General features: G+C 33.7%; 3 protein-coding genes and 1 non-coding gene across 4 annotated transcripts; all 4 read left to right on the forward strand.

Annotated features, from left to right (window-relative positions):
* Positions 1 to 9,379: 9,379 nt before the first annotated feature.
* Positions 9,380 to 23,670, forward strand: LOC101255745 (ethanolamine-phosphate cytidylyltransferase). The gene is made up of 10 exons (XM_004248966.5): positions 9,380 to 10,437; positions 11,184 to 11,419; positions 11,689 to 11,870; positions 14,386 to 14,457; positions 15,230 to 15,297; positions 17,264 to 17,384; positions 20,561 to 20,626; positions 20,716 to 20,838; positions 22,901 to 22,991; positions 23,318 to 23,670. The coding sequence occupies exons 1-9, from the start codon at positions 10,136 to 10,138 to the stop codon at positions 22,970 to 22,972; spliced, it is 1,242 nt and encodes a 413-aa protein (XP_004249014.1). The 5' UTR covers positions 9,380 to 10,135; the 3' UTR covers positions 22,973 to 22,991; positions 23,318 to 23,670.
* Positions 23,671 to 29,752: 6,082 nt separating this feature from the next.
* Positions 29,753 to 33,290, forward strand: LOC101256046 (probable serine/threonine-protein kinase PBL8). The gene is made up of 5 exons (XM_004248967.5): positions 29,753 to 30,082; positions 30,383 to 30,862; positions 31,913 to 32,049; positions 32,165 to 32,288; positions 32,557 to 33,290. The coding sequence occupies exons 1-5, from the start codon at positions 30,025 to 30,027 to the stop codon at positions 33,036 to 33,038; spliced, it is 1,281 nt and encodes a 426-aa protein (XP_004249015.1). The 5' UTR covers positions 29,753 to 30,024; the 3' UTR covers positions 33,039 to 33,290.
* Positions 33,291 to 57,846: 24,556 nt separating this feature from the next.
* Positions 57,847 to 61,378, forward strand: CDKB1 (B1-type cyclin dependent kinase). Its single transcript, NM_001246970.2, has 7 exons — positions 57,847 to 58,269; positions 58,351 to 58,412; positions 58,496 to 58,607; positions 58,717 to 58,810; positions 60,161 to 60,230; positions 60,822 to 60,960; positions 61,068 to 61,378. The coding sequence occupies exons 1-7, from the start codon at positions 57,928 to 57,930 to the stop codon at positions 61,158 to 61,160; spliced, it is 912 nt and encodes a 303-aa protein (NP_001233899.1). The 5' UTR covers positions 57,847 to 57,927; the 3' UTR covers positions 61,161 to 61,378.
* Positions 61,379 to 64,067: 2,689 nt separating this feature from the next.
* On the forward strand, positions 64,068 to 66,099 carry LOC101256532 (uncharacterized). The gene is made up of 2 exons (XR_011211839.1): positions 64,068 to 64,572; positions 65,646 to 66,099. It is a non-coding gene; the product is annotated as an uncharacterized protein (transcript).
* The last annotated feature ends 5,990 nt before the right edge of the window (positions 66,100 to 72,089 follow it).

Below are 72,089 nucleotides of genomic sequence, written 5' to 3' on the forward strand. Positions count from 1 at the left end.
AAAACAAATTATGAAATAATATAATGAAGTTGTTTACTGAAAACAAAAAATAACTTAAAGCTATGCAAAATTAATAACTTATTTACATGATATAATCTTTTAACAACATTGAACTCCCTGACATCATTGTCTTTTGTCTGACTTTTACTATTTTATGAAATAAATTATCAAATATTTATTATTTTATTTAAGAAAAATTATTTAAGGCTCTTGCTGAAAACGTCGTCATTAAATATTAAGGAACCTATTAGACCAAGTGCTTTGACATTTTTATCATCAATGAACTCATTTACTATTTACAAGAAAAAATATTATTTGTATCTCTTGATTTTGAAAATTCAAGCTAGTATATATGCTTCTTCTTTTTCATTTAATACCAATAAAGATTGTGGTGCAATAATTAAAGTAATTAATAGTCTAACCATTACATTTAAAATTAAATTACATTGCTCTGCATTTCGAAAAATGCACTCCTCATGTAATGATGTTAATAATAACAACAATAATTAACCTACAAAAATGTGATAACCCACCACATCTCACGCCACATTGGAGTCATGTGGCATAAAGTTGCCTATCTCGATGCTTACATAGGAAATAAGATTATACTTAATAGAATATTCTAGAGAAATGTGAAATTTTCCTTGTTAATTCCTAGAATATCATAAATTTACATAGAAAGTACTTGGAATATTTTGGTGTTGTAGAGTTTTCTAGAGAAGAGACGTATTTGTAAATATGTAGGAATTTTTTTAATAATTATTAGTTACATATCAACTCCTAGTAAATAGTATAAATAGAGGGATATTCATTTGTAAAAATTGTCACGCCTCGAGCCTATACCCTGTGTGTGGTCAGCATCCGAAGACTATTGTTGGCCTCAGGCAGACCCTTGATCTGGCTTACTTTCTTAGAGGAAGACTTAAATACAAGAGAATATAACTCAAGGAATAACTAAAATAAAATTATTTAGTCAAAATGACAACTCAAAGTCTTAATCGTTTACAAGTGAAATGAAAAGACTAAAGAACTACTACTATCTGTCTATGAAGCCTCTAAATAAATAGGAATGTTGGGACAGGACACCCAATCATCCTAACAACTGAAAACTAAAAACAATAAATGAACGATAAATATGTCCTCCGAAATGAAGGGAGGCTCACCAACTGACTCTGAGTTGCTCACTGGATTAACGGTACGCCGTATGTTGATCCCAGTTACTTGAGTCTGCATCATGATACAATGCAGACCAACTTGCATCAGTACATTGAATGTACGAGTATGCGAGTTGGAATGCTAAAACAACAACTTAAGCTTGAAAAGAGTAAGAAAGAACAATTACACAATTACCTTGGCTTTGCTCAACTCATGAATACTCAACTCAATATATAAAACACATGCGATATATATATAAATATATATAAAGCTTAAAAAGCAATTGAAAACAATCTTAGTTCATTAAATATAAAGCAATAACAAACTTAAATTTACTCATTTAAAGTAATATAGCTTCTGAGATAGATTCTCTAACCGACAACCATCACTATGAACCTAAGTGATAGTACAACGTTTTACCTCACTATGTCGAGGACCATCCTATGCCTTTCCATCAATATAAGACCTTACTTAACTTAGTGGATCCACTAGCTTAACTTAAGTGATCATCTAAAAAGTATAATCCTTTAATTTCCATGATGACTACATGATTTATAGTGACTTGAGTTATTATGAACTCATATCCTCATATCGATGCTCAATACTACTTCCAAAAATATACTTAGCTCATGTGTTTTTAAAATAACTTCTTTCTCTGGGTTGAGATAATTGTTCATCACTTGGCTTTAAAAGCTCTTTGGTATCAATATTCCCTTGTCTTGCTCAAAACCTTTTTGGGAAATCTTAGTTTCCTCTTATCTTAAATGTAAAAATATTTATAAACTCTTAGGAAATACTTAGTTCCCTTATAACTTTTTTAGAATGAACTCAACATCTTTGCTCTTTACTTAGCCTGAAACTTGAGTCTTAAAACAACTCTTAGGGAATACTTTGTTCCCTTATAACTTTTGAGAAATGAACTTGAATCTTTATTCTTTACTTAACTTGAAACTTGAGTCTTAAAAACAAAGTTAAAATGTTGCTAAAGACTCTTGAAAACCTTTAAGGAATTTCCTTTGACTTGCTTCTTAACTTCTAGACTTGACTCTTAACTTCTTTGACTTTGATTTTAACTTTCCTTGAATTGGATTATGAATTCAAGGTTCATGATCGCATGTTTATGGATGATTTTATGATGTTTAGATGTACTTTAGAGTATTAGAATCAACTAAGAAACATAGGTACATTGCTTAGGAACTAGTACGAAAAGATGGGGGCACCAACCCTCATCACACAGAGAGAAGGCTGGGGCGTTCTGGATGGCGCGACCCTCAGGCCCCTAGGCACAGAGGTTGTTCTTTGGGACTGAAAGGCACGACGCCCAACCCTATCCCTAGGTGTTCTTGACTTTTCTCCTTCTTTTTTCATCTCTAAACCCACTAAACTTCCATGGTTATTTTCCCAAACACTTAGGATCATTAGTATCCTCAATACCCAATAGATTTAACCCAAAATCATACCCAGAAACATGAATCAAAACCTCAACAATACAACTATCAAGAATTCAATGAAAACTTCAACAATGTTCTTCAAAAACTAAATTTCTTAACATTCAAATAGCTTAGATTCGTTAAATTTAAACAAGATTGACGTGTGGGTGAACTAACCCAACACTATGTGATCTCACATATCTTGATAGAGATCACCCCAACGAATTCCATGCGCAAAGTTTGAGCATTCTTGCCGATTCTTGATTTTTCTTCTTTTCTCTCTTCTCCAAGCCCTAGTTATGTGAATTCCAAATCTTTCTAAACTGAATGAAGTCTCATTTTACCGCAATTAATCCCTAAAAATGAATTAATAATATTAGGTAAGAAAAAGACAATTTTGTCCTTCCTAAATCCGAATTGGACTTTCCTTAAACCAATAACTCAACATTTGAAAGGCACAAATCACTCATACGATATCGAAATCGCGCAAACTCAGCGCCTTTGGAAAGATTATTCTAAGAAATTTCCAACCATATCTGGAACTACTTTTAACTTATCCTGAGCTAGGAGTTATGGTCGTTTGAAGTTGACCAAAAACTCACTTTTTAACTTAAACTTTTTAGATTTTTCTATTCTTTCCAAAAATAAGTATTTTCAGATGTTAAACTATTTTCTAGTTATTTATAGTTGAGAGATGTTACAAAAATCATCAAGAAAATATCAATACAAATATTTATAAAAATCCTCTTATGCTCTTTGTTCCATTCTCTTAGCGGTTCTTAGAGTTTTAAGGTGACTTGACATAGCAAAATTGTGAGCAAGTGGTTTAAAATCGTGAACAAATTGTCAAGTGTCACACGTGCACTTAGTAAAAGACTAAGAACGACCCAAATGTCTCACAAATGGAGTTTGTAGAGAGTAAAAGGTACACATACCTTGTCGTTACCTCACGAAGATAGAAAAATTATTTTTGAATATTTGAATTTGAGTGTGTTGTAGAGAATAAGTGACTCTTCTTCATATTAATTGCTTGGATGCTCAAAATACATATACTCATATTGTTTTTGTATGGTTGATAGATATAAATTTGTGTTGAATTAATCACATTTATTTATCACATGAATAATTATGTTCTAATAAAAGACACAAAGCTTGTATTTATTAGTGGTGACAAAATATTATCAAAGACATCATTACGAATTTGAAGGAATAATTGTTTCGTACGTTTTTCTCTATTGAATAAGAATTTATAGGTTAAATTTAGAATTAAATTTAGCGGAAAATTTGAAACTTTTGATTCTTTAAACATACTTGCTAAACATTCTTAACATTTCATAATCGTTCATCATCAACCATCTAACATTAAAGAGATAAGCAACTGAAAGAAATAGTTCATTAAGTCTTAATTGTATAATTGCCAAAATGGAACCAATACAAAGTCTGAATCAAAATAGGAAAGAAACGCTAGTGGAACATGCTCCACTAGCTCAACTCTAAAACTACGCTAGAATGTAAAACAGTAGCATCCCCGAAAGCATGAGGACCTACCAAACTCCGGATGAATGCTGACATCTGAATAGCTGCAATAATGATCCTGTAGCTCTATCGCCCACCTGTGCCTGCACCTAAAATAGTATAGATGTATAGGGTTAGTATACACTTGTACTAAGTATGGGTATATGCAAACACACACCAAGGACATGCATGAGAAAGAATATCTCTTTCCTAAAGACATGATTTTTGAAAGTCAAGTCAGTAGACTTGCCAAATTGAGATTAGGAAATTTAGTGAACTTTCCAATTGAGTTAGGAAGGTCATGCCATGAGAGTAACATGCATCATTATAAATATCGTATTGCATACAATATGTAACATCTTCATATAGCATATATCATAACAAATTCATATCATTCATTCATATGCCATGAGACCTTGGAATCATGGACTTGACATTAAGACTTTCCAAAATGAGGGCTCAACATATGGGACCTCAACTAGGGAGTCTTCATTAGCAAACACAGAGTCTGTTTTATCCATTCATACGTGCTTTATTTCATTTCATTCATAGGCCAGTAGGAACACCAGTTATACTTAGGATGTAGTTTAAGACTTTCATCAGGTTTGCTGTGCAATGATCAGGAATAACCTAATGTCATTACCTGAGTCTAGCTCACCTCTTGATTATCCTATCCTAACACCTTCGGTATCATTCATTTCTTTATATGCTTCATTTGAGGCTGACCTCATTCATTCATTGGAAACTTTAACTTTAACCGACATAGATCATGTGAGCATCATGAAATCCAGTGTCTCCCCCACACCGAAAAGAGGTGGAATCTTCGGTCAAAGTGACCCAATAACATGCTAGCATACATGGGAATTGAACCCCGCCAGATTCCTATATTGGCAGTATAAGTGCGAAGACTAGGAGATATAAGGAGACCCATACCCGGCAAGCCGGACAGTCTCATCTCATGAGAGTTACGTGAACCTCCGCCTTTCCCGAAAGAAGGCATCACCACTCATAACTAGCCTATCGGTGCTCAGTATAAAGTTTCATTACATTCAACTCATACGTCATAAAAGCTGGTTTTTTGAATGAGGACATCATAACTCCTTAGATGATTTCTCATCTCATCATTAGTATTAAGTGTTTTAAACTCAATACTTTCATTAGAGTGTTCATAGAGACTGATCTCTTCATTATCTTACACTTTATTCATTGATAAGTACGTATTGGTAACATTTACTTAGGTTCATTTAAGATTGCTCTCATTATATACATTAGCCTCATATCATGTTGTCACCACATTCTTCATTATTAGCACCTTTGCTTTTCATAGTTACTCACCTCTTATTACGTGAATGTTCATTTCATCATTTCATAGTTCATCTCATCATATGCCAGTGCACTTGGCCATTTAGTGTATCTTACGCTCATACTTAACACTCCTAGGGTTCATCATTTCATTACGTACATCTTAGGTTCACTTACTTTTGAACGTATGTTAGATTATATGTCTATACATACAAGCCATGGGGCTTCATTCATAGTTCGTTAAGTGATTCTTACTTTCCTAAGATTATGTAGCACAAGACTTATGTATTTTTTATATATGCCAAGATCTTGATTTTTGATCTAAGTAGATGGCATTACTCTTGGATATTTTACTCACGTATGACTTATGCATCAATACAGAAGTTTGGGCAAGAGAACCCAAATCTTGAATCACTTGGATATCATTTATATTTTTCATTGATTTTATTTCTGATATTCATAACATTAGAACTCTAAATTAAATCTCAACATTAACATTGAAGGATAGATTTTCTATTTAATATCACTCTTAATTTAGCCGAAGGTTGTGGGTTCGAACCCCCACAACCTCATTTTATTTTTCATTAAGAATACATTGCTCATTTTCACTCAAACCAAGATGTTGTGGGTTCAAACCCCCACAGCCTCTTTGATTTTTCTTTTAATTTCATTGTGGAGGTTGTGAGGTGGTGGGTTCGAACCCCCACAGCCTCTCTATCTTTATTTTATTTAAATGGGCAAGTGGCAGTGAGGTTGTGGGATCGAACTCCCACAGCCTCACTTCATTTCCTAATTAATTTCGCTTCTTCCTTTAGCCTTAAGGTCTTGAGTTCGATTCCCATGCCTCGTGTTTTCTTTTTTCTTATTTTCTTTTCTTTCGCGCGTACCTGGAAGTCGTGGGTTCGAATCCCACGCCTCCCATTTATTTGTTTAATTAATTTTCTCCTCCTTCTCCCCACAGATCGCGAGTTCGATTCCCCCAGTCCCATTTTTTACCTTCGAGGCAAAATCAGTAGCTAGGATCGAATCACCCAGCCCCCATTTTCTTTTTTCTTTGCCTCGCGAAACCAGTAGCTAAGGGGTTCGATTCCCCTTAGCTCTTTCACGTTTTTCTTTCTTTTTCAGCCATCTCAATATGTGAGGTCTTGGGTTTAATTCCCATTGACCTCACTTGTTTAATTTTCCCTTTTAAAACCCAGATTTCAACCTTATATTAGAGTACCCAAATCTGAAAAATTCTTGTCATTATTCAACTCATTTTTAGTCACATTGTCAAGTTTAGTTGCCTAAAGGATGGTTATTTCAATCTACTATATATCATGATAATGAACATCACATTGTACACACATTGCACACATAAAATACACAAGAAATACATGATTTATACAACCCCAAAACAGTGGTCAAAGCCACTGCCCACGTGCACACACACACACACCAACTTTTGGATCACACTTTGAATATTATTTTCGTAATTTCCCTCACATAAACATGTTCACATTTAATATAAATACATCATTCATGCCTAAATCTAGCAGCACAACATACCCATCTAACGAAGTCGTTTGGGAGCTAAGGACAAGGACATACAAAGGGGAACAACCTTAGGTTTCAAGACCTTGAGAATCGTTCGAAGGAAAATACTCTTGGAGAAATAATTCCAGGAGAGAAACTCATACCTTTTTATGTTGTTCAAGTGTTAAGCTGTTGCGCATAAACTTTTCCAAACCACGCCCAATTCTCCTCAACGTACACACCACTCGACGAACAACCTCCCTTTGCCTTGACGTTTTTGATTACCTTGCTTTTCTTAAATTTTTTGTGTGTTTTTCAAGTGTGAAGAACAATTGTTACTAAATTGTTCTTGAGCTTTCTTGTTAGTCAGAGCGTGAGAGGAGAGTTGAGAGACGTGAAAGAGAGTTGAGAAACGTGAGGGAGAGAGTTATTAGGATTAGGAGACTAAATTCGAGACTTAGTCAAAATAGGATTTAATTAAATTAATACCAAAATCTGATTTATTTTAATTAATACGTGAAAGGACCATTTTACCCTTAATAATGAATAGATTTTAATTGATGATTAAATCATCAATTCCTTGCTCCTAGTGGGGCTCGAACCCGAGTGGCACCTTATTTGCGAAATGGGTCACTCCGGGCGCGCCATTCCGAATTGCTCTTTTAATTAAATTAATTAATTAACTTATAAATTCCTCAGGGTAATTACAATATTAACCTTGGCCTGAAAAAATCATTTTATCCCTGGACCCTCAAAACGTAAAATTTCCTCTTTTAAGTTCAGTAAAGACTCCTTCGATTAAATGTTCGTTTTCGCGAGCCTTACTTGGTTGGTTCCAACCTTTCCAAGCACAACTAACTCCCCAAGTTAGTTGACTTGGTCGTAGTTAGGGTTGTTACATGAAGCATATCACTTACACCTAACAAATATAAATAAGTAATTATCGACTTACCAAAAGCCTTAGAAGACAAGATCACAAACAGAGAATCCTACAATAACAATTATTTATCTAACCCACGAGTTCAGAATAAATATATAATAACCGCATGCAGATCGTCGAGACAATCATGATACAAAAAAGATATGCAGATCATCGAGGCAATTACACACACACACACACACACACACACACGCACGCACTCACACACTCTTGCACGTACGCGCGCACGCGCGCACACACACACAAGTTTCACAAAATGCATGTTGCATGTGTATATCAATTTTTGTGATACATCTAAGATTAATCAACAATCGCGTCAATATGTTTATTCACATTAAAAAGAATACTTGAAAAATAATTTGTAAAAATCTCTCACAAAGATCTTCTAAAAAAATTTAATGCACAATCAAATTTAATCATGAACAAAATAAGGGTACCTCAAATTTTGTTGAACTTTGAACCACTTACCGATTTCAAACCGCACTTTTTTTTAAAAAAAAAAAGAATAGTAGAAAACTTAGAATAATCATAGTTTACGATTTACAAAAAATTCTATTTATAGATAACAAAGGGTAGTATGAACACATGATTATTATGTCTCATTCGAAAAGTCACAAACTCTTAGAAAAGTAACGACTCATTGAAAACGTCACGACTCATTAAAAATGTCACGACTAATTGAAAAAGTCACAACTCCTTCAAAAAGTCACTACTCATTGAGAAAGTCACTAGCCTCTGAAAAAGATACAACCGTTCATTATGAAAAAATGCCTACTTTAATATAATATTAATAATAATAAATAAATAAATATAAATATAAAATATAAAAGTATATTGAAATGATGATTTAGTTAGACATGTTATATTAATTTAACATTCAAATTAGAAAGTTTATGCTTTAAGATAGTATAAATAAACAAAAGTCAACAAGGTTGTCATGCTAATAACACAAAAATAATAAGACCACACCATTGACAAAGGAGGTTTGCCTATTTATCTATCAAAGCATGCAAGCATGAGTGCAACACTTTCAGACTCGGAGTGTTAATACAAAATATTGGATAAGGTGAATTATAAGTCATCAAGTATCATAAGTTACTGAATGACATAAATTTGTAGATTTATTTTCATGTCTTGTTTTAAAATGATATTTCGTTGTATGACATAATTTGTGGATTGAGTCTAATATGACGAACACTCATGGTGATGAATCATGCTGAAACATTAGAAACATGTGCCTAAATTTAACCAATTACAGAAATGTTTAAATGTGAAATTATGTAACTAGAGCCGTCAAAATGGACTTAGCCTATGGGGCTAGCCCAACCCTACCTGTTATTGGGATAAAGTTGTGGTGAGACTTTTCAAATCAACTTATAAACTTGATCCATATAAGTCCTTAGCCCTTGAGGCTTGATTGGTCCAGACCGCAGTAGCTCATGAACTAGAACTATTTATTTAAGGGTAATTTACGATAATCTCACTAGTATATGATTTAATTACTTAAATGGTGTATTTTGGATTTTGAAATGTTCATATGCATGTATTTCAGAATACATGGAGTTAAAATAAAGTGAATTTGTTTTAGATACACTCTATCTATGCGGATTCACATGTGTTTAGGATACTTTGACAAATCTCGAATCGCTCGCCTCCCTCCCATCTTGTTCTTTATTCTCATATCTCACTCGCATATCTAAATTGCATCACACTAGTATTTTTGCTAGTGTTATTGAAATAACACTATTATTTGTCATATTTAATTTGAAAATCTTTTCATTTTTCTTTATAATTATAAAATTTTAAATTTGAAAAACAGAAGAAGAGATGGCCTGTTTGAACCCTCAACTCTGACCATTTTCAGGCTCGTTGAAATGAAAGACCGACCCGCTCTAGCCATCAAATTCCTTGGCCTGCAAAGCTTCGTGTGCAAGTAAAGATATCAATATATGCATTAAGCTGAAGTTGATGTACCTCTTCTTAATTTCAGTGACTCGTAAGGTTGGCCTTGCAATAACAAATGATTGATACTGTACCTGTTACGCTACGTTTGTGTCACTGTTGTACAAGTGTTCGGTCAAGTCTCGTAAACCATTAGAAAGGAGATGAAAACGGCGTTATATATGAAAAAAGTGAGGAAGTTTTGAGCTTTTGCGCTTTCGTCTAGAATGGAACTCATAGATTCTGGAGAAAACTGTCTGATTCATTAGCGTTATTAGAGGATGTTGGCAGGCTTCTTGTTAGGTTAGGGACTAATAATTTAGGAATTTTTGGAATAATGGGTTCAGAGGGAGGAGGACGACCGGAGAATGTGCAACAGAGTTCGCGGTTCGTTGCGACATGGATTGTTGGAGGAGCGGTGTTAGGGTTATCTGTGCTTGGGTTGAGACTTGTTTTGCCGAAGAAGAAGAAGAGACCTATAAGGGTGTATATGGATGGTTGTTTTGATATGATGCATTATGGTCATTGTAATGCTCTTCGACAAGCTAGGGCTCTTGGTGACCAATTGGTTGTTGGAGTTGTAAGCGATGCGGAAATTATAGCGAATAAAGGCCCTCCTGTCACTCCTCTTCATGAGAGGTTTTTTGCGCTCTCTTTGTTCTGACATTTCCGATTTGTACTTTTTTTAAAAAAATCAAATCGGTTTGGCTTTGTATCCACTTGAAAGATCTAATCTTTATGTGAAACTCAGTAGTGTGCTTTAGTTTTGTTGCTTCGGTTAAGTGTTACTCTCTGTTTTATCTTGTTTGATGGATTTGTTCTAGTAGGGGAGGAATATTTCTTCCAAAACCTTGCATATACTTTTCCTGGGAAATTTCTCTGTATCTGCTCACTGTATAGACACTGTCCTACAGTTGGGAACTGGCGAAGATTGTTCTTTTTTTGGTTACAGAAACAAGGGTCTATAGAGTGTAATTTGGGCGAGGATGGTTATTTTGGGGTTATTGAAAGAAGGTTTTATGGAGTATTTAATTACATAAAGAGGAAACCTCAGATCAGGGTGAAGTTTGGCTTGTAACTTATCACGATTTGATTATCATGGCTAGGCTTTGGTTAAGAGAACGGAATTCCTCGGCTCAGAACACCACCATTTCCACCCGAACTTTCCTAATCAACTGATGGCTTCATTCCATCGTTTTGCTTGTTGTCTGATACCATTGCCCTTGAAAGAATCAACGGAATTTAGCAAATAAAATCATGGCAACTACCATTAGAGCTCTTTTGCTGTACTTGACTGTGATGATTATTATTGTTTTGTCTGTTGCTTGGGATATATTTCCGATCAAAAGAATTGACTCAGTATCTTGCTTGTTGATTTGTCCTAGGATGATTATGGTTGGTGCTGTGAAGTGGGTGGATGAAGTCATCTCCGATGCCCCCTATGCCATTACTGAAGAATTTATGAGGAAACTATTTGATGAGTATAACATAGACTATATTATTCATGGGGATGACCCTTGTCTTCTTCCTGATGGAACTGATGCTTATGCCCTTGCTAAGAAGGTTGGTCGCTATAAGCAGATCAAGCGCACAGAAGGAGTTTCAAGCACTGATATTGTTGGTATGTATTATTCTCTTGATTCTTTGGCAATGTAAACCTCCTGTTTCAAAACGAAGTTGGGCATTGGTATGTGTTGGAATGGGTAGTTCTTTCTTTTCTTGGAGCTGCTGGCCAGCATCTTATCAGTGCCTTGCCTTGCTATTTAGTGAAGATGTTTTGGCATTTGTTAATATTTAAAAGCTAAAATTTTCAATAATTAAATTGCTAGAGCTTATAGGTGCTAATATTGTTTGTGTAAATAGTATTTGTTTTATAAATTTGCCATGTAGGTCGAATGCTTCTTTGTGTGAGAGAGAGGACCACTGTTGACTCCCCCAGTCATGCCTCCTTGCAGAGACAATTTAGCCATGGTCACAGCCAAAAATCTGACGACGGTGGTGCTGGGAGCGATACACGCGTATCTCATTTTCTTCCTACGTCTCGTAGAATTGTACAATTTTCAAATTCGAAGGTCAGCCTCTTTCATATAATCTTACACTGTGGTAAATTCATTCCTCACAAAGCATGAAGCTAAACTTTTAAGGTTTTCTTGTTGCCTGATAAATTCGTCATAAAGTGATTGTTTCATTAGTGTGTCACCTCTTTTGAGTTTCCTTACAAAAAAGAAAAGAAAAGACAAGGAGTTTTGAGTTAATAACTATTTAGGAAAAGCAGGAGATCCTCAGATTCTGAACTCTAAACTGGCCCAAAATTTTGAACTCATCTTGCCTCGTGGTGATTTGGGACAGGGAGCAGATCACTAGAAAATTAAGCAGTGAGAGAATAATCATATTTTCTGATTTCTTATGTTAAATTTCTAAAAGACGTGCAAAACTGGGGGGCTTTGAAGTATTTTACATGTGGCTGCTGAATAGGTTAAGGGAAGAAAAACAGAAGGGAGAATTCATGGGGTTCTGACGTGATAAGCATCTGAGAGCAGTAAAACTTAGGGTTTTCGTGCACCCCCCCCCCCCCCCCCCCAAAAAAAAAAAAAGGAAGAAAAAGAATCAAGAAAACTGGATAATAAAGTTGGAATTGATCTCTGGGAAATCAGGGTTCAATTTTTCCAGAGATATAGGATCCTTGCGAGGAGACTGAATCACTAGTTGATGTCATAAGATTCTCATGAAGCAGTAGCATAAGCTTGGTTGGGTTTTTGATAGTCCCTTTGCTGTTATGGTGCAACTTTAATATTCGTTACCAGGTTCAGAAAAAACCTCCTCAGAGACAAAAAAGGAATGGAAGGTGACTGGATAATAAAGTTGGAATTGATCTCTGGGAAATCAGGGTTCAATTTTTCCAGAGATATAGGATCCTTGCGAGGAGACTGAATCACTAGTTGATGTCATAAGATTCTCATGAAGCAGTAGCATAAGCTTGGTTGGGTTTTTGATAGTCCCTTTGCTGTTATGGTGCAACTTTAATATTCGTTACCAGGTTCAGAAAAAACCTCCTCAGAGACGAAAAAGGAATGGAAGGTGATCTCTTTACATCTGTCTAGATATTGGTAGTGGGAGAAACTTAAGTGTAGTTCTCAGAGAATGAAAATCCGTATAGTAGGTACCTAACACCGAAAGAAAAACACTAGATAAAAAAACAGTAAATAATTAAGTTAAAGATATACTGATTCATTGAGTTTAAATACGGGATGCTAAGCTTCAAATATCGTGGATTTTTTTCTTTTGATTTGTTATATGTAGTTTTTATATGAAAACTATCAAATGGGAAATGATGGCAATCTGTTTAAACCGAAATGTGGTAACATTACAAGTTCTGTAATGTGCTAAGTAAATCAACGGCAGCATCAGTATCATTTACATTTACAGCAGGAGATGTTGCACCAAAACCTAAGCAGAAAAAGAAAGAAGCACCTGTTCTTAAGATTGATTACTTTGTCATTCTTGCTCTCAAAATTCCTAGTTTTTTCTATCTCAAAAAAAAGTCCTAGTTTTTTTTCATTCCAACTAACCACATACTGCAGAAGGAAGAGTAAACCCGAGGTCAGAAGTCCACTAATCAAGCCCCTACTGCCTAGATGCATATATTTGCACATTTCAATTATAAGTAACTCCATCTCTCTTTCAAGTTCATTTAGGATCGGTAAGTAGAGTTCAATTGGTGATCATTCAATCAAACAATTAAGCACAAGATTGAATAAATAATCCATGAAGCAAAAGCAGTTCATTGAAATAAATAAGATTCAAACCACTATATTCATGTCAATTTCCCCGTGACCTAGAACAAGGACTTGAATGACTCATAGCATAAAAACGACACAAGTTTATCAAAAGAAAAGTTGCAAAATCAAGAAAAAAGGAAAAGGAGAAAACCCCTGAAAACCTCTAGCTGTCCATTGAATATCCTCCAAAATTCTTGAACGTTTGATATAAACCTACCAATGAGCCCACTGTTTATAATTTTGCATCAAAAGAAAAATAAATTACTGAATTACCCTAAAAAAGAAATCTTGCAGACAGCCCAGGGTGTTTCACTCCCCATCCAGTGTGCTGCACTGTAGTATTAGTTTTGCGTGTTTGTTTATCTTGCTTCATTTAGGCATCTAAGCTTATTTCTTTGCTCCTTTTCCATTTCTAACTTTATCTTTAGGCTTCATTTTGCACAATTTGCTGTCGGAGCTTGCATATTCATCACACTCTACAAATATTAGCTTCCAACACCAGAGATTCTCAAAATCAAGCCTTTAAATATTACAATCGACACATAATTAAGTCGAATGTGAGCAAATGATAACTTTTTTTGTTTACCAATTCTCAAAAAAAAAAATATGATGACTTTTTTGAATATATTCAAATTATCATTTAAGCATCAATGCCTGATCTGTCTTACATTAAGCTTATGCTCTTTTTAGGGAAATCAGTTGATATTTTAAAACATCGCCTCGGTTGTTTCTTCTTTTATTTCCATGTTGCTGCTAGGAGGTACATTTGTTGCTTATGAGCTATAATGTTTCGAGCGTGTTTGTGTAGGGAGCTGGACCTGATGCTCGCATAGTCTATATTGATGGCGCCTTTGATCTTTTCCATGCTGGACATGTAGAGGTAAGCAATCTAGCTTTAGGACCTACAAAGATAATAATGCTTGTATATCAAAGAATCATATAAAAAGGTAAACAAGCATAGTCTCCTTTAGTAACTTTAGTTTATGGCTGAAGTGATCCACAACATTCAACATGGTACCATTGTTAATAGTCGTTTGTTAATGTTTTTAGCGAAAAATGAAAGTGGGTGGGTGAGAAGAAATTCTCTTGAAGACCCAATCAAAGGAATGAATGTGCTCTTACATAATAGCTTTATCTTTTAGATATCCATTTTGAGTCATCTAATATGTACAAGACTATTGCTACAATAACATGTGGGAAATTCCAACCTTTTGCCTATTATTTTAAACTCACTTTCTTCGAGCTGTTTGAACAACTTTTGGAACTTTTTTTGAAACAACTTTTGGGGGGAAAAAGTTATGCAAAAGAAATGTGCTTGGATAGTTTATGCAAAAAAAAATGTGTTTGAACTATTGTAGTTTTTTTGAAGATTCACAAGTGTTTTGTGGGTAAAAGTGGAATAATTTTTCTTCGACAAATTGCTGATTACCCATTCTTTGGACCGTCTCTTTGGAGAAGTCTTAGGAGATTTTTGCAAAACTTCAACATCTTTGAATAGGTTTTTTTGTGATCCCCAAAAGACTTTCTACAGAAAAATGTTATCTCTTTTCCCTGCTGTATTTCTTCTCAATGCTTATTAGTTTCTTTTTCTGTTATATCTAATGCATGCTCAGAGTGCAGCTTCATTTTCTCACGTCTCTGTTAATATTTAGATATTAAGGCTTGCTCGAGGACTTGGAGACTTTCTACTAGTAGGCATTCATACTGATCAAACTGTAAGGTAATATGGTGTGCTTCTGCGCTCTCATCTGCTTATCCACAACCCTCACGTACTGAAATATATTGTATTTGGAGGTTCCGTTGTCCTGATAAAACCCTAACGTAATAGTTTTAAAAATTTATCCTTTGTCTGAAATTAACATACTAATTTATTAACGTGTGATTTTTTTAAAGATTCTAGTATATGCCTAATAATTTTCTCTAACATGATAAACAGATACCGTAGCAATCTTGTTGGGAACTAAGAATGTCAAGTAGAGTATTAATATGATAATTGTTTATCATGTTAGAGAAAATTATGGATGACGATGAGACTTAAACAGCCTGCTATGATACATTGTCCAATTGTCACACATGTTCCTTGAGAAGTGTTAGTAGGTAGAAAAGGAACACTTCACGTTCTCTTTTTGACAACTTAATAATTTTATGAAAAAATATTTTGGCACAAAATCACCAGTACTGAAGTACTCCAAAAACTAGAAAACTTCATGAGTGCACCTAAAAGAAATAAGGGGGGAAAAAGGTCTGAAAAATATCCTAACTTTGACCAAAATTGTTGTTACGATACCGAACTTTGGAAAGGACCTTTTACCCCTCTGCACTATAAAGGTATATATGTTTCCACGTGGACATCATAAATATTGAATCATTATAAATAGTCCACGTGGACACATATATATCTTTAAAATATACTGTTAAATAGTTCAGGGGTCAAAGGTTCTCATAAAGTTTGATATCGTAACAACAATTTCGGCCATTGTTAGAGTAGTTTTGAGACCCTTTTCCCAAATAATAGATAAGAGGTTATTCTTCAATTCTGCGAACTTATCTCTACATTTTCAAAAGCTCTCCAATCTTTGTCTCGTCAAATGACTCACATAAGGGCTAGTTGAGCTACACTCCATGCTCTGCATCTTCCCCTCCACCTACCACAATTCCAGCTGAACAATTAGCTCTTTCACTGTGCTTGGCATCACTCGAGTTACTCCAAAATAAGACATAATTTTGAGGCTACTCGGCAACAAAGAGGAGATGGTGAATGTCTTCACCCGAACATTTACACCTGAACCACCAACTAATGTATGTAACCTTCTCTTCCTAGGTTTTTCGGCCGTCATATCACCTCTCTTGTTGCTAGCCAGAAGCACTCTTTTCTTGGTACCTTAGGGTGCTGAATCGTTTTATGTGGAAATGCAACCTTCTCCATAGTCAGGAGCTTCTCGTAATATGACTTGACTGAAAAAACTCCATTGTTCCCTGCCCCCCACCTCGTACATCATGGTTGTCCTGTGATGTTACTTGTTTGTGAAGCAAATCGATTAACTGGCGTGGGTTAGTTGCATGTCGACTGTTGAGTTAAAAAAAGAGTTCTTTGGAAATATGCTACAGTGCCATATTAGTTATATGGGATTGGAGGAATATAACTGCATATAGCTAATAGAAGAGGAAAGAAGACAAAAGTTTGGGGATGTGGGGGATGGGTGTGGTGGAGAGAGAGACCCAACAGTAAAGCTTAGTTGATTTTAATTTTTTTTTTGTAATAGGCAACTGTGTATTATATCACAAAACAGTACAACCCTTGTACTGAAACCATACATACAGATGTCTCCTTTTTCACTTTTTCAGTCTATATTGAGTCTAAAGCATCAATTACTGATACAGTGTCATTGGTGTATAATTGATTTTATTTTTTTATTTTTTTATTTTTATGAAAACTCCTAAGATTGTGCTTTCAAATAGGGACTCTGGATACTTTGATAGATAAAAAATGCTCAACTAATTGGGCTTATCTACAGTCGGTAGTTGAGGTTTTTGTGGAGAAAATAACTTGTTACCTGTCTGTTTCTTCTCCTCTTAGCATGTTTACTGTCTGGGAGCTCAATTTATCTTTGTCACAACGAAGTATGGTTAGTTAGTTGCAAATTTAGTCAAAGATCTCATCTTCCATTCTGTATTGTCTTTTCCAGTGCCAATAGAGGTGGACACCGTCCCATTATGAATCTTCATGAAAGGAGCCTAAGTGTTTTGGCTTGTCGCTATGCTGATGAAGTGATTATTGGTGCTCCAGGGGAGGTGTCAAAAGATATGGTAATCTCTACTCATATGAACACTGTTTTTAAAATCATTTGTGACATTCTTATTGCTATTATTACTCATCCACTCCAATGATTTCCTACGATCTCTTTATTGACGGTGGTCCATGCTCAAGGATGCTAAAAGCAGAGAGAAAAGTTCACAACGTTTTTATATATACGTCTCTAATCTTTGGAGTTAAACATTAATGACATTAATGAAATTATCATTAACACTTGCATGAACCTTCTGCATGTTATGTATGAATCCAAGATCACTTATGACTTCTTTTCGTTTTCATGGATATCAGATTGATGATATCTGCTACATTAGTTATTCTTTTCCAGATTATGGCTTAATGACTGATGGTGATATGACATGTTCTCTACAACTCTACGTAGTGGCAGTGTTTCTCTTGTAGTGTCTTACTGAGTGTTTCTTGACAGATATCAGATTAAACTCAGGTCGTTTCTTTATTTCTGCATATAACAGCACCATGAACCCAAAATCTCGGCCTTAAATATCCTCACATGGACTGAATCAGGCCCACACTCAAGCACACGCGTGTTGAAGACATGATTGAATTTCAAAAAACGTGTCCTTTCTAACAACTTAAGATTTTAAATTATATGGTCTCACAATTGAATGTTGGCATTAGAGATGGAACCTATCCTTGTTGTGTTTCCTAATGTTGGGACCCTATGTTATTATCCACTCTCTAAATGTCTAGTCCTGAGCGTGAGGTGGAGAGTGTTATGAGCAGTGGCGGACCCAGAAATTTTACCAAGTGGGTTCAAAGTATTAAAAAAAATAAAATAGTATTAAATGTTGCGGTTGGGAATTGAACCCGCAATGCATCAGTCAAATTGTACCCACTTTGCCATCGGACTACACGTTAATATTGGTTTAAGTGGGGTCAAATTAGTTATATACAATGTTTTGTTTCAAAAAAACAGGTTGAATATGGTCCGCCCCTGGTTATGAGTGTCCCACATTTGTTGAGAAAATGAGTTGTTGTCACCTTGATAGACTTTGGCATAAATATGAAGTAAAAAAAAAACTAATGATATCCAAAAAGGAAAAGCTCCCAGGCACGATTCCCAAGTAAAATGACCTAGACCCATCCTAATCTCTCCCTTGTGGTGGTCCTTCGGATCACTGGGAATCACCATCCTCACCCCTTTCCTTCTCTTAAACCTTTCTCCATGCCAATGGAGGACTGTATTTACTTTGCGATAGGAGTAAATCTTTCGATCTCGAGAAAATCAAAGGAGCGGCTGCTGAATGGTATGGATGGACTGACAGAAGCAAAAACACCATCACAAGAACTTCTTTCAACAAGAAATCTATGATCTGGATCACTCAGGTCATGCGAGAAGCTTCAAAGATGAAAGGAAATGTGCTTAAAGGTGGAAGAAAAGAGAGCCTCTCTCAGAAATCTACTGTGCAAGAAACTTCAACAAATACAATAGATACATTAGTTTGACAAACATAAGGGGTAGGAGAGGCCCGTTATCATCATTTCGGAGATGACTTTTAACTCAGATGGGACAATATAGCGGACGAAATGGGGAGATTCTTTTCTAGTCATAGAATGGAGGAAAACAGAATAAAGCAGAGGCTAGTGGATAGTAATAACCCTTTTGTAGAGGCTGTGAGGAGCTTTAAATAGTCAAACAGGAAATTGGTTGGAGATAATGATCAACATTAATGAAGGAGGAGGAAATCATTAGCATTAATGATACTTTGACGTCCAAAATGGAGTCCTACGAAGAAGCTTAGTCGGAAATTTCGAAGAAATGAATATGTTGACGCCAACCCCGTCAGAGGAGAGGAGATGGGCAAGTAAGATTTGGAGGCAAAATCATAGTCCGAATATTTATGAGATGGGGTCTGGAAAGTTCTTGTTCAAGTTTGCGATAAGAATCACAGCGGAACAGGTGATTGTAGGCAAATGGGTCTGGAACAACTCAAAAATCTGGCTGCATTGGTGGACTCCCACGATAGTGGCCACAAATTGGAAGACTAGACGAGCTCGACCTGGACTTGGGCCGTTGGTCTTCCACTGCATCTCTGGTCGCAAACGACTTTCAAAGACATCGGAAACTTCTGTGGTAGTTGGATCATAACAGAGGAAGAGACAACTAAGAAACCACCTTAAATGGGCGAGAAGCAGAGTTGAAGGAGGCAGGTTTTCCCTCTTATTTGCCACGTTAACCTATGGAAAATAATTTTTTGTTAGTATTTTCCTCCAATCAGAGAGCCCTCGATTTTTGTCTCACATTATTTCCTGGCTAATGTCATCATTGTTATTCCCCTTTTCCCTCCTTTTTCATTTTTACCTGTTTCAACTCCTTCTCCCATCTACACCTTTTAAGGCCCTTATTTTTTTTTATTTTTTTTTGAAACGGGTAAGGTTGTATTCTTCAGCATTAAGGGCATGCTGGCCACCACTAAAAAGTGTCAATTACAAACTTCCTATCAAATCTACAATCTGATCTGTATCTACTATGCACAACTGTTTACACCAAAAAAGTAGATATACTATACAATTCCAGTAGTAGAATTAGTTTTGTCCTTGATAGAGACTGGTCCTCTGTAGCAAAAAGTCGAGACTCTTAATATTCTTTGCCTATTTGGCTGGCTAAAATGGTATGGGAGGCCCTCAGATCCCTCAGTTTTCAGTTCTCCCTTGGTTGGGTAATTTAGTATTTTGTCTTTCTCCTCTTATAAGTAACTTCATTCGTTATTTGCTTTGCTCAAAAGAGTTCAGATTCTAGTTGTTGTAAGTATCCTAATAATGGGCTAACTTGTTCTACCTTGTTGGAACACATATGTAAAAGTTAGGTTCATCTTACTTCATCTCTTCTCCCAAAGGGAAAATTATTACATTGTTGTCTGTTGACTGTCATACATATTTTTTTTCTTCCATAATTCATATTTGATAAGAGGAAATTTCACTACTTAGTGGTTTTGACTGGAAATCTTCATTTTCCATTGTTTCCGTAGGATCTCTGTTGATCAGAAAATTTCCTTTTGGAGATTAAGAAATTTAATGTTTTTACTTTTTGCCTAAACTGTAATTTCAAAGCAAATGATTTCCTCTCATTCTTGAGTTGATCTCATAGAGTATATCATGTTACTCCTCATTATCGTGTACTGACTTTTTCTACAATTGGACATTGATGCAGATAACAACATTTAATATCTCTTTAGTTGTTCATGGAACAGTAGCTGAGGACAATGATTTTCAGAAGGTATTCTATGGTTACATGTGGTCTTTTACGAGAATATTAGGCTACAAGGTCCTTTTTTTCTTTGTTGACCATGATACTTTATATTGCAGGAGACGGGTAACCCCTATGCTGTACCGATTAGCATGGGCATTTTTCAAGTATTGGATAGTCCTTTAGATATTACAACAAGCACAATAATAAGGAGAATTGTGTCAAATCATGAGGCTTACCAGGTTACTTCACCTCCACTATGTACTTGTTTAGTTTCTTTTATATTCATTTGAACAAGGATTTCTGAACATCATCTTTGGAAATTTTTGTAACAAGTACCAAATAGTGACACAAAGCAAAGGTGCAGCCTATGTGAAAAAGCTGATAATGTAGAGCTAGACTGTAAGTTAACTGCAAAATAATAAAAATCACTCAGAATCCAATACAAGTATAATATTAAGCAAATCTTCAATTCTAGATTAAAATTACAGCACCAGAACAACAATGAAGCTTAAGAACAGAGAAAAAGTTGCAGCAGCAGAATGGGGAAAAAGACATAGCAGAACATACGAAATAATTGCAGTGCATCTAAGAACCGAAGAAAATAGAGAAGTAGAAGAGAAAAAAGAGTAACCCAGCCCCGGTAGTACAATAGAGTACGTAGCAGTAAGGTAAAAGAGAAGAAGAAGCAAAGAACTTACCTTCAAGAGTTGAAGCATATGAAGAAGTCACAAGAACAACAATGAAATCATAATTCACGGTCACATATTTTTACAATATTTTTAATAAATCCTAATATGGCTTAAGTGCACGTGTCTCACTTTTATTGCTCAAGTCGCTTCTTGCTTTTCAACTGAAAGTGTGCGTCTTTCTCCATGATCAGATGAAAAGCAAAAAGCCTGTGTTGTGTCTCGCTTCTAGTTGAAAAGAGATGAAGTGCACACCTTTGACTCAGCCCCCATACAATATAGCTTGTCTAACAACCTATGTTGCTCAAACTTGGGTGCATGTGTCTGATATGGGTGTGGATCTAGAGGCCGATCCTTCATGATTTAAATTGTAACATTTCGGGGGTATGAATCTAGATACGGGTGCGGGGATTGACTAAAAATTAATTTAAATATCTAAAATAGAGTTATTATGTCTAAATTAGGAGACATTATACAAGGTATTTCAAGGAGAAAATACCGATCAAGAAGGAAACCCTAGAAGAAAAAAGGAGAAGGACTAATAGAGAAATTTCTACACACAAGCTATTCCATTTTCTTCCATTTTACCTTAGTTTTTTTTTTTTAATTACAGAAATCATTGTATCTGTCCATCATTTCTGTCGAAGTACCCAAAATCAATTGATCAAATCTGGTACGAATCCCACACCCAGACCCGTGTCACGTCGACATGGGTGCGACACCAAAATGAAGAGTCCGAGCAACTTAGTTGACAATCACTTTATAAAACTTGCCTTTTAAGTCTTGGTGGCACATTCTTATCACACAAGGCAATGGATGCGAGCCTCCATTTCATCAACCCTGCTCCAAGGCGATGAGTAACATCATCGTCAATCTCTCCATGTACTTGGATTATAGACATAAGATTCTTAAAACCCTCTTGGGGATGACTTGTGCATCAATCTTCACCCATCGTAGACCCAAGAAACACCAAAAATATTGTCATTGCTGTCATGAAGCCTTCCAATGTAGGAAAAGATAATCAATAGTTTCATTCTGCGTGCCACAAAGCATCTGATACGTAATTGGTAACCTCTCTTTTGTAGAACATCTCGTGTGAGACAAGCCCTTTAGAGACAATCCAGGTGAAGCGTGCTACCTTGTAGGATGCAAGAGTTTTCCAAATTTGAGTCCGAGGCCATTGAGTAGTCTGGTTTTCATTGCTGAACAGTGCATAGTAGAAGGATCTAACAGAGAGAAGTCCTCTAGTTTGCATTTTCCAATTAAGGCAGTCGTCATCATAGGACTAGCCTTGAAAGGAATCAAGTATCTTGGGGAAATCAACGATTTTTTTCAACTCCCAGTCATTGAAGTTTTCTTAATGTCAAGTTCCCTGTGTTGTTTTATCTGACATCAAATGATGGTGTCATCCTTCTGTAACTAGCTGTTTAGATGCTTGATGAGATTTAAAATCCTGCGAAATTCAAGTTTGGTGCTGAATTGTTGGATCATATCCTCCCTCAGCCATTATGCGATTCTGTCCATTTGTTTGAATGCTTATTGAGGCACGGGTCCTGTTTGCTTGGTTGAATCGAAACATGTATGTGATGGATCTAACTATGTCTTATATCTGCAGAAGCGAAATGAGAAGAAAGCAGCTAGTGAGAAGAGGTACTACGAGGGAAAAAGTTATGTCTCTGGTGATTAGTTGACATTACAGAATCAAGGTAGCAGTCTGTTTATGACATTGTCAATTCTTCTTAACGGCAGAAGATCCTTAGGTTGTGTTTTTGGAGTTGATTTGGAGATAAAATAAAGAATTGATAATATCTGATCTTATTATCTACAATATTTGCATGTCTTTACTCATGTCACTACTGTTTGTTTTGGCATTTTAATGAATTTCATTAAGGGGTTCCCTCCCTCCCCTCTTTTCCATTACTCTTGGCCAAAAACACTATTCTGTTCAATCTTGAAATTACTTAATTCCTCGAATCTTGTGTTTTTCCATCAATACTGTGAAAATGAATTTCATTATGTTGTGTATTTGCAGATGATAAATTGGCGTGGGGCAAGAAGCTGCTTCAGAAGATGCAACTTGTACACCACCCACCCTCTTTATTTTTACTTTTATGCCTTTTGTTCTTCAACCTTTTTAGGAGGCCCCCGCGTCAACTTGCACGTTAGTGCGTATGACGTTCTCTAGTTAAGCAGAAGTAATTCTTTGACCAAAAACACAAGTAGATAGTGAGAAATAATGTATCATCATGACACATTTGAGGCTCCCGTACAGCTAGTGGACTACTTCCTCCAGTATTATTATTGCTAGTAGTACCTTTCTTTCATCGTTTTTGTATGAACCATATGTATGTCATGCTAATGAAATGCGGAATTTGTATTTGTGAAGTTGTATATGCGTTCGTCCACAATACATCTGGTATTTTGGTTGTGCAAAGGGAGGGCCTGGCCCTTCAGGGTTGTACTATGGAAAATTTATGTTATGCCCTTGTATCGATGAAGGCTCGTTATTTTTGTGAAGTTTGTTAGAACTGTTAGCAGATGCCCCTTACCCAGTTTGAAAACTGTGTGATGAAAAACCAACCAAGAGAAGTTGGGTTGGTAGTTTCTTTTACTATTATATTGGCTTCCATGTGAGCAATGAATTCTTTATGATAGTTGAAAGGTAAGTTTAAGAGAGAATTAATATAAATACAGTCCATATACATATATGTATATATATTGGAACCAAGTGGTTTATATATAACTTTGTATAGTTGTAAAAATAATAGGTTAAGATTCAACATCCAACTCCAAATAAGCTCTTCAACTTGGTATTGTGTTTCTTTGTAAAAATAATTCGAGCTTCTAATCTTAATCAGCAGTAATTGTAATTCAAACATTAGTTCAATTAACTAAATATAATTGGATGGTGGAAAATAGATTTTTAAGGCAATCCATCATTGTTGAACAAATTTAAGTAAGTGTGATTAAATTTTAATTATGATTATGTGAGAAATTTGGAGTGAGTGTTATTTAGACTTGTTGGAATAGTACAAGGAGATTGCATACAAAATTTGAAGTTATTTGATGGAGATTTGAATTGGCGCTTTTGATATATTTATTCTCGCTATTCAATTTTTGGGCGCATATTTGTTCATGAATTGTTAAGTACCATGTTTCAACTTTATTATTCCACTTGATATGTTGGGTTAAAAGGGAAGTGAGTTAGGTTTAATGTTAGGTCGAGTTAAATTTTATTGCTATGGGTTAAAATAACGTGGAATAAATTAGATGATGTGGACCATCGAATAGATGACACATCTCTAAACCTGATCTTTAAACATCACCTATTTTGAGCCGTTAATGAAGAGTGACACCAACGGGCACTTTGATTCACAATGATAACCATAAAGGGTTAATTACTTGGGTGAGTCCCTTTTAATTAATAAATACTATTTTTAGATATATTCTTTAAATATTACCATTTATAGCAATATATAACAATATTATGTATACTTATTTTATTAGATTTAACTTCTTTTCTGCGTGGTTTCTTCCTTTCTTTCTATGTCTCGCTTCTTCTTTTCCACCCTGCATCTTCTCTCTCTTTATGTTCTTTTTCTCTTTCTCTTTCTTTTCTCTTTGCATCGTCTCTTTGTATGCTCTTTCTATCTTTTTCTTTTTTCCCTGCAACTCTTTTCTCTATGCTCTTCCTTGATCATTCAATATTATATATATAAAAAACTTTTATCAAAGAAAAGATTTATAAAAAAAGTTAGGGATTCATAAATTGAAGAATTGGGGCTGCTTAGTTTGTAGAAGAAGTTAATTAATTATTTATTTATTGCTTTGGCGTGTCGACAATTTCCACTATAAAGAAGATTATATAAATAATTGCATTCATACTTGATGAGAATTTGTAGATTTGAGTATATATGAAGATATGAAAGTTTAAATAAATGGAGATTTGAAGATATGCTGTCATCTTTATGGTCTATACTTTTTCAAATCTAAAGGTGTATTCATAAGAGACAAGTAATATTTGAAGATACGATTCATCTTTGTAACAAATGAAGATATATAATAAACAACAAAATGAATTAAACTTGAATTAAAAAATGTATTTCATAATGTATTAATCAATAACATGCAAAATGAATGAAACTTTTACTAAAAGTGTATTAAACAAATATTAAAATTGAATTAGAAGAGATAATTAAGCATGACTAAAAAAACATCACTAATTAACCAGTCAATGATCTATATAGTGAATTTAAACATATATAAATAATGAATTAAACAAGTAATCTAATAGTAACAAATCAACAAATAAATTGCAAAATGAATTAAACTTGTATTACACAAATATTAAAGTTGAATTAGAAGAAAGAATCAAGCATAAATAAAGGACGTAATTAATAAAAGATCACATTGGTCTATAGAAGTGAATTAAACTTGTATTAACAATGAACTAAACAAGTAATCCAATAGTAACAAATCAACCAATAAACTTCAAAATGAATTAAATTTGCATCAAAAGTATATTATATAATTAGAGTTGAATCAGAAGAGAAAATTAAGAATGATTGAAAAAACTGAATTAAACTTGTATTATTCATGAATAAAACATGAATTATATATGTCTTATAAATTATTTTGATTTGTATCACTACGAACATGAGTAGTGTTTGCAATATATATTAAAAATGTATTATTCATGAATAAAATTTATATTATATGTCTTGTAATTATTTTAAATTATAGAACTAAAAAAATGAGTGACGACTACAATATGTATTAAAAATGTATTGTTCATGAATAAAATTTATATTATATGTCTTGTAATTATTTTAAATTATAGAACTAAAAAAATGAGTGACGACTATAATATGTATTAAAAATGTCTTGTTTGTGTCTTATAAATGTATTATTAGTGTGTTACCTAAAATATTTTTGTTGGTATCACTAAGAAAGAAGTGAAGTGTGCAATATGTTTATAAATGTACTATTCATAATAAAACCTATACTATATATATCTTATAAATTATTTTGATTTGTATCTTAAAGAAAAAGCGCGATGTTTGCAATTTTTATTACAAATGTATTGTGCCTATGTTATAAATGTGTTACTCAAATTATTTTAATACAAGTTTAATACAATTATGAAATATAACTAATACAACTTTAATGCAATTGCCATACAGTTTTGTAAACTTCATCTTTTTCGAGTTTTAATTTAATATTTCTTCTAAAATCATTTGTATAAACTTAACCAAGCCTTGTTAAAATTGAGATTCAATTATTTGCAGGAATAACTTATCGAAACAATAAATTCGTAAAATTCAAATAATGAATTCAAAATTTGAATCTTTACAATGATCATCAATGGTGAACTTTTGCTGCTGTGATTTTAGAAATTTAAAATTTCTGCTTGAAAATATAATTTTATACAAATATTTTGTCTTTCTGTTCCTCTACTGTCCTGATTTTAAAAAAATAGTGAAATGTGTATAAAAATTAATTTGAGGAGAGTTATTTAAAAAAAAAATTCAATAAAAAGAAGAATGAAAAGAGGAAGAGGAGGAGAAAGATAAGAATGACGGAAAGAGAAGAAGAAGAATTTTAAAAAAAAGAAGCAAAGGAGGAAAAGAAACAAGGGCACAAAAGCGAAGCGATGATACATTTTCTCATTAAATTTTTTTCTTATGATCAGTAAGAAAAATTATATTATCACAGATGGTAAATATTTTCTTGACATAGCATATTTATGTGATTTATCCTAACATAAATGTGTTCAACTATTAATTGATGACATAAATAAGTCTTTTTTAATAGTTTAATGATATATTTAAGTTTTCCCCCTTCTTTTTATGATATTTTGTTCAAACTTTAAAGATGAAAAAGAATTCCTTAATTTAAGGTAAACTAATAATTTGTTATAGGATTCACTTAGGAATTATAGTTATCTCTTCAAGTTCTTAAATGTTGTTATGGAAAAAAAAGAACTTCTATTTTGTAATATAGAATAAATACAATATCATGTATGTAGTTAAGTTTTAAGAACGATCACATAACAGATATAAATATGAAATTTCAAATTTCGTAGTTAGAAGTCTACATATTTAACATGTGAAGTTCAAATCTCGTAAAAATGATTATTTTTTTAAAAAATTAAATAAAAAAGTTATCAATAAACATTAATTTCAAACTTTAAATTTTGTATTCAATAAAAAGGGTCAACAAAGTGAAAATACTTAAGCATATGGTACAAATTTAAAGAGGAAATTAATTTAAAGAGAGGACAAATAGGAGAGGACAAGAGAAATAAATTTTCATGTTGTTAATTGTCTGGCAAGGAGGGCCACACTACGGTTAGTCGTTAAATTATGAAACCACCAACGGTTTTGGTGAGAGAAAATGACAAAAATACCCCTCTTACAAACGAGGATAGATTTAAAATAATCTCTTAAATATGCACGTTATAGTTTTGACTTTTTGAATTTTGTTAAAAGTTAACACTGTCGGTTAGATTGGAGGGAAAAAGTAACGAGTAACTGAAAAGATATAAAAAAGTATATATAACAGAAGTTACACTTTATGAAGTTCTTTTACTACACGCTAGAACTAAATATATAAATAAATAAATAATAGCAAAAATTATAAAATTAGACTTTTAAATGTAAGTTTCACTATTTTTCTTTGTTTCTTTTATTGTTCACATCAAATCTAATTGATAAAGTTTGATAAATAATTAATGAAAATTAAAAAATATTATATTTTGATGAGAGTAAAAAATCAAGATTATTCATTACACACTTAAGAGACTATTTTGAATGTATCATCCAACATAAGAGCCACTTGATTATTAATGCAATAATATTTATATTTATGTAATTATGTTGTAATATTTTTTTCTAAAATAATATAAATAAATGAAGGACCTTTCATAGAATGACATTATTATAGATAATTCTTACTAACTGATTATCTCTGAGATTCTTTTTTTTAAAAAACTTTTTCAAGATTTTTCACAGATTTAGTTGTTTCCAAAAATAACTTTAATTTAATTTATGCCAAGCACAACTATTCCCAAATATCATTTCACCTTAATATTAAATTTTATTTTTAATCATAATAAAATGTGATCAACCGCTTATTATATTTTCACATGCGAATGTTAAAGCCACACAAAATAATTATTCATCAAAAATAAAATTGAAAAGTAAAAGATAAACATTATTTCTATTTTAAATTTTGTATTCAATTAAAAGGGCAAATAAGAGTAAAAAATGAGAATGCTTAAGCATAATGTACAAGCTTGAATAGGAAATTTTTCTTTAAAGAGATTACAAATTTTCTTGTTATTAGTTGTCTGGCAAACTCAAAGGACGTGGTATAAACTGCCGTTTGATTGTGAAAATAGTTTATTTTCACTTTATTTGAAATTGTTGAAGTTATACTTAAAGTTGAAGTGGCATATAAATATATAATTAATTTATTTTTAATGAATAATGTTATAAGATTATCTTCGATATGAGATATTTTAAGCTGATAGAGTACCTCAATTTCGCATAAAATAAAATTTGTGGTAACAAATCACTTATAGAAAATGTTATTAACGATAATTTTTCTCGTTGGACTTTATTAATAAAATAATGTCTAATAAGTTACTGCGAATTACATTTATTCTAGTTTTAAAAAATTTCAAAAAACATATTATTAAGTGAATTGGTTCAAATGATATTCTCGCTAGTTCATACTAATTGTACTTTTTTTCTTTTAGCCTTTTTTGAATATTAAAAACTAAAGTAAATTGTTGTTGTTCCATACTCAAGGAAGTTGTTGAATCCCCCCCCAACCCCTTCCATTTTTACTCTTTACTTACATTTTCTAGATAATAAGTTCAAGAGAGTTAATTACTCATATTTTTATCGTACTTTAAATTATTTATATACTCAAATATTAGAACGAATCTTATTGAATTTTTCAAGGGAGCGCAAATCCGTGTAAATCCCATACTACTTTGTCTTGAACTAGAACTCAAAAATCACAACACATAGCATTCAAAACAAGCCCCCTAATGTCATACAAAAGAGCCGTAGGAATTGCTTAGCCTCATGAAAAATTTATAACTCTCGAGGAGGTTCTACCATGTCAAAAGACTCGAGCTTTAACCTTAGCTAATTATAACTAAGAAATCACTCATTTCGCTTGACGAGAGAATAACTAAAAAACCAACATAAGTATAATGTCCAAATTTCTGTCCTAAATTTTTTCTTATTATTTAACAATCCACTAAATATGAATCGAAAAAAAGATAAATTACTTTAATAAAAAATTCTAAAACGTCTCACTTCACGATCTCGCGGGTAAGAACCATGGTTGTGTGTTAAGTAAATATTTTAGAGTGAGCATGGTTCGGTTCAGCACGCGCATACAGCTTTATTGAATTTTTTAGTATATTAGAGAGACTGGCCCCTGACTGAGCGAGTATGTGTACCACTGTTTCTTTGGCCTTTATCTCCCTTTTACAGCAGCACAAATACCCATCAAAGTTGGTATCACACTATCTACTTCTCCTGCTAATTGCAAATACAGAGAGAGAGAGAGAAAAACTACCCAAACGTGCGCTGTAAAGAGCTCTTTTTGACTCTCTGTTTTAGTGTAGAAAAGGGTAAAGTGTTGAATTTGGGAGGGAGGGAGGGAGAGGGGTGCTAATGTGAAGAATGAGACTAGACCTAAGAACAGATAAAGAAGCAGATGGGCAATTGTGGTACTAGAGAAGAATCTGCTGTTGTCTCCAATGCTCATCATCAAGGTTTCTTTTTCTTTTTTTCTCAGATCTGTTTCATTTTTACTAGTTATTTGACTAATTGGAGAAATACCCATATTCTACTTTTTGTGTTATGATCCTCTTTAGTGATTTTGTACTGAAAAGGTTCAATCTTGAACAACAATGTTTGAACTAAAATGGGGTTTTGATACTTTTTGTGTTATGATCCTCTATAATGATTTTGTGCTGAAACGGTTCAATCTTGAACTGTAATTTGAACAACGGTGTATGAACTCAAATGGGGTTTTGATTACTTTTTGATTTTTGTGTTTTTTTGATGGGCAGTCCAGCAGCAGCAGGGGTTATCGTTGGGAAGCAGGATAGGTATTGATTCAAAGAAACATAGTCATAGTCGTTCTACATCAGATCTGAGTGATCCTTCGACTCCGAGAAACTTAGAGGATTTTAGAAAGAATGCTGTACTGTATACTCATATAATTGCATTTACTCTTTTTGAGCTGGAGACAATTACTAAAAGCTTCCGATCTGATTATATACTTGGTGAGGGTGGTTTTGGAACTGTTTACAAGGGCTACATTGATGAGAATGTTCGTGTTGGACTTAAGTCTTTGCCGGTTGCTGTCAAAGTACTTAACAAAGAGGGGCTTCAAGGTCACCGTGAGTGGCTTACTGAGGTCAACTTTCTTGGACAGCTTAGGCATTCTAATCTTGTCAAGTTGATCGGGTATTGCTGTGAGGATGACCATCGTTTGCTCGTTTATGAGTTCATGTTTAGAGGAAGCCTTGAGAATCATCTCTTCCGAAGTATGTGTCCTCTTGTTGTCCCTCTTGTTTTGTTGCATCATCTTGTGGTTAACTTGATGTTTTTTGATTTCTGCTATTCTTATTGAATAAGATGCCACATTTTTTTAAATATTACTACGATAGCTTTAGGTGTGTGAGAGAGTGAGAATCTCAAGTACATGTTATATTTGCTTAGCCTGCTGCATATTGGCTTCTGCTGACTCACTGCAATGCTGACATAGTTGTTGTCTCATATGTACCTTCGCCTCTAAGGTCATTACTTTTGTCACCTTAGAATTAATTGCCTATAAACAGTTATATCGTGTCATAAACAACTCCACGGATTATCAGATCAAAACAGGGATGAAATTTACAACTCAAGGAACAACTTTTAGCGAATTACCCTCCTCCCTCAAAATAAAAAATAAAAATAATAATGGGTCTGCTCATCTTCATCAGTCCGTGTGTAAAACCGTCAAGTTTGAGCTTCATGATGCAGCAGGCCTAATTCACTAAAATTCATGCTGGAATGACAAAGTTGGAAACTTGTGTCCTTGTAGAGGTACATTTTTGAGTCGGCTTGATCTTTTAGTGTTGTACCAACGGTTTCACCTGTTGTAGTCGAGCTTTTTACCACTCAGAAAATGATGCAGCTCCTAAGAGATATTAGTAGTAGATGAACTTTGTAAACTTTGAGGTGTTAATCTAAATTTTCCTGGCTTAGTTGTATATTATTGGAATCACATTACTAGGTTTACTAGCCTTCTATTTAATGTTACAGAAATGCTAGATTCAGCCATGCACCTAGTTGAAGAATCTTGTGTTGAGAATGATATTTAGCTCTATGAATAATGCTGTAAAATAGGAGAAGTGGTGCTAATGATTGTATATGCTCCTTTGTTTGGTGAACATGTTTGTCTTTTGTGATTGGTGCTTCAAATCACTGATACTTCAGCCTTAGTAACTAATCTTCTTTGCTTCAAGCTGATGAATCATGATATTAAATTCTTACTGCGTAAAAAGAAATAAGTGTTGGGTTTGCTAAGTTGTGGTATTTCTTGAGGCTTTCAGGGGCTACTGTGTCATTATCTTGGGCTACAAGAATGATGATTGCTCTTGGAGCAGCTAAAGGGCTTGCATTCCTTCACAATGCAGAAAGACCAGTTATCTATCGTGATTTCAAGACCTCAAATATATTATTGGATTCTGTAAGTCATGTTTCCAGGACTTGTATTATGTAACTCACTTGATTTCCTCTGGTTTTACCTTTTCTTGTTTGACTTTGTCTTGATTGGAATAACATGAGATTGGTGGGAATTGCAGGATTATACGGCCAAACTATCTGATTTCGGGCTTGCAAAAGCAGGGCCACAAGGTGATGAGACCCATGTATCCACTCGTGTGATGGGTACCTATGGTTATGCAGCTCCAGAATATGTTATGACCGGTATGTACCTGCTCCCCCTCTCCCAAAAATAGGTCTTGACTGATCTGTTATCATGCATTTGTTTGATTCTTCAGTTCCGACTTAAAACTACAGTACTCTAAACAATTCAAAGTCCGGAAAAAGAAAAAAGTAAGAGTTGATAGCAATACTCAATCTGTCTTCTGTATATTTTTAAGCCAAATTTGGAGGCAAAATTGAGAATCACTGTAGAAGTATCTATTTGATGTTTGGCGTACCTGAGACAAGTTGTAATATGTTTTGGACACAGGACACCTTACTGCAAGAAGCGACGTGTACAGTTTTGGTGTAGTACTCCTAGAACTATTGACGGGAAGGAAGTCTGTTGACAAGACCAGACCAAGCAAGGAACAGAATCTAGTTGACTGGGCTCGGCCAAAACTTAACGATAAGAGAAAAATGCTGCAGATTATAGACCCTAGATTAGATAACCAATATTCAGTGAGGGCAGCTCAAAAAGCTTGCAGTTTGGCATACTATTGCCTGAGCCAAAACCCCAAAGCAAGACCCTTGATGAGTGACGTAGTTGAAACTTTAGAGCCACTACAATCCAGCGGTGGCAGTACAAATGAAGCCTCATCAACTGGAACAGCTGTTCGATTTGCCATAGGAAAGGTCCCAGATTACAGAACACACCACCGTTATGGTAGCTCTCTTGGTACTGCAGCTGGTTGTCGGTCTCCCAACCCAAACTGTTCCCCAGGTGGCCCTGCAGCATGCCGTGTTAGATAAGGAACACGACATAACTGAATGTAGCTTTGGGTGTACTGCTGTTCTATACTTTTGGATGTAAATTGCAGGAGAAAGTATAGTCTTTTAAGCTTGTTGTGGTTCTTAAATGGGCAAATCTGTACCAGGTGAAGAGCAATTAGCTGACACAGCTTTTGCTTCTTCCCTTTTTTTCCCTCCATTGTTGCCTCATCGAAGAATTGAATGTGTGTTTGAGTAAGTAATAGTACTAGTTTGATTTTGCATTTATCGATACATATATATCATTCCGCGATGAAAGTAGAGGTGGATGTGTAAATCCCACATTTGTGAAAACTGACTATGCAGGTGTGGTATAAACACTTCTGTAAGTTTCTCAGTTCCATGTTTTGGCTCGAAATATCAATGACTGGTCCAACAACTTGAAGTTAGAGTACCATATCATTTTTCCATTTTTTGATACCCTAGAAATTCCCTGGTAGACATACAAGTCCTACGTGAGAAAGTAATGAGAAAATTCACCAAACACCCTTGTAATATGACTCAAATATACTCTATGTATTTTGAAATCAAACACTTTCTTTCTACCCAGTGTTATCAGTGGAAAAAAATGAAAAAGGTGAAATATATTATTATTATTTTACTAAAGTTGGAATTGCTTTATTTTGAAAAAAATACTGTTCTTAAACTTTAGTTGGATACTTCTTAAAATTAAGCTAATCTAGTCATTTTGGGGTTGTTTGGTTTAAAGCAAGGTTAAAGAAGATATTTTTAGTGCAAGAATTGCATAATATATAGATATTATAAAGAAAGCTAAGGATATAATAATAATAATAAGAAGACAAGAAGTATAAGATAGAGGAGAAAAATTTTCTTATTCAAGCATGTCTTCCAAATGGTGAGTGATTCTTTATTTATAGTGTTGAAATATCACTCCAAAAGTCATCTAATTAACATAGACATAGTTATCTTGGAAGTTCTTATCACCTTGGAAGCACCTATACATGGATCCATTTAATAGTGGATAAATCTAATAAATAATCCACATATACTATACAATGGATTTACAACACTCCCCTTTGGATATCCATAGATTATGTGTCTCGTTAAAATCTTACTAGGAAAAACTCAGTGGAAAAAAGCCTGGTGAAGGAAAAAGAGTACACACATCTCATAATATGCTTTGAATGTTGCCTTATTAAAAACCTTACCAGGAAAACCCAACTTGGGACAAAATCATAGTTAAGAAAAAGAGTACAACGCGTATTTCACTCTCCCTGATGAAAACTTTACTTAATATCTCGGAGACGGCGCATTCCAATCTTGTATCTCAACTTCTCAAACGTTTGACGTTGGCAATGCCTTAGTGAATAAATAAAATCAGCAAGATTATCACTTGAACGAATTTGTTGAACTTCTATCTCACCATTTTAATGAAGATCATGCGTGGAAAGAACTTTGGTGAAATATGCTTTGTCCGGTCTCTTTTGATGTATCCTCCTTTCAATTGAGCTATACATGCAGCATTATCTTCATACATTGTGGTTGATATATTCTTTTTCAAAAATCACACATTTCATGAATATATTGGATCATTGATCTCAACCAGACACACTCTCGACTAACTTCATGGATGACTATTATTTCTGCATGAATTTGAAGAAATGGCTACCAACGTTTGCTTCATTGATCGCCAAGATATTGCCGTGTCTCCAAATGTAATCAAATAGCCTGTTTGTGATCGAGCTTTATGCGGATAAGATAAATACCCCGCATCTGCATAACCAATCAGTTCTGACTTGGATTCATTGGAATAGAATAAACACATGTCCATGGTCCCCCGAAGATATCGAAGTATGTGTTTAACACCTTTTTAATGTCTTTTTGTTGGGGAGGAACTGAATCTTGCCAGTAGACTTACTGCAAAACAGATATCTGGTCGAGTATTGTTAGCAATGTACATTAGTGCACCGACTGCACTAAGGTAAGGAGTTTCATCACCAAGAAGTTCTTCATCCTTCTCTTGAGGTCAAAATGGATCTGTATTGATGTCAAACGATCTTACCACCATTGGAATACTCAATGCATGTGAATTATCCATGTAAAAACGCTTTAATATCTTTTCAGTGTACGTTGATGGATGAACAAGTATTCCATTTGACAAATTCTCAATCTGTAGACCAAGACAAAATTTTGTCTTGCCGAGATCTTTCATTTCAAATTCTCTTTTTAGACACTCAACAACTTCTAAAAGTTCTTTACGAGTGTCAATGATGTTCAAATCATCAACATACACAACTATTTTAACAAATTCAGATTTCGAGTGTTTAACAAAAATGCAGGGACAAATCAGATCATTTTTGTACCCTTTCGTTAATAAATATTTATTTAAATGATTGCACCACATCCTCCCTGACTGTTTCAATCCATACAACGATTTCTAAAATTTTATTGAACAAGTTTCTCTTGAATCTTTGTATGCTTTAGGTATTTTGAATACTATGGGAATTTTCATAAAAATATCGTGGTCTAAGGAGACATATAAATAGGTTGTGACAACATCCATTAGACGCATTTTAAGCTTTTCATGAACTGCCAGATTTATGAGATATCTGAAGGTGATGGCATCTACCACAGGAGAATATGTCTCCATATAATCAATGACAGGTCTTTAAGAAAAAACTTGACCAACGAGTCAGCCTTTATATCTCACGACTTCATCTTTCTCATTTCTTTTTCGTACAAAAATTCATTTGTACCCCACTGGCTTGATACCTTCAGGTCTTCGGACTATTGGTTCAAAAACTTCACGTTTTTCTAATGAAACCAATTCTGCTTGAATTGCATCCTTTCATTTTGGCCAATCATTTCTCTGTCTACATCCGTGAACAAATTTTGGCTCAAAATCTTCATCTTATTGCATTATATCAATAGCAACATTATAGACAAATATGTTGTCAATCACAACGTTATTTCGGTTTCACAACTTTCTCGTCGAGACATAATTCATTGAAATTTCATTCTTTTAAGAAGTTTGAACCTTCTCAGATATTTCATTATGTATTATGACTTAGGTCTCATCTTGAGAAATTTCTTTCTACCAATGATCATCTTTATCGTTTATTCCTTTTCTCCTTTGAGGATTTTTATCCTTGGAACCAATTGATCTACCACGCTTCAAATGTGTTCTAAACTCATTTTCCTTAACCAATTTGTTCCGTCGAGATATCAACTCGAATTGGAGCATTAGTAGCTGGAATATGCGATTTAGTAATCCTTGGAAGATTAGTAAATGCATCTGACACTGTTTTACAATGTTCTGCAAATAAATTATTCTTTGAACTTCTTGCTCACAATGGTTTGTTCGAGGATCTAGATGAGATAGAGATGATGATATTTCAATATATCTCTTTTTCGAACGACTTATATTCTCCCCCTAATGTTGGATATACTGATTCATCAAAATGACAATCAACAAATCTTGCATAAAATAAATGTCTAGTCATAGGCTCCAAATATTTTATGTTTGAAGGAGATTCATACCCAACATATATTCCCAACCTTCTTTGGGGCCCCACCTTTGTGCGTTGTGATGGAGCAATTGGGACATACATCGCACATCCAAAAATTCTAAGATGGGAAATGTTTGGCTCTTGATGAAAACTCAATTGTAATTGGGAGAATTCATGATAATTGGTCGGCCTTATGTGCACAAGTGTTACTGCATGCAAAATAGCATGCCCCCACATAGACAGAGATAATTTTGTTCTCATTAGTAATAATCTAGCTATCAATTGCAGAAGTTTAATCAATGATTCTGCTAGACCGATCTGAGTGTGAATGTCGCGCTCCATTTTCACAAAAAATGGGTTTTGTGCACTACCTAACAACTCTTTTGGGATTTCGAGTTTGGAGTCGCCACCTAACGAATTAAGGCGCGTTAGGGCAACTATCTAACCTAACTAAGTCTAACTAAGATCAACGAGCCAGAGATTAGGGTAAGGGTTCAAATTACCTCGAGGGGAAGGTGTTAGGCACCCCTCGAGGTCCACAAGTGTGGGTCCCGACCGTATCTCATGCAATCTATGTGGGGGTTACAATTAGCAATCGAGGTCACTTCATTTATTAATTTATTTAATCTTGCTAAGTGATAACAAATATAAAAAAACAATTAATACTATTTTATTATTTTTTCATTAATTCGAGCATGCAAGACTAGGTGATAACAATAAACAATCAAGTTTTATTTTTATTTAAGCATATGAGACTATGTTATAAACAAAATTTACAAATATTAAGAAATTAATATGTGCGAAAGTAAAGTTTAAAAATTAGTAGGAATTTTTATTTTTTTTAAAAATGTTTGTTTCTTTATAGGGATGATGCCATGATATTGTTGATCGCGCTCCTCCACCATAGAAACAATTTTGATTTGAGGTCGGTCTTGAAAAAAAAGTTTATGATTTAAAAGATTTAGTTTGCATATAGGCACATAAACATTTACATATAAATACACATAATTTCTTTTGAAATTCATGGGTAGGTGGTACTTTCCGGGACGCGTCGGTTTAATTTTAAAAATTGGAAGTAGACCTCATAGTTCCTTCGACTTTCCCACTAACGATAGGTTAGAAGATAGTGCTTATAATTTATTTCAAAAAATAAACAATGTCATAATCAATCCAAATTTTTAAAGGATGATTGAATAATGACTCTTAAGAAAATTATGTTGCAAAACTTTGTAAGTAAGGAAAGAAAACTAGTAGAACATTAAGGTGGTAAATTTATTAAATGCAAAGGTTTTGATATGAAATATTCAAAAGCCAAGTAGTTTGTTAAATGCATGAAATGATTTTAATTTAGTATCATTATTATTTTTTAATAACATAACATATTGCATCATGAATGCGGGAATCTTCAAGAAGACAAATAAGATTACTAATTAAATAATATTAACTAATTTTAGGGGAGGGCACAAATATGCACAAACAAATTTTATTTTTTATGGATATGTTAAAAGTTATTTACAAGCCTATAGACATGAATTTCTAGGTGTTCAAAAAAAGTAACACATATATGCATAATTTTGTGAATCTAAATGATATGAACAAATTAATCCTTAGGCATGGTTTCTACGTGACAAGACAATGCTAAAAGTTATAACATTTTTAAAACACCTAATCAGCCTACTAAATTATTAGGATTTGATTTTAACATTCAAAAATTAATGAAATCTAGTTATTCTTTTTAAGACTTATTAACAAAAACGTCAAGCAAATTGAAAATTGGTTAGATTATAAAACCTACAAACAATAATTCTAGGTGATTAAAGACAAACCTATAGGTATGATTTCTAACTTTTTTTTTAAAAAAATTTACAATGAACAAGTAGGCATGTAAATCCCCCTCCCTTAGACGATCCCCCAAATAAATTTATATATATGATCTTTAGAGTTACAAATGTTACAACATTCGAATAAATAAAATAAGAAAGAAAAAATATAGATTCAAATAAGCAAATAAATCTTTCTTCATGGTTAATCTTCAACTTGAACTTCAAGTTTGAAACCTGTCAAAGCAATCAAATAACTACACAAGTAATCACACTTATTAGTCAAGGTGAGACATTATGCAATTATTTAACAACTTATACATAACAAAGGAATAGAACAATGAGCTCACACAAATGTCTGAATACAAAAATAATTTGAATGTTAATTCTGAATACTAACCGGTTAAGTAGATTAGGAATGGTATCAATGGAAAACAAGTTGATCCACCCTTTACTCAAACAAAAGCAAATAGCGAAGAGCACTTGAATGTTTTACTGAAATCTTAATGTATTCAGAGTAGCAAGAGAGCAATGAGAGAATGAAGAGTGATGAGAGAACTTGTGATTGAGAGTGAATGATTATATGAGTTTATGAAATAATGAAAGGAGGGGGTCTTATTTATATAGCAAAGAGGGGGAAACAAATAAGGAAAATAAATATTTAAAGAAATCAATTAAATATATTATTTTCCTTATTATAAAGAGTATAGCTAAATCAACAAATTAATTATTTTTTACCAAATTTAAGCAAGTAAAATAAAAATATGAAGAGTAATATATGTTTTCCTTAAATAAAGAAGAACCAAATTATAGAAACATTTATTTTATTTATTTATTACCTAAATCAATCAAATCCAATTACAAAAAGAAAAAAGAAAAAAGAAAAAAGAAATTTTTTTAAACAACTTACTTGTTAATTCAAAGACTTGCCATAAACATAACATCAAATCATGTCAATTTAAGCACAAGTAAAGCAAGAATAACAGTAAGACTAATTCACAACTAAGATATTCAAATCAACAATTAAAGGATTATTAAGGATTGATATATTTATCCTTTTTTTAAGGAGCGATTAAGATGAAGTCCGTATATAGAATCATGTAAATACTTCAATAATCAAAAAAATGAAATTCACAGGCATGGATTTGAACATACCATAACATGAATTTTGACTAAAAAATCTTAATGCAAAGACCACCATGGAAACAAGTGAGTTCTAATTTTGATAGAGAAATCACAACCTAGACTTTCTTTTCAAAAGAAAGTATCAGTACGATGACATTACGATACTGAAATAAATCGCAAACTCTAAAACCAAGAACAAAGTGTTGAAATAAACAAAATAATATTTACCTGGGCGGATCTGTTGAAATCTCTGTCTTTCATATGCATAAAACTTTGAAATGGTTGATGGAATGCGTTGTTCCTCCTCGACGGTTGCTGCTACTGCTGGTAGCTCGTGACTGCTGGACGCAATCAACAGTTGGAGCTTACCGCTAACTGTCGGCCTCGTGTTGCTGATGATCCTGCAAAATAGAAGGGAGAAAGGAAAGAAAATAAATAAAAATAAAACGAGAGGCTGAGGGAGATGAAGAGGAGGCAGCGGCTGGTTCTAACTTCGTTGGCGACTGCTGCTTCATCACTGCTGGTGGCTGTTTGCTGCTGCTGCGTGCGTCGGAGCGGCTGCTCGCCATTTGCGAGAGCGACGAGAGGGAGGCAACGAGGAGAAGAGAGCGATGGGAGAGGAGGGAGGTTGGCGGCTTGGAAAAGGGAGAGAGAAGAGGGAAACAGAAGGAACAATAAGAGGGAAAGAGAGGGGGAGCGGCTGAAAAAAGAGAAGGGAGGAAGAGAACGAGTTGGAGAGAGGGAGAAGGGGAGGAAGGAGGGGAGAAAACAGAGGAGAGAGAGATGGTCGTTTGCCTCCTCTTTGCAGCTGCTGGCCGGGCGCAGGGGTTCTCGCCGGCAACTGCTGCTGACTCCTCGCCGGTCACGGCTGCTAATGCTGCTCGCCATGGCTACTAGTTGTTGCTTGTCGCCTGGCAGTGAGCAGCTCAAGCTGCTCGCTGCTAGAGAAACGAGAGAAGGGAGGAGAAGAGGGAGGAGAAGGAGGAGGAGCGACGGGAGAGGGGAGGAAGAGAGAGGAGGGCTGGCGGCTGCCAAGGAGAGGGAGGGAGAAGGGAGAGGGGAGGCGGCTGGAGAGGAAGATGAGGGAGAAGAATGGGTTAGAATTTTAGGTCTTGGGGTCTTTTGATGTTGAGAAAATAAAAGATTTAATCACAATCGTTGATCTAATTTGAAATGAGGGGCTAGTCGATTAATAAAATAGATGAATGCGATTAAAAGATGAGATGTATTGAAATCAGATTGGATTGAATATGAAATGACTACAATTGCAATTAAAATGGCTAGAATTGAAATGAAAGAGAGGCTATGATTGTAATAAAAATTTAATTGGAGTAGCTAGAATTGAAAGAAGTTATGATAGAGTAGGCTAAAATTTAAAATTTAAGGAAAGTGTAGGAATTACTATTTAATTAAAATACTACATATATTAAAATATTTTTATATAATTGAAAATCGTTTAAATTTTAAAATATTTGGAGTTCATTAATAATTTTAAAATATTTTAATAATATTTACGATAATTTTATAAAGTAAAACATACTAAAATATATAATTTTCAAGCAAAGTCGGCTAAAAATTCTAAAATTTAAAATACGTATTTAATTGAATAGTATTCCTAAACATGGTCAAAAGTCGGTCAAAACTTGGTGTCAACAGCTGCCCCTTGGTTGATTGAGAATGAAGAATGAATTGTCAGGCAACTAACGTTGACTTAGTAGCCGATTTTGTCCGACCGACGACAGATGTTAGTGGATCAATTGAAACGATATAGAGTTGAAAAAGGGTATGATCGAGACTTTGGTTTTAAGTCGCCTACATATCTCTGGTTATACGAGAATCAGGTCATGTGTAGTTCTAGATTCAAGAGCAAATGAAACTCTTAAAAGTTGAAAGAGCGTTAAGGTATTTGAAAGGCATGATATCGGCTAGAATGGATAAGATTAGAGTAGCGAGAAAAGAGAGATAGAGTGGCTAAAAGAGCATGACAGAGAAGCGAGAAGAGCATGATAAAATGAGGTAATCAGCCTTTGAGCACGGTTCAGAGTATGAGTAGCAAATAATTGATAGAGTCATTGTTGTGATAGAGGACAACATGATAATTGTAATCAAGGGCGATCGATCATATCTGCAAATTCTAGATAACATGTTAGCTTATAAATAGATAAAGTATGACCAATAATAATAAAATATGAGTTCTAAATAAATGATAGGAGGTGATAAGAAGCATATCTGCTTTGAGACGTAGTGAAAGCCTTGATGGTCTTTAACTTCTTTAAGGATTGAAACCCATCTCTGAAGAATAACTCAAACTCCAATAGATTTGGTAGTATAACGATATAATAATATAAGAAAAATCTCTGGTTGTTAGGAGAGTCTAAACGTCATTTTAAGGCGAACGAGCCTAAGCACCATATTTTAAGGCGGAAAAGCCTAAACATCCTATTGTAAGGCCGAAGAGCCTAAATGTCGTATTGTAAGGCAGACGAGCCTAAACATCGTATTGTAAGGCAGAAGAGCCTAAATATCGTATTGTAAGGCGGATGAGCCTAAATGTCGTATTGTAAGGCAGACGAGCTTAAATGTCGTATTGTAAGGCAGACGAGCCTAAATATCGTATTGTAAGGCAGACGATCCTAAATATCCTATTGTAAGGCGGAAGAGCCTAAACATCCTACTGTAAGGCGGAAGAGCCTAAACATCCTATTGTAAGGTGGAAGAACCTGAATGTCGTATTGTAAGGTAGACGAGCCTAAATATATATTCAGTTAGTCGTAGAAGAAAGTTGATAATTGCCTCTTCAAAAAAATATCTGAGGATAGTATGACTTACATAGTAGCTCCTAGATATGACAGTACGCTTATATATAATTTATTCCTGCATCCAGAGAAAAATCGTAAATTCAAAAGGCAAGAGATGGTCATACCTGTGCTTGTTTTGCCTTTAGAGTTGCATTCAGTTCTGATGAAATTTTTGAGGATTTCTCAAAAATTTCTGCCCCAGTTTAGATTATAAGATATATACTCGCTTTTTAAAATATCTCTATGAAAATTTTTGAGGTTTCCTCAAAAATTCTGCCCCAGTTTATTAGTAGAGAATTTTTTATCCTGCTTCACTCAAAGAAAAATTGTAAGTTCCAAAGAAAGTGATTGTCTTGTATTTGGACATTAAGACTCGACTTTGAATTCAAGTGTCAAATATATTCGTGGATTGTCAATTAGCCTAGATTTGAATTTGTAAAGAAGTGTTTTGAATGACCATGGGAAAGAAAAAAAATTTTATTTGATAGAGACCGGACCCATCAAGGGTTGCCTACGTATCCAAAAGAAAATCAGGTCAAACGTAGTTCAGAATTACAAGGAAAAATGAAAGGAATGAGGAAGGCTTTGGGCATAAGGTCTGAGAACAATAAAGCCAACTTTGTTCATAAGAGTCTTGTCCTTATCATTTCCTCTGATGTGATTTGCGCTTCCTTATCAAGTGCCTAACGTACATCTTTGTAGGATCTCCTTGAACGATGAATGTATTCGCCATAGAAGGATTGCAATTGTTGTTTTGGGGTCCTTGTTGCACTATAATTTTTCCTTTTTCAATCATATTCTGAATCTTATTTCTCAATGCTGCACATTCTTCGGTGTCATGACCTTGAATGTTTGAATGATAGGCACAATTTTTGGATAGATCAAAGTTTGAAGTAGAGTGCTTGGGAATCCATCCATTTATTGGTCTTAGAATTCCTTTAGCTCATAATCTCTGGAAAATGTCGGTCAAAGTTTCCTTTAAGGGAGTGAATACACGAGGTTTCACAAAGTATAACTCAACAATTCTGGACAAAAGTTTGAGTTCAAAGCTCCACAAAAAAAAAACATCTCCCTTCAACTAATAAAAACTTTCTTTTTTACTAACTTTTTCACTCTATGTTTTCTCTTGTGTCTCAAACCAAATGAATACCATCACTATTTATACTATAAGAATTCTTTATAACAATGAATAGGAAGATAATGGATAGTAAATAAAAAAAATAACCTAGAAATTACATATGTTACGTAAATTATAAAAAATAATGAAGAAATAATAATTGAAATGTTATGGAGAAATAATGGTCATAGTTGACCATTAGATATCCTACCACAAAACACTAACAACTAATACTATCACAACGTTGAACAACAGAATGACAATTAAGTCAAATTCACTGCCAAAAATAAGTTATACAATTTGCTAGTACTTATGCCATTATGTTTCACTTTCTGACAAGTATGTATGCAACAAGGAATTGGATAACACTTCAATATAAATTTAATAAAAAATACTAAAATGCTCTTCCTAAACCAACATTAGTTAAAATTTTACTCTCTGCGTTTTAAGAAAATGATCTAGTTTAACTTGAAATGGAGTTTAAGAAAAAGAAATAATATTTTTTAAATTTTGTGGTTCTAAATTAAAGTTATGTTAAATATACAAAAATGTCCTTTAATCTTGTGGTCTTAAACATATTACGTGGAAAGTTAAAGTTAAAGTATTGTCAAAAAAGGAAAGGGGTCATTCTTTTTGAAACAGACTAAAAAAAATATGATCATTCTTTTTAAAACGAAGGAAGTAATAGTTTGATTCTAAAAATAGAAAATATGACGATTAATAGCGGACTGAGATAGTAATATTAGATAGTAAACTCTCTATGTTAATAGCGATGTATTATTCTCTTAATAGGTGTGTTAATTTAAAAGTAGACAAATAATTAAAGACGAAATATCAATTATTTTCTTGAATTTATAAAGCAATAACTAATTTATAAAAAGACGTGTATTTTATAACATAGGAAATATAACATACGTTGAGAAAACACAAAAGCCGAAGATCTTTAACAGAATTCTGTACATCTACATAAATAGGGGTGCTAGTTTTTTTTTCCTTCTAAAATATTGATTGTGTTTGAATTAAATTTTCCACCTTACTTGTATCACAACATAGCACAAATAGAATGCTAGTCAAATTTTCGTTTTTGCTTTAAAAATTAAAATCAGAAAATATGTGTCATTGGAAAAAAGTTGAAATGTTGTTACGAGTGTTTGTATTTAGCAAAATAAGTACAAATTAAGGCTCGACTTCGAATTCAAGTGTCAAATATATTCATGGATTGTCAATTAGCTTAGATTTGAATTTGTAAAGAAGTGTTTTGAATGACCATGGGAAAGAAAAAAATTTTATTTGATAAAGACCGGACCCATCAAGGGTTGCCTACGTATCCAAAAGGAAATCAGGTCAAACGTAGTTCAGAATTACAAGGAAAAATGAAAGGAATGAGGAAGGCTTTGGGCATAAGGTCTGAGAACAATAAAGCCAACTTTGTTCATAAGAGTCTTGTCCTTATCATTTTCTCTGATGTGATTTGCGCTTCCTTATCAAGTGCCTAGCGTACATCTTTGTAGGATCTCCTTGAACGATGAATGTATTCGCCATAGAAGGATTGCAATTGTTGTTTTGGGGTCCTTGTTGCACTATAATTTTTCCTTTTTCAATCATATTCTGAATCTTATTTCTCAATGCTGCACATTCTTCGGTGTCATGACCTTGAATGTTTGAATGATAGGCACAATTTTTGGATAGATCAAAGTTTGAAGTAGAGTGCTTGAGAATCCATCCATTTATTGGTCTTAGAAGTCCTTTAGCCCCTAATCTCTGGAAAATATCGATCAAAGTTTCTTTTAAGGGAGTGAAGACACAACGTTTCCTCACCTTATGTTGAGAAACCTGAGGGTTGGAAGGCCCAAGAATAGCATGGATTTGCTCAGTATTCTGATTTCTTTGTTTCGAAGGTATATAGGTTGATGCATCTTCGTTCCTTTCATCTAATGAGTCTTTCAGGACTTGAAAAGGAATTTGTGTATCAGCAATTCTTCCAGACTGAATGTCATATTCTAACTCTTTTCCAATTCGAATTAGACTGTCGAAACTTTGAACACCAGCGAAGAACATGGTTTTGTAGTATATACCGTCAGGTGATCTGATGAGAGTTTGGACCAACTCCTCTTCATGCGGTAAGTGACGTATCTTGGAGGCTTCCATTCTCCATCGTATGACATATTCCTAAAAAAATTCATGACTTAATTTCTTCAATTTGATCAAATTTAACATTGTAGGGTCAGCCTTCTTATTAAACTTGTATTGTTCCACAAAGTCTCGAGCCATGTCTTCGCATTCGAGCCATTTTTCAAAGTCTTGTTTGACGTACCAAGTGAAGGCTATTCCTGATAAGCTTTGAATAAATAATATCATTAGGAGAGGTTCATTGTTTTCTAAGCCAACTAACCTGCTACAAAAATCTTTGAGATATGCTATTGGATCCCCACGTCCGTCGAACATGAAATCCTGACGGCAATTCAACTGCTCGGTGTAGACATAAATTTTTATACCTTAGGTCATGAGTAGGTATTGAGTTTAATCCTCCATTCACCTTTTTCTCCAAGTCATGCATTTTTCGCTGCATTCCATCTAGCTTAGACTTCTCTATTTTGTCATTTATTCCCTCATATTGTGAAGCATCAAAGTTGAGGCGTGTTGGAGACCTTTGTTGAGAGAAGGTGTGAGTAGAGAAAGGATGAGGAGAGATGGTCCAAAAGGTACTTTGTGTTGGACGAGAAGATGAGTGATTTTTTCGAAGGTTGAACATATATGTCATATTGCAGGTTCTTACTCGAGCCAATTATCCAAATACTAGACATCCTTTAGTCAAAGAAGTAAATCAAACACAAAATCGAGTTATTATATAGTGAGCCAAAATTATAATTTCAAATGAATGACACAATAACTCAAAGTGGTACAATTATAACATTTAATAGATTAAGGTCACGTAATTGATTTAAGTTATACTTTGCAATTTGAAGTTTAGAGTCAAAGAAAGTCTTTAATTACATTTTGATATAATAAGATGATCAAATTGACACATAAGTATGCAATTTGTCTAAAGGGTGTTGGGGCCCTTTAAACAATAGGGTGACTACTAATTATGTGGATTGACGCCAAGGGTCGAACCACCTAGGGTTTATGCAGCATGTATGACCTAACAAGGACTTCTAAGAGTTGTCTTGATGCATACTTGAAAGGGATTCTATGTGAGAGACTCGTGGCTTCGAGGTAGTAAAACTATCCGTTACGTCCACGCATATGCCGACTCTCATTAATGGATATTTGAATAGAATTGGAGTAGTTGTGAGAGGTGAAAAGACACAACATCGCGAGAACAAAATAAAAAAAAAGGAAGACGGTCCCAATTGGGGAAAGTATGAACGAAATGTCAGTTATCAAACCAATAAACACTTAACATTTAAATTGGAAAGCGGTAACATATATGCAGTTTATAAACAATAAATAGATAAATAAGCATGAAAAATAAATGAATTTAAACATATAAAGATATTTTAAAAAAATACACAAATAAGGAAAAAAGGGTATGAACTAAACATGTAATTAAACTAATAAGGGAAAAGAGAAGACGTGAAACATGGTAATAAACAATTAAGGAAAAAGAAAAGAGATGGAACATAGAGAGAAGACAGTAAATAAGACAACAAAATAAACTAAACATGGTAAGCAAATAATGAAATGACAAAAATAAAGTAAAACCCAAAAAAAACAAGCAATTAACACGTAATAGTAAGAACCTAATATCCCCAGCGAAGTCGCCATTCTGTTGCGCCCCATTTTCGCAGAAAACGGGTTTTGTGCACTACCTAACAACTCTTTTGGGATTTCGAGTTTCGAGTCGCCACCTAACGAATTAAGGCGCGTTAGGGCACCAATCTAACCTAACTAAGTCTAACTAAGGTCAACAAGCCAGAGATTAGGGTAAGGGTTCAAATTACCTCGAGGGGAAGGTGTTAGGCACCCCTCGAGGTCCACAAGTGTGGGTCCTGACCGTATCTCACGCAATCTATGTGGGGGTTACAATTAGCAATCAAGGTCACTTCATTTATTAATTTATTTAATCTTGCTAAGTGATAACAAATAATTAATACGATTTTATTATTTTTCCATTAATTCGACCATGCAAGATTAGGTGATAGCAATAAACAATCAGGTTTTATTTTATTTAAGTATATGAGACTATGTTATAAATAAAATTTACAAATATTAAGAAATTAATATGTGCGAAAGTAAAGTTTGAAAATTAGTAGGAATTTTTTTTTAAAAAAAAATGTTTGTTTCTTTATAATGATGATGCCACGATATTGTTGATCGCGCTCCTCCACCATAGAAACAATTTTGATTTGAGGTCGGTCTTGAAAAAAACAGTTTATGATTTAAAAGATTTAGTTTGCATATAGGCACATAAACATTTACATATAAACACACATAATTTCTTTTGAAATTCATGGGTAGGTGGTACTTCCGGGGACGCGTCGGTTTAATTTTAAAAATTGAAACTAGACCTCATAGTTCCTTCGACTTTCCCACTAACGATAGGTTAGAAGATAGTGCTTATAATTTATTTCAAAAAATAAACAATGTCAAAATCAATCCAAAGTTTTAAAGGATGATTGAATAATGACTCTTAAGAAAATTATGTTGCAAAACTTTGTAAGTAAGGAAAAAAAAACTAGTAGAACATTAAGGTGGTAAATTTATTAAATGCAAAGGTTTTGATATGAAATATTCAAAAGCCAAGTAGTTTGTTAAATGCATGAAATGATTTTAATTTAGTATCATTATCATTTTTTAATAACATAACATATTGTATCATGAATGCGGAAATCTTCAAGAAGACAAATAAGATTACTAATTATATAATATTAACTAATTTTAGGGGAGGGCATAAATATGCACAAACAAATTTATTTTTTATGGATATGTTAAAAATTATTTACAAGCCTATAGACATGAATTTCTAGGTGTTCGAAAATAGTAACACATATATGCATAATTTTGTGAATCTAAATGATATGAACAAATTAATCCTTAAGCATGGTTTCTACGTGACAAGACAATGCTAAAAGTTATAACATTTTTAAAACACCTAATCAGCCTACTAAATTATTAGGATTTGATTTTAACATTAAAAAATTAATGGAATCTAGTTATTTTTTTAAAGACTTATTAACAAAAGCGTCAAGCAAATTGAAAATTGGATAGATTATAAAACCTACAAACAATAATTCTAGGTGGTTATAGACAAACCTATAGGCATGATTTCTAACTTTTTTTTAAAAAAAAATTTACAATGAACAAGTAGGCATGTAAATCCCCCTCCCTTAGACGATCCCCAAATAAATTTATATATATGATCTTTGGAGTTACAAATGTTACAACATTCGAATAAATAAAATAAGAAAGAAAAAGTATAGATTCAAATAAGCAAATAAATCTTTCTTCATGGTTAATCTTCAACTTGAACTTCAAGTTTGAAACATGTCAAAGCAATCAAATAACTATACAAGTAATCACACTTATTAGTCAAGGTGAGACATTATGCAATTGTTTAACAACTTATACATAACAAAGGAATAGAACAATGAGCTCACACAAATGTATGAATACAAAAATAATTTAAATGTTAATTCCAAATACTAACCGGTTAAGTAGATTAGGAATGGTAGCAATGAAAAACAAGTTGATCCAACCTTTACTCGAACAAAAGCAAATAGCATAGAGCACTTGAATGTTTATCGAGATCTTAATGTATTCAGAATAGCAAGAGAACAATGAGAGAATGAAGAGTGATGAGAGAACTTGTGATTGAGAATGAATGATTATATGAGTTCATGAAATAATGAAAGGAGGGGGTCTTATTTATATAGCAAAGAGGGGGAAACAAATAAGGAAAATAAATATTTAAAGGAATCAATTAAATATATTATTTTCCTTATTATAAAGAGTATAGCTAAATCAACAAATTAATTATTTTTTACCAAATTTAAGCAAGTAAAATAAAAATATGAAGAGTAATATATGGTTTCCTTAAATAAAGAAGAACCAAATTATAGACACATTTATTTTATTTATTTATTACCTAAATCAATGAAATCCAATTACAAAAATAAAAAAGAAAGAAGAATTTTTTTTTAACAACTTACCTGTTAATTCAAAGACTTGCCATAAATATAACATCAAATCATGTCAATTTAAGCACAAGTAAAGCAAGAATAACAGTAAGACTAATTCACAACTAAGATATTCAAATCAACAATTAAGGGTTATTAAGGATTGATATATTTATCCTTTTTTTAAGGAGCGATTAAGATGAAGTCCATATATAGAATCATGTAAATACTTCAATAATTAAAAAAATGAAACTCACAGGCATGGATTTGAACATACCATAACATGAATTTTGACTAAAAAATCTTAATGCAAAGACCACCATGGGAACATGTGAGTTCTAATTTAGATAGAGAAATCACAACCTAGACTTTCTTTTCAAAAGAAAGTATCAGTACAATGACATTACGATACTGAAATAAATCGCAAACTTTAAAACCAAGAACAAAGTGTTCAAATAAACAAAATAATATTAACCTGGACGGATCTGTTGAAAGATCTTTCTTTCATATGCATAAAACTTTGAAATGGTTGATGGAATGCGTTGTTCCTCCTCGACGGTTGCTGCTACTGCTGGTAGCTCGTGACTGCTGGACGAAATCAACGGTTGGAGCTGACCGCTAACTGTCGGCCTCGTGTTGCTGATGGTCCTGCAAAATAGAAGGGAGAAAGGAAAGAAAATAAATAAAAATGAAACGAGAGGTTGAGGGAGATGAAGAGGAGGCGGCCGCTGGTTCTAACTTCGCTGGCGACTGCTGCTTCATCACTGCTGGTGGCTGTTTGCTGCTGCTGCGTGCGTCGGAGCGGCTGCTCGCCATTTGCGAGAGCGACGAGAGGGAGGCAACGAGGAGAAGAGAGCGATGGGAGAGGAGGGAGGTTGGCGGCTTGGAAAAGGGAGAGAGAAGAGGGAAACAATTGGAACAATAAGAGGGAAAGAGAGGGGGAGCGGCTGAAAAAAGAGAAGGGAGGAGAAGGGGAGGAAGAGAACGAGTTGGAGAGAGGGAGAAGGGGAGGAAGGAGGGGAGAAAACAGAGGAGAGAGAGATGGTCGTTTGTCTCCTCTTTGCAGCTGCTGGCCGGGCGCAGGGGTTCTCGCCGGCGACTGCTGTTGACTCCTCGCCGGTCACGGCTGCTAATGTTGCTCGCCATGGCTACTAGTTGTTGCTTGTCGCCTGGCAGTGAGCAGCTCAAGCTGCTCGCTGCTAGAGAAAAGAGAGAAGGGAGGAGAAGAGGGAGGAGAAGGAGGAGGAGGAGCGACGGGAGAGGGGAGGAAGAGAGAGGAGGGCTGGCGGCTGCCAAGGAGAGGGAGGGAGAAGGGAGAGGGGAGGCGGCTGGAGAGGAAGAGGAGGGAGAAGAATGGGTTATAATTTTAGGTTTTGGGGTCTTTTGGTGTTGAGAAAATAAAAGATTTAATCACAACCGTTGATCTAATTTGAAATGAGGGGCTAGGATTTGATTAATAAAATAGATGGATGCGATTAAAAGATGAGATGTATTGAAATCAGATTGGATTGAATATGGAATGACTACAATTGCAATTAAAATGGCTAGAATTGAAATGATGATTGTAATAAAAATTTAATTGGAGTAGCTAGAATTGAAAGAAGTTATGATAGAATAGGCTAAAATTTAAAATTTAAGGAAAGTGTAGGAATTACTATTTAATTAAAATACTACATATATTAAAATATTTTTATATAATTGAAAATCATTTAAATTTTAAAATATTTGGAGTTCATTAATAATTTTAAAATATTTTAATAATATTTACGATAATTTTATAAAGTAAAACATACTAAAATATATAATTTTCAAGCAAAGTCGACTAAAAATTCTAAAATTTAAAATACGTATTTAATTGAATAGTATTCCTAAACATGATCAAAAGTCGGTCAAAATTGGGTGTCAACAGTGAACATGCGCAACTGGATGTTCAGCTGTTATACCAGTAGATATATAATAAACATTAAATGCTGAGATGTAAACTCACCAACATTATCTAGACGGATTGTCTTTATTGTAGAATCTGAAAATTGTGCTTTCAATCTTATTATTTGAGTCAAAAATCTCACAAAAGCCATGTTGATAGTTGATAATAAACACACATGTGACCATCTTGTAGTAGCATCTATCAAGACCATATAATATTTAAAGGGTCCACATGCAGGTTGAATTGATCCACATATATCACCCTGTATGTGTTCAAGAAAAGCAGGGGATTCAATTCCAACCTTAACTGTTGATGGTTTAATGATCAACTTTCCTTGAGAACAAGCAGCACAAGAGAATTTCTTTGATTGAAGGATATTTGGGCTCTTTAAGGTGTGCCCATGTGAATTCTCAATGATTTTGCGCATCATATTAAATTCGGGATGGCCCAACCGGTCATGCCAAATGATAAAATCATTAAAATTAATAAATCTTTTGTTTATTACGGCATGTGATTCAACTGTACTTATAATTGTATAGTACAACCCAGAAGAAAGTGCATGTAATTTTTCATGCACAATTTTCTTCTCTACATTAATTGTAGTAATGTAAAGGTATTCAACCTTTCCTTCATTAGCCGTATCAACGTGACATATCAACATGATAGCCATTTTGGCGAATAACTTTGAAACTCAATAAGTTTCTTTGAGACTTACTACAATATAATGCATTATCAATGGCCAATATTGTCCCTCCGGGTAGTAATAAAGTCGCTCTTTTAGAGCCCTCAATTAATTTTGTACTACCTGATATTATGTTGACATGTGCCATTTTCATAACCAAATTAGAAAAGTATTTTTTTTCTTTTAATATTGTATGCGTTGTAGCACTATCAAGAAGACATACATCTCCATTAATCATCTTGAATCTGACTGACAACTGGGAATTTCTTTGCAAATAGCAACTTCAAGCTGATAACGTATTATAAAGAAAGCTCAGAATATTATAATAATAAGAAGAAGACAATAAATATAAGATAGAGGAGAGAAATTTTCTTATTCAAGTATGTCTTCCAAATGGTGAGTGATTCTTTATTTATAGTGTTGAGATATCACTCCAAAAGTCATCTAATTAATAAATACATAGTTATCTTGGAAGTTCTTATCATCTTGGAAGCACCTATACATGAATCCATTTAATAGTGAATAAATCTAATGGATAATACACATATACTATACAATGGATTTACAACAATAGAATTATTTTTACTGAATATTTAGTTTGATATATTATGTATTAAAGTTTAATGTATAACGTGAAATGTTTATTTCCATAATTTTAAAAATCTAATAAAAGAATTAGTCATGCCATTTTAACTATTGTAATATATACCACCAAAGGACGTAATTTAGAGGATTAAACTGCTCTTTCTATAACAAGAAATTTTACGTTCGAGTAATTTAAATTAGTTAGACTCCAACGTAAATATTGGATCAGATGAAAAACAAAAACAAAAACAAAAACAAAAAACTATTGTAATCTATGGATATTATTAAATTAAATTGTATTCTTATGTCACGACTGGAATCTAGACCCCAGACGAGACCGGCGTCGTTGACCTCTAATAGGTCGCAAACAAGCCTACTTACGTCATTCTTGCTTTACATAGGTTAATTTTTAGCGAAAAATTTGAAATTTTTTTTATTCTTTAATCATACTTGTTAAACATTCTTTATATTTCGTAATCGTTCATCATCAACCATCTAACATTTAAGAGATAAGCAACTGAAAGAAATAATTCATTAAGTATTAATTGTATATCGGCCAAAATAGCACCAATACAAAGTCTGAACCAAAACAGGAAAGAAACGCTAGTGGAACATGCTCCACTAGCTCAACTCTAAAACTACGCTAGAACGTAAAACGGTAGCATCCTCGAAAGCATGAGGACCTACCAAACTCCGGATGAATGCTGACGTCCGGATTGCTGCAACAACGAACCTGTAGCTCTACCGTCCACCTGTGCCTGCACCTAAAAGTAGATGTTTGTATGGAATTAGTACACACTTGTACTAAGTATGGGTATATGCAAGCACACACCAGGGACATGCATGAGGAAGAAGAGATCTTTCCTAACAACATGATGTTTGGAAGTCAAGTCAGTGGACTTGCTAAATTGAGATTGGGGAAGTTATGCCATGAGAGTGACATGCATCATTATAATCATCGTATGGCACACAACACATAACATCTTTATATAACACATAACATATAACACATAGTTTCTTTCATATTATTCATTCATATACCATGAAACCTTATTATCAATGACTTAACCTTAAGACTTCCCAAAATGAGGGCTCAACATATGGGACCTCAACTAGGGAGCCTTCTTTAGCAAACACAGAGTCTGCTTCATTCATTCATACGTACCTTGTTTCAGTTCATTCATTGGCCAGTGTGAACACCAGCTATACCTAGGGTGTAGTTTAAGACTTTCATCGGGTTTGCTGTGCAATGATCAGGAATGACCTAATGTCATTACCTGAATCTAGCTCACCTCTTGATTATCCTATCCTAACACCTTTCGGTATCATTCATTTCTGTATATGATTCATTTGAGGCTGACCTCATTCATTCATTGGAACTTTAACTTTAAGCGACATAGATCATGTGAGCATCATGAAATCCAGTGTCTCCCCCACACCGAAAAGAGGTGGAATCACCGGCCAAAGCGATTCAATAATATGCTAGCGTTTATGGGAATTTGACCCCGCCAGATCCCTATAGTGGCAATATAGGTTCAAAGACTAGGAGATGTATGGAGACTCATAAACGGCAAGCCGGACAGTCTCATCTCATGAGAGTTACGTGAACCTCTGCCCTTCCCGAAAGAAGGCATCACCGCTCATAGCTAGCCTATCAGTGCTCAGTATAAAGTTCCATTACATTCAACTCATACATCATGGAAGCTGGCTTCTAGTATGAGGACATCATAGCTCAATAGATGATTTCTCATCTCATCATTTGTTTTAAGTGTTTTAAACTCAATATTTTTCATTAGAGTGTTTATAGAGACTGGTCTCTTCATTATCTTACACTCTCATTGGTGAGTACGTATTGGTAACATTTACTTAGGCTCATTTGACATTGCTCTCATCATATACATTCGCCTCACGTCATGTTGTCACTACATTCTTCATTATTAGCACCTTTATTTTTCATAGTTACTCACCTCTTATTTCGTGAATGTTCATTTCTTCATTTCATTACGTATATCTTAGGTTCACTTATTTTTGAACGTATGCTAAACTTATGTGTCTATACATATAAGCCATTGGGCTTCATTTATAGTTCGTTAAGTGATTCTTATTTTCCTAAGATTATGTATTACAAGACTTATGTATCTTGTATATATACCAAGATCTTGATTTTTGATCAAAGTAGATTACATTATTCTTGAATATTTTACTCACGTATGACTTATGTATCAATACGGAGGTTTGGGCACGGAAGCCGCACTCTTGAATCATTTGGATATCATTTATATTTTTCATTGACTTTATTTCTAATATTCATAACATTAGAACTCTAAATTAAATCTCAACATTTTCATAAAATAATAAATTTTCTATTTTAATTAGAATTCTAAATTAAATCTCCATATTTACATGAAAGAATTAATTTTCTATTTTAATTAGAATTCTAAATTAAATCTTAATGTTTACATAAAAGATTAATTTTCTATTTTAATTATAATTCTAAATTAAATCTCCATATTTACATGAAAGAATTAATTTTCTATTTTAATTAGAATTCTAATTCAAGTCCCTTTTTTTTAATTTATTCATTACATTCGCCTCATTGGGGAGGTTGTGGGTTCGAACCCCCACAACTCCCCTTATTTTCCCTCTCTTTTTCGTTGAAGAGGAGGCTGTGAGGTGGTGGGTTCAAACCCCCACAGCCCCTCTATCTTTTTTTTCATATTTTTTCGTACACTGCTACAGTCATTGAGGTCGTGGGTTCGATTCCCACGCCTCACATTTTATTTCTTCGTATTTTCTTCTTTCCCTCGCGTGTACATGGAGTCTTGGGTTCGAATCTCACGCCTCTCATTTAAATTTCCTGATTTATTCCCTTTCGCCTCTCCCCCAGGTCGCGTGCTCGAGCCCTCCCTCGGCCCCCGCTTCTTTTCTCTTTTTTTTTTCGCGCGTAGCTGGGGGTCGCGAGTTCGATCCCCCCAGCCCCCTCTTCTTTTCCTTTTCTTTTGTTTTTTTTTCGCGGAAGGCAGGGGCGAGGGTTCGATCCCCCCCTGCCCCATTTTTTTTAATTAAAACCTGTTGCAGGGAGGTCCTGGGTTCGATCCCTGCAGCCTCCAAAACTTTTTTTAAAATTTCTTTGACGTCCAAAAATTTCCAGATTCTTTTAAAGCCTATTTCTAAGTTCTGGAAATTTATTCCACGATTTTTCTGCACTTTTTCATCAATTTTCACATTAGTTCTTAGGGAGATTTCATGGTTCATTCAATTCACTATAATTCATCATAATAAGTATCATATTGTACATCCATTACACACATAAAATACACGATAAATGCACAACTTATACACCCCAAAACATTGCCTAAAATACTGTCCTATTCACGCCCATACATCAACTTTTTCGGCCATATTTTAATGATCATTATCGTGATTTCCCGCACATAAACACATTCATATTTAATTTAAACACATAAATCATGCACAAATCTAGCAGCACGACATACCCATCCTACAAATTCGTTAGGGATCTAAGGGCAAGGAAATACAAAGGGGGAACAACCTTAGTTTCAAGAGTATAAGATAATACGTAACATGGGGTGTGAATCAACACAATACACTATAATACAACACATTATAAAATAATACGTAACATGGGGTGTGAATCAATCGATTCGGTTATCAATTTTTAAATATACTAAATCAATAACCAATGAAAAAGATATTTTTTTTATCAGTTTATCGATTTTGGTCCTTAGGGATTCGATTTTAAATTAAACTAATAAGAAAATGCTTCTAAAACAAATGGACGACTTCTCCAACAATTTTATGCGACAAAGCAATAATATAATCTTAAACAACGCTCATAAAATAAAAATAATAATAGTCAACATGTAAAGAACTATTCAAGTGCAATACAAAGAGAAATTAAGAGGAATATGATTCTTACTTTAGGTTTTGACATTTTTTATAATATGAAATTGTGAACTCAAAGTCATTGTGTAGTATGAATTGAAGGCTAAATGCAAAGGCAGTAATCAATAAGGTACCGAGAAAAATATTTACTATATTTATGTAGAAGTAAAGTAGTAAATACTAGGGGAACTCACATATAACCACTCAAAAATAACTTAATTACGCTCCATAGCTATAGCTTGTTAACTATAATTCGTAGCTACATGTTATAGGGAGGAGAGTGGCAAGCGAAATTAGGAAAGGAAGGAGAGAGGCGAGCCAGAGAGGGCAGAAAGGTGAATTGTACATGTATATCAGTTAGATAATTGTATATATGTAACTGATATACATATGTATTTGTATATCTAGAGAGCGAGACTGGGAGAGAGAGAGAGAAAGAGGAGAAAAGCAAGCAAGATTGGGAGATGAAGGAGAAAGGGGAGCGAGATTGGGAGAGGAAGGAGAGAGGCAAGTGATAGAGGACAATAATTTGTATAATTCGAATCTTGTTTGTATAATTCGCGGGTACGTTTGTATAATTTTCATGTTATTCAATCATTGAGTAATTTAAAGTATGAAATTATACAAATATGATAAAACTCAAAATAACGAATTGATACAAACATATAGATATGAACTTTTAGACAATTATACAAATTATATTATACAAATTACATAATATAAATTATATTATACAAAATTTGAAAACTACACATTTAAACAGACTTTTAAAAGTTATACACAAAAAGATTGAATGTATATGGTGATAAAACTGCAAAACCAAAGGAAATCATCATATCCAAATAAAACCATCGTATACAAATACAAATCAAACGAAGAATTGCTAGTTGCGACTTATACAAATGTGATGGTGAATTATACAAACGTGACTAATTATACAAACTCGAAGTTAGGTTACGTAATTAATGATTAATATTAGTCACGAGTGATAATTATAACAAATTATAGCTATAATAACTAATTAAATAGTATAATCTTGATGATTTATCAATTTATTCAATAACCTAGTAATATTTAAAAACTAAAAACCGAACGAATAACGCAATATTTTTTTTTTTTTGTATAAAACAATAAACTAATAACATTATTTTTGAATCAATTTAAGTGAATTAGTCAACATTATTTATGGTAGGCGGTAGCATTTGTAGCAATTTGAAATTCAAAACGAAGAGGGGGAAAACCTTCTCTGTTTGCTTTACGCTCCCCTTTCTCTTTCTCTTTCCTTAAGATCTGCTAAACCAATCAATCAAGCTTCATCATCAATGGAGAAATACGAGAAATTGGAGAAGGTAGGTGAAGGAACCTATGGAAAAGTGTACAAAGCAAAGGACAAGGCTACCGGACAATTGGTGGCTTTGAAGAAGACTCGTCTTGAAATGGATGAAGAAGGGATACCGCCTACTGCTCTCAGAGAGATCTCACTTCTTCAAATGCTATCTCATTCTCTCTACATCGTCCGTTTGCTTTGTGTTGAACATATTGACAAAAATGGGAAACCAATTCTTTATCTTGTTTTTGAGTATTTGGATACTGATCTTAAGAAATTCATTGATTCTCATCGGAAAGGACCTAATGCTAGGGCTCTTCCTACTGCCCTCATCCAGGTTTATGCAAAACCCATCTTTCTTTTTCTGTGTTTGTGCTCACCCATTTGTTTGATAATGATGTTTGCGTATTTGGGGCAGAGTTTTTTGTTTCAATTGTGCAAAGGGGTTGCTCACTGCCATAGCCATGGAGTTCTCCACAGGTCTAACTTAGCCATGATTAGGTTAGTGTAAATTCTGGTCAATTTACTCAGTGTTAATCGACCCTTTTTAATTTTATGCTCAGAGATTTGAAGCCGCAGAATCTTCTAGTGGATAAAGAGAAGGGAATACTTAAGATTGCTGATCTGGGGCTTGGAAGGGCGTTTACTGTTCCTATGAAGAGCTACACCCATGAGGTTAATAGCTTTTTCATTTCTCAATACTGGAATTGCCATATAAAATCATCAGAATGATATAGAAAGTGAAGATTGTTGCTTGTGGAATAACTCACTTGCGTTTGTTCAGATTGTTACTCTATGGTACAGAGCTCCTGAAGTTTTGTTGGGATCTACTCATTACTCAACTGCTGTTGATATGTGGTCTGTGGGATGTATTTTTGGTAAGTTTGTTTGAGTTGATCAATGTTGTTTACTCTGCTAGGCCAAATTGCTGGTTTGATTCTTTAAGTTGAAATGTTTTTTTAACTCTTTACAGTTTACATGTTGTCTGTTGCTTTGAATTATACCAAAGTTTTAGCCTTTTCTTCCATTGACTAGTTATTGCACACATCGTTTGATATGTTTATGATCTGATAATTTGACAATACTGTTCGTAATTGATTTGAAATTCAGTCAAGACATAATTTTGTTCTAATATTAAGTAGAACATATTAGTTTTGTAGGATGGTGGTGTAAAATGTCATATCTCGGTTGGAATTTTTCAGGAGAAGATGGATTTGGGCAGTTTATGTTCTTTAGTATCACATTTGGATAAAATGATGAAGGACTTTGGGTTGCTTTTAACATAGCTTAGGTATTAAACGAACTTTTAGATCTCAGCGGTGTTCTCTTGAAAATTGGTACATCTGCTAGGGTGGCTGAAAAGCACCAGGATGGATATACTAGGAAATGTTCACATTGTTAGTGAAGGTTCATGCGAGGCACGCTTAAGCTCTTAAATCGTGAGAAGCTTAGGCTTGGGATCTTCTTGAGTGCAGTGATCACGGCTATAAGGTGTATAGACATGGGCTCTTTTATTAGTGGATGGCACTGAACAATAAATATAACTGGAAAAAGACAGTTTTTAACTGTTAAAAAGTGTTATGAATACATTTCTTACTGTTATAAACACAACGGAGCTTTGAGATTTAAAACTTTAGATTGGCTTTTGGACTTAATATACATATTTTCACTTCGTATGTTCCACTTGTTGTTTTTATCTAATTACTTTGTTCATGTAGTTATTGATTGATGCTTATAGTCATTCCTAACAAGAGATCACAACCATGCCTTAATTGTGTTTTGCACTTAAAGCTCTGGCAGACCTTACAAGCTGTAATATGCTTGTTCACTGCTTGTTGCCTTTGACAACATAGGTTACATCTCTAGAAGTTCTTATAAAAAACTTGAGTTAAACTACAATCTTATCAATGAAGACTTATACCATCAATATTTTTTGTGTCGTACAAGCGAAGTAATATTGCAGAATAAATTCTTGTCGAGCACTTCCATGGAAATTGAAAATGCATTCTAATTGTACCAAGAGTTCAGGCCAAATGGAAATCACCAATTGTGGATAATTTTCAATTTCTGAGTATGTGTTAACATTGGCAAAGAAATGGTCACAAGAAAGAATATTCTTTTAGCTCCTCTAGGGATTGGCCTAGATGTTGAAGACAAACTATATTGCCTGGTTAAATGCACTCACTTTAAGGTAGGTTGTTTTAATTTGTCTTCTCTATGTGATGTAGCCGAGATGGTTAGAAGGCAAGCCTTATTTCCTGGTGACTCTGAGTTCCAGCAATTGCTTCACATATTCAGGTATGTCTATGATCAGTTGTTAAGTTCTTTGTGTTTTTCTGCTTTGTGCAATTGTTCTTTAATTAGTAACAAACACCTCAGGGTTGGCTACTGATGACTATTGTGGCAAAATTATTGGATTTTCAATTATGTGTTCCACATATGATTTTTGAGGTATTAGTTAGTGGTTAATATGTTATCTAATGACACCAACTGCCTCCTTGATGCTAGACTGTCTTTCTAAAAGTTGTTCAGGCTCAAGGATTGAGTTGTTACGACATTCTTACCTATATATTGCTTTTCCCCTGATGAAATGAAAACTAGATTCATGTTAACAGGAGGATTTTTCATTCCTATCCGGGAAAATATGCTGTCCATAAAAGCAGTTTTTTAGAAGGGATAACACAAAAAGAACCACATAGGTTAAAACATTCGACATTTGAGGTTTTACATCTGATATTTTGAAGGCAATAATCAAGTTTCTAGTACTAAAACTAATTAAATCTCAAGAAACTGAATTTTTAAGTATTACAACATACTATTTTGTTTTGATGAACTTGCTTAGGCAAGCAAATTGATTATATTATAAATACGTTTGTGCAATTGGTGAAGGTTGTTAGGAACTCCAACTGATAAGCAGTGGCCTGGAGTGAGTTCACTCCGCGACTGGCATGTTTATCCACAATGGGAGCCTCAGAACTTGGCCTCTGCTGTTCCAGCATTGGGACCTGATGGTGTCGACCTCCTAACGGTAAATCCCCATCTCATCTGTAATACTTTCAAGTTATTTTTTTCTAGTTCTACCTCTTCTTTGCTAGAACTAAGGAAATAATGCTGTTATGTGTTTGGTCATTGTAGAAAATGCTCAAATTTGATCCATCAGATAGGATTTCTGCGAAAGCTGCACTTGATCATCCATACTTTGACAGCTTGGACAAGTCTCAATTCTGAGGATGCTCACTTGCATCACTTGTTTAAGTACATTCTCAGTCCATGAATGAGGATATCATCGTCTTGGTGATTTGAAATTTGCCATGTTAATCTTGTCACTTTCATATTTCACTGTATTGTTCTAGCTCTTCTAATGTATTTCTAAAAGATCACCTGTAAGAAGGCCTGTTTTGCAGTCAAGTTTAGTGTATTATTACAATGTTTTGAGGAAACAAAAAGGTTTATCTTCTCTTGAGTGATGATTAAAGTACAAAAAGGTTTATATGGTATGAACTAAAATGTTTTCTAGAAAATGATATTTAATCTATTTTTTCCTCAAATTTAAGTAGTGACTTCCTTTTAAAAAAATAAGGAAACATTGTCTAAATTCACGTTAAACTTCACACCTCAACTTTTCTTCCGAACATAAATTGTTTATTGATTCTCAATACTATTTGAAAACCAACTCTCAACCTCAATTTGAGATCCAACTCTTGAGTTTTAGATTTGAACCGAATCTTGAATTAGATTTAGAGGTTGAATTTTGGATTGAGGGTGGGGGTTGGGTAGGTTAGGGTGTCAGTAGAGGTCGGAGTCAGGGTTAGGGCCGATCTTGTGTTGGGATCAGGTCTCGAGTTGGGGTCTTGGGCTGAGTTAGTGCTAGGGTTAGGTCTCGAGGTCAGATACGATTCCGAGATACATGCCAAACAAATTATACATGCTACACCAATTATTACTCTTAAATATGCCACCGTTAATTTTAACAAAATATACATGCTACAACATTCGTTTCTCTTAAACATTAGATCGTTACATTTAGCAATTTATTCGACATACACACTCTAAAATTATGACAGTTTTTTTTTCATGTATCTATAGTACATTATTATTTGAGAGTGAGGGTGAGAACTGAGATACAAACGGGTTGTTGGATTGCATATCTGATTTAACTTTGTAAATATAATGGTATAATTATTAGAAATTAGTACTATATGTAATATTTCAAAACAAGATAGGATAATGTGTGAAAATGACACTGAAGTATGTCTAGATAGGTTCTGGAGTGATACATACCCTTTTATTCTTAAATAGAAGTATCGTGTTCAAATCCTCCTAGATACAAAATTGTCTGTGTTAAAACGTATAATTTTTCAACACAAATTTAAATTTAGTTAGATTTCAATACAGATATCAACCAGGAAACCAACCCCAATAAATGTCATCGAGATGTGAGGAAAAAGGAGTTATAGCTTTATCTAATCCCCTAGGCCATAGAGTTACACCTTACTAAAACTAGTTAGCATCACATATACATCTAGTGCACCAACTAGATGGAGTAGAGTATGTAGTAGTAACTTCTCCCTTTCATATATAAAAATCGACTGAATTAACACCCAGCCACTCTGTTAATATCATTTTTAATAAGTTTAATTGATTAGATGTGTGAAGGGTTTGCAGAAATATCATATCTAACTCATCATTATACTAAAGTTGTTTCCTATAATTAAAACATTTATTAATCTTCCTATTTACTTGTCCATATTTTCTTTTTAGTTGTCTCTATTTACTTGTTCATTTTGACAAATGGAAAAAGAACAATTTTTTTCTTCTGTTATGCCGTCATTTAAACTTTTTGAAAAATTCCAAGATTTAATTTATCTCATTTTGAAATCATAATTAATAAGGGTAATATTATAACTTCACTATGCTAATTATTGCTATCTTAATATATGTGTTATTTCTAAAATGGACAACTATATAAGAACGGAAAGAGTATTTCTCGGGAGAAAAGAAAATTATTTTCCTTAAGATATCACTTTGATGGATAATCTTTTTTTGAATAATCGAGATTATTAATCATAACCTCAAATTTATGATATCACTTTTCAAAAAAATGTTATTTAAATTCTTTGAGATTTTATCTGTTAGACAGTATACTTAAAAGTAATAGTTATTGAATCTAAAGCATATTTTTAAAATTAATAAATATTAATTTATCGATATTATCAAGAAATATTTTAGGGAAAAAAAAGAGGAAAAGCAACATGGGACACACTCTTCCTCTCAATGTGTTTGTCTTTGTCATAAAGGACCAGCCAGAAATTGCAAATTAAATGTGACACATTCTAGAAAAGTTAGAGTATGAAATTAAAAAAGCTAAAAGCATTAATTGTTACGCGTTGAATAATTAATTAATCAATTTATCTATTCAAAATAAATGAACTTTTATGGTGTGACGTAAATTTTTAAAAAAGTTAGTTTAGTGACATTATTAGAAGATAATTTGGCAATATACCCTTTACTTCTTCACAAAGTCTTCTTTGAAGCTACAGATAGTTGAAAATTCCATTAAAGAGAAGGGCAATCTTTAAAAAATTAAATAAATTAAAACATTTTTAAACTTTTAATAATCTATTTATTTTGCATCATAGAAAAAGTATCAGAATTTCATTAGTTTGGACGGGATGGATTAGTACCCCTTTCTAACTTAGACGGTATCGATTTGACATATTTTTAAGAAAATTTTAATTAAAAGTGTATTTTTTTAAAATCAAACCTTATTAATGATTCTTTGGAGCTCTAAGTTTGACTATTACTATTTTATAAAGTTATTTAGGTACTCTGCTTGTCAAAATTTATATGATTTTTATTTTTATTCAATTCTATTTATATATTAAGTAATAATTTAATTTTAAAATATTTATTTAACTCGTGATAAAATGATTCATAGTGAATCATACTAGCATCTGATTTATTTTAATTTACATCATAACTTTTTTAAATTTTTTTTTTAAAATTCGTATCAAGTTAAACTTTATCGTATAATTAAGATAGAATGGAGTATTAAAACTCTCTTTATGAAATTCATATCAAGTAAAACTATATTATATAATTAAGATAGAAGGAGTATTAAAACTCTCTTTATTTGCTATATTAACAAGTAAAGGAAAACATCTACATATTTTCTCTATAAAAGCCAAGTAAAATGAAAACAAAGAATAAGTAGCTAGACTCTAACCTACTTTTCTAGAGCCTCAAGTTATAAATATAACACTAATATATACTACACAATCCATCATCTATCTATACAAAAAATGCTAGAACGTACCAATAGTAGTAGGAGAATTATAGAGATGGAAATGGAATCATCATCAAACGTTAGAGAAAATACATCATATAATGTTGAGGATTGTAAGTACAAGCGAAGACACAAGAGAAAAAAGAAAATATGTATGTTTATTCTATGTGCCTATATGCTTGTTATTATAACCTATACTATCTTGAATTTCACTGTTTTTAAGCCCAAACGCCCTACAATCACCCTCAATTCCATCACTCTCGAGGACCTGGCCGTGTCTGTCGACGCGGCCAGGTTCAAGGTCAACTTCAACGTCACCATGAATGGAAGTGTCTCTATTGAGAACCCTAACAGGTAGAGACAAATTTATGATTTGAATTTTATTGAGTTTGATATTTTGAATTTGTTAGTTTTAATTTTTATAGTACTTTGTAGGTCAATTTCATCACACATATAGACAAAAATACTATTAAAAAAAATAACTTTTGGCAACATTAAATATTGAAACTAATAGAGAATGCTAAAATCTTTACCGACATTAATTAAGTGTCATTAGAACCACTATAGCTAAAGGCTTTAGGGACATATACAAAAAGTGTCAATTGCCGCTAAAAATACATATTTAACAGCAATTAAGAATTAATTACCGCTAATCATCATTTTTATTTTAGTGGAAGGAAGTATTTGAGGTTTTGAATTTTTAAATTTTACCTATTACTTCATTTATTTTTACTTGTTCAATTTAAAAAACCAAGAAAGGATATTACCATTTTATACTTATTTTACACTTATTGTTAAATATCAATTATTTTCAATTCATTTAGAAATTAGTGAGATGACTTACAGTAATTAGGGACAATATAATAAAATTATAATTTTATTTATAGCTTTTTAAGAAATATACCAAGTCAAACACCAAATAACCATGAGAGGGAGTACTTAATAAATTATGACTTTGGTCTTTGCAAGTAGTTAACCTTGAATTAACTAAAATATGCATTTTAGATTCCTTTACATAAATATATCATATCTAAGTTGTTGTTCAAACTATATTATCTTCTAAATATAGAGTAACAATCCAATTGAGCACAATATACACGATTAATCAATGGTTTAACAACCAATACTTTGTTTGAATAGATGAAGTTAATTTTTTTTCATATCCAAATTAATTCAGCATTAAATTTGCTTAACGAAATATTACAAGGAAGTAATTAGAACTTATCGATATTTAATTTGTAGAAGTGCAATAACTTATACTACACACAAACACTATAAATTTTTTTAAAAATGAAATTTAATTGATATACTAGAACAATAATTACCATCATTTTTTTCACTAGATTACTACATAATGACCATATGATTTGAAAAATAATAATTTTCAGTCAGAACTAACTTCTAACACACATCCATTCTGTCATTAGGGTTAGTTTTCAATACGAAGACATCAACCCTTATATTGAATATGGAGGCCAAGAAATCGGAGATGTTCACATCCCGGCGGGGAACATCGGGGCACGGACCACGACAACGATGAATTTCACGTTGATGATTATGGCGGATAAGATTTCGTCGAATCCTAATTTATTTTCTGACGTAGTTGAAAAGGGGATGTTGCAATTAACTCTTTACGTGAAATTGAAGGGCAAAGTAAAACTAAATGTGTTGTTTAAAATCAAGTTCAAAGTTTCCTCTAAATGTGATTTGTCCTTGGATATACGCAATGGAACTCTTGCTAACCAATCTTGTCACTCTAAGATTAAGTTATAGGTGGAATGTACGGGAGACATATTTAGAATTTGAAATTTATAAGTTTTGAATTTTAACGTTGTTATGGGTTCTTTATTTTTATTAAATGAATACATGAGTTAGGTTAAAGCTATATGCCCCCAAAATTCTACAATTAGGGGCAAGGTTGGCTTCAAGATACAGTTCAATAGAATTCAGTATAACTTTAGCCTAAATTAGGTATATATATTGAAAATTTTATCAAATACGTATAAGAATTGAATTTAGGATTCAAATGATGTATAAATATGTTTGAGGTCCGTGTTTTATTTCAAATTTTGAATCTGTCAATATCATCAATACAAACAAAAAAGAATGCCTTATTAAACATCACAATTAAAGTAGGAAGACAATCCCTTTCATCATGTTTTAACTATCGTGCTTAATAAAAATAATTGATTCAACGTAAATTATAATTTTAATTATTTATTTTCATCTTTATTTCTTTGAATAAATAAGCAAAGAGATTAATATGATAATATTAAATTGAATAATAAAAATTAGCTAATTAAATTATTATTTTTAAAACGTGTAACATAGAAAAATATCCTAAATTCTTACCAACTATTTTGATCAATTTTCCCCCCCTAAATGAATAATGAAATGTCAAATGATTCCAAGAAAAGCATATGCTTGTTATTTTGGCATTGGTGCACGCCATCGAAGAATTCAAAGGTAATTACATTGATAAGGTCAATCGCTGACTTACTCCTTTCTTAGTATTTTTCAAAGGTTAGGACCCAAAAAAAAAAAACACTTCTAGGAGACTACGACTATAAGCCACCCCTCACCCACCTTGTTACCTATAATAAGAAAAATAATATCGATTTATTTTTATTTGTCATATTTGAACTCAATAGATTATTAAATAATTATTGATTAATATAACTATTTTATCGCACTATGTTTATTAATTAATGTACGTTTAGTATTAGTTATGTCTTATACTTGTCATGTTTGAATTACATTAAAAGAGATTGAATCTTGCCGTCGTATATTAAAAGAAATGTTAAATGTATCAAAACGTCCTTTGATTTTATATTTTTAAACATATCATGTGAAAAGTTGAAGTTAATCAACAATAATATACCCCATGAAATCTCATAAAGTGGAGTTTGACGAGGATAAAATGTACGCAGACCTTACCACTACCTCGAGGAGTAGAAAAACTATTTCCAAAATTAAAGTGCATCGAATCCAAGTAAAATACAAAGAAAGTAATTAAGAAAGCATAACCATTAATAAGAAAAGTAGGATATAATCTAAAAGAAAGAAACAAACAATAACAATCAAAAAGATAGAGTGGTAATTGAAAGCACAGTACGCAACATACAACAAGAACTACAAAAGTACGATAAGTATTATGACATGCACCAACAAGCCAAAATCAACCACGACATGACAACCCTCCACCCTAACTAACCATCTATCATAATACGCAACCTTCGCTCTTTCCTATCTAAACTCATGTTCTCAGAAATATGAAGTTGTATCATGTTTTGTTTAATCCCCTCATCTCAATTTTTCTTCGGCCTACCTCTACCCTCTAAGTACCCGTACAACTAGCCTCTCACACCTCTTCTCTAGGGTGTTAACACACCTCCTTTACACATGCCCAAACCATCTCAACCTCACTTCCCTCATCTTTTCATCACATATGCCACTCCCACTTCTCTCGGATAACCTTATTCCTCATCTTTTCACTCCTAATATAAATATTCCGACACATCCATCTTAACATCACCATCTCCACCAGCGATGGAGCTAGAAATTTTCTAAAGGGTGTCCAAAAATAGCAACTTGTTATTTTAAGGGTGTCCAAAATAGGTTATTTAATCATTTTGTGTATCATTTTACTTGTATACATGCTATTTTTTCCCGACGAATTGGACACCCTTCACATAATGTGGCTACGCCACTGATCTCCACAACATGCATCTACTAAACATGTGAGTTCTTGACTGGCCAACATTCCACTCCATACAACAAGGACGGTCTAACCACCACTTTGTAAAACTTACCTTCAAGTTTAGGTGTTACCTTCTTATGACACAAGACTCCAGAGGCAAGTCTCAACTTCATCCATGTCGCTATATCTCGAAGTGTTATATGTTCAATTTTTTTGTTTTATGATTTTGATTAAATCGATCATGCACTAAGTTATATATATTAAAATTATTATCTTACTCCTAGTTATATAACCATGCCTTAAATATTTTACCAACCTTATTCTCTAAATTTTAGTATTATTTTCAACCGTAAGAAACATGAACTAGCCTCTCTTCAATATATTACAAACACCTTTTCTATTTCTTGGGAAATGAGAAACCATGAAGTTTGTAGTTTTGATGGATGACAAAGAATTGAAGGTTTTGGAAATCTGTTAACTAGAGTGTTTGATGCATTTGAGTTACCAAAGGGTGGGTTTATTTTAACTCATGCAGATATGTTCAGTCAAACCATTCTTGCTGAGTGTGGAATTCCCATGGAGTCGGAGCAGGTTGCAAATGCTTCTCCACGTACATCTGGTCCTGTTGCTCAGTTACTCAGGGAACTCAAAGTAGCTGAAGAAAGTATGCCACTCTTGAGTCAGAAAATCAAAAGTTACGTGCTGAACTTGACACTTCAAATGCTGAAATTCACAGGTTGAAGGGTCAGTTAGTGCAGCAACAACTTGCTAACAATGCAAGAGTTGACAGAGTTCTGGATATGCTGGCTTCTGCTTCAACTAAGCCTGGTCAACCTTCACATTGAAAAAGCATCTTCTTTGAACCTGGTTCTCTTAGTTGTTTAAACTTATTATGCTCAACTGGCTGATCTTATATTGTTGCTATGGATGTTGATTGTGTTTGTTTAGCCGCTGTTGGATTCTTTTTGCTGCGTCAAAAGGGGGAAGAGTATTTGCGCATGCATCACACAGAAAGATTTGTTTGTCTTCATCAAAAAGGGGGAATATGATAGAATATGATGGAACCGATAATTCATGTTTTGATGATAGACAAGAAGCATAAATAATCAATAGCAAATGTACGCAGCAAAAGAAGCTAAGATCGAGTAAAATGGGTCAGGCAAGTAATCAAGAAAATAGAGTTATTTGTCAAAGCCAAAAATAATATATTAAAGGTATAAGTTGATACAAATACGAAAAACCTTAAATATATTATTAAGGAAGGAAGTTGTATATAATAAGGATTGTACTTTAAAAGGGAATCCTTGTTTAATAATAACTTCCTTACCTTATCTGATAAGGACTGAAGGCAAAAGGAACTCTATAAGAAGAAGAAGACGCTGATGAAGAAAACGACGACTTCACGTAGAGAACAAGAGAGAATTATTCATCAAACTGAGGTCTTCAAGATTGATAGGATTGCTACGGTCAAAACATTCTTGAGTGAGAAGGTTTTTATCGCGTAGAACTATTTGTCTTGTTTTTGTTTTGATTATAAGTTACAGTTTATTGTATAAAGGGTGGGTTTGGCTCTTTGTAGGGTTGGGTGTTAGCAAGAGTTGTAACAAAAGGTGGGTTTGGCCTTTTGGAGAGATCGATTGGAGTCAATCGAGGGAGTAGTAGAGATAAGACTTTTGATTATTGAGTTGTAATCACAAAATCTTATAGTTGAATTAATAAAACGAGGTTTTTCCTTCCTTGAGTGAGGAAGGTTTTTAATTCAATAAGTGTTTGTGTCTTTACTCTGTCTTTACTTAAAATCAACTTACACGAACCTGGTTCGTGTTCTGGGGTTAGTTTTCTACAATTGGTATCAGAGCAGGTCTTTTCGTTAAAAGATTCACACCTTGAAAAGACTCAATGGCAGCATCATCTACCCCACAAGAGGGAGCTTCACAAACACGACCACCACTGTTCAATGGCAAATATTATGGATGGTGGAAAAATCGTATGATGAACCATCTTATTGGCGAAAACCCTGATCTATGGGGAGTAATTCTAGATGGCCCAACCATACCTATGAAAACCGCAACTGATGGAATCACCAAAATCCCAAAGGAAAGAAAAGAATGGAATGTTAAAGACAAGCTTGCAATGCAAAACAATGCCAAAGCCAAGAAAATTCTGATATGTGGCATAGGACCAGATGAATACAATCGAATCTAGTCATGTCAAGATGCCAAAGCCATATGGGAAACACTGCAAACAGCTCATGAGGGAACAACGCAAGTCAAGAAGTCTAAAATTGATAACTTGAACAGGCAATATGAGCTGTTCAGGATGGCAGAAGGAGAGACTATTCAAGACATGCACACCAGGTTCACCTCCATCATCAATGAGATGTACTCTTTAGGAGAGATAGTGCCTAACGGAAAAGCAGTAAGGAAACTCTTGAGTGTCCTTCCTGAAACTTGGGAAAGCAAAGTCGAGGCTATCATTGAAGCCCGCGACCTAGACTCACTGGGAATGGATGAGTTAATTGGTAATCTCATCACATACGAACTTAAGAAAAACCAAGAAAAGGAAATTGGAGGAAAAAGAAAGGAAAGGAACCTGGTTCTAAAGGCTACTGCATCAGATTATTTTGAAGATGAAAATATTGCCCTCATAACTAAAAGGTTCACTAGAATGCTAAAAAGAGGGTAGACCTTTCAAAAGAAAGCTTTTCAAAAACCATCTGAAAACACTAAAGACCAGGTTTGTCATAAGTGTGGGAGTCCAGATCACTTCATCAAATTCTGTCCACTTTGGGCCTTAGAGCAGAAAAAGGCAAACTTTGAGAAGGGCAAAGACATCAAAAAGGATAAATCTGTCCCCTCAAACAGAAGAATGACAACTCAAGAGGCAGATATGTCAATGAAGAGGGCCTTTGCAGCAATGGGAAATTCATTTGATGAAGAGTTTGAGGGTGATGAGACAGAAAATCAGTCTCTTCTTGCACTAGAACAAGAAGATGATTATGACTTTCTTGCCCTTGTAGCAGTGGAAACCAAGGAAGAAAAGGAAACCTGCAGATCACAAGAAACTATACTAGCACTCATGGCTGGATCAGAATATGAAGATGATGAAGAAGATGACAATCAAAGCAAGGTAAGTTTTCATCACATCAAAGTAAATATTGAATCATATTCTAAAAAGGAACTAGAGTCCTTATTGAGTACTCTTATAGATGCATATCAGTCTGTCAATTCTGAAAGAGAACAAGTGATGGAAAACTATGCATCTTTAAGAGAAGTCAATGACAATCTTGAGAAACACAATCACTTTCTTCAAAATAAATTAAAAGAACAGATTAAAACCTTAGAGTTAAGTCACAAGGGCAAAAACTCTGCTAGTGAACTTCAATTAGCTCTAGAAGAAAAACTAAAATTGTTAACCATAAAATATCAAGCTTTAACAGAAAGGAATAGGTTGTTACAAGAAAATCTTGATCATACCAAACTGGATCTGGAAAGAAATCTTAGATGGACCAGGTCCTCTGAAATTTTAACTCAGATTCAAGAAAAGCAAACAACTAGTCGAAGTGGGATAGGTTTTAAAAAACAGAATAATCTTGTGTCACACACTATTCACATGTCTAAAAGTTTATGCACTCATTGTGGAAACTCAGGTCATTTAAAGAATCAATGTAAAGCTTTATTTGAGGCTTTTCAGGAAAATGTTAAGTTCACCAAAAAGGAAAAGATTGATACGGCTAAGAACCTGGTTCGAAATAAAAATGCTCCAAATAAAAGGTTTTCTTATTTGCCTTTATGGGCTAGAAGAAATCTTATTCATCCTTTTACTCACATAAAGGGGCCCAAGCTAATCTGGGTTCCCAAGACTAATCTTTGACTAGTGTTTCAGGTGAAGGTGAGAGGGAAAAGGCCAACTTGGTACATGAATAGTGCATGCTCCAAAATGGTGCTAAAAATGGTAGAAAATTCCTCTCGCTCTTTGATTTTCAAGGAGGCAGTTTATTCCTTGAAAAGGATGAGAAAAATGAAAAAAAAAGGGTTGAAGAAAGTGACATGATATCAAACATCTTTGATGATGCAAATTTAGGGAACACTGCATATGAACCTGGTTCACAGCTAACAATCATTGATGCACCTGCAACATGAATTACTACTTATCTATGGTTCTGGAGATT

The sequence above is a fragment of the Solanum lycopersicum genome, chromosome 10, assembly GCF_036512215.1.
Source record: "Solanum lycopersicum chromosome 10, SLM_r2.1".
In the NCBI taxonomy this organism is placed as follows: Eukaryota; Viridiplantae; Streptophyta; class Magnoliopsida; order Solanales; family Solanaceae; genus Solanum; species Solanum lycopersicum.

Coding starts and splice junctions, on each gene's coding strand:
- LOC101256046 (XM_004248967.5), top strand. CDS start 30,025: ATGGGCAATTGTGGTACTAGAGAAGAATCTGCTGTTGTCTCCAATGCT. Junction 30,083..30,382: donor CTCCAATGCTCATCATCAAG/GTTTCTTTTTCT, acceptor TTTGATGGGCAG/TCCAGCAGCAGCAGGGGTTA. Junction 30,863..31,912: donor TGAGAATCATCTCTTCCGAA/GTATGTGTCCTC, acceptor TGAGGCTTTCAG/GGGCTACTGTGTCATTATCT.
- CDKB1 (NM_001246970.2), top strand. CDS start 57,928: ATGGAGAAATACGAGAAATTGGAGAAGGTAGGTGAAGGAACCTATGGA. Junction 58,270..58,350: donor TTCCTACTGCCCTCATCCAG/GTTTATGCAAAA, acceptor TATTTGGGGCAG/AGTTTTTTGTTTCAATTGTG. Junction 58,413..58,495: donor AGCCATGGAGTTCTCCACAG/GTCTAACTTAGC, acceptor TTTTATGCTCAG/AGATTTGAAGCCGCAGAATC.
- LOC101255745 (XM_004248966.5), top strand. CDS start 10,136: ATGGGTTCAGAGGGAGGAGGACGACCGGAGAATGTGCAACAGAGTTCG. Junction 11,420..11,688: donor TTCAAGCACTGATATTGTTG/GTATGTATTATT, acceptor TTTGCCATGTAG/GTCGAATGCTTCTTTGTGTG. Junction 17,385..20,560: donor GGGAGGTGTCAAAAGATATG/GTAATCTCTACT, acceptor ACATTGATGCAG/ATAACAACATTTAATATCTC.